This window comes from Canis lupus, chromosome 11, assembly GCF_011100685.1.
Source record: "Canis lupus familiaris isolate Mischka breed German Shepherd chromosome 11, alternate assembly UU_Cfam_GSD_1.0, whole genome shotgun sequence".
Taxonomy (NCBI): Eukaryota; Metazoa; Chordata; class Mammalia; order Carnivora; family Canidae; genus Canis; species Canis lupus.
In genome coordinates, this window is record NC_049232.1 from 57004158 (window position 1) to 57076246 (window position 72089).

General features: G+C 37.1%; 2 protein-coding genes across 2 annotated transcripts; one reads left to right on the forward strand and one right to left on the reverse strand.

The window, feature by feature from the left end:
* Window positions 1–4172: 4172 nt before the first annotated feature.
* LOC100684471 (mitochondrial amidoxime reducing component 2-like) lies at window positions 4173–45118 on the reverse strand. Its single transcript, XM_038553294.1, is given in 2 exon segments — window positions 4173–4936; window positions 45097–45118. Coding segments are annotated over 2 exon segments (786 nt in total).
* Window positions 45119–60069: 14951 nt separating this feature from the next.
* LOC100684552 (thymosin beta-4-like) lies at window positions 60070–60201 on the forward strand. The gene has a single exon (XM_038553295.1). It carries the CDS (start codon window positions 60070–60072, stop codon window positions 60199–60201), a length of 132 nt encoding a protein of 43 aa, XP_038409223.1.
* Window positions 60202–72089: the final 11888 nt, after the last annotated feature.

Genomic DNA, 72089 nt, shown 5'->3' on the forward strand with positions numbered 1-72089 from the left:
TATTAGAAAGGAAAGAACAGTGAGACTTCAACAGTACCATGGCTTACAACTGTTATCATGAATATATAAATACTACTGTAAAGGACAATAGAGAAATCTTGTCAGATTATAGGCATCCTTAAAAAATGAGCTTTTAACCGATTTTATATGATCTGAAGATTAATAATATCCAGGGAGCTGCCTAGAAAGGGTGTGAAGGTGAGGGTAGCAGGGGTCAGAACCATATGAGAATCTGAGGATCAGGGCCCCATAACCACTGTTATCTGAGTCAGAATAGGACTCAAAACTAAAAAATTCAACAACAAAGTCAAGGTCTCAGAGGCCCAGCACATGTGGCATGCGTCCTCTTGAGAGAGGCCCCTGGATTTCAGAAGTCTAGAAATGTGCATAGAGAAATAAGGCAAAACACAGCAGGTGATGCCAGCTGGAACCTTCTCTGTTTTATTCATGCCTCGTTGGCAGACGGCTGGTTCCCAGGAGGTGGCTGAGTCTCACAAGGTTCAGATGTTAAAGGAAACAAATAACTAATTGTGCTGAACCTCAGCTTGGATTCATTCTGGGGTGTGGACAAGCGTTTGTGTCTCTAGAGCTTGCAGTGAAGTGGAAAGCATGTATTAGCCAGCTTGGTGATCTGAATTGAACAGAATAATTGAACTGTTGCCAAGTCTGTGGGTGACTAGATGTCCTGTGTGAGCCTGGACAGTCCTGAGAAATCGTAGTAATTATCAACCACGGCCTACATTTGAAAGATAAGGCATGTCCCTCTTTTCCCCTGGTAAGACCTTATGCATCTCTCTAAACTTAAATGTAAGTTAAATTCTCATAGGACCTATGTGTTTTTTCATCTTCCACATTCTACCTGGATGAGTAACAAGTTTACTCCTGCCTATCAAAGAACATTTCCCTTTTATTTGCTTTAAAACTACCAATATCATGCACCAAGCCCTCCCTCCTCTTCTAGTTCAATTCAGAGAGGCTAGAATTAGAACAGTTTCTGATCTCTCTCCTGTTTGTAGGAGCTTATGCTCCAAGTTGGACAGGTGAATAGAGAAGGATTAAAAGGTTATTCCCGGCCTTCAAGGAACTCCCAAGTCACTGGGGATACAGACACAACTTTTTTATAATACGAATTTATGATAGTGGTACAATTAAAATAACATGAGATCTCAAGTGGTGATTCCATTCATTATATGGTAGGGATGTAAGGAAGCTTCCTAGAGGAGACAACTCTCAGATTAATCTTAAAGATGGAGTAAAATTTCAACAGGAAGTAGGAAATGATAGTTTGAATCCTCTGAGGTTCCTTTAGAAATAAGGTATGATATGAATACAAAATAAATATTCAAACTGCAGGATGTGCAGAGACCTATATGAAGACATACAAGAGGTGGTAGGAATTCAAGATTGCAACAACAGACATGGAAGCTACATACTTACAGAGAAAAGCAAAGCCATGGATGTGTATATGACATGGCAGGAGTAGAGAGTCAGAAGGGCAGGCTGAGCAATCTTGGGGATCTTGGGGGACACCTGAGTTTGAGGCAGAGACAAAAGTGGAGCCAGCAACATGGGCTGAGGAGCACTGGTCAGAGGGAATAGTAAATTAGCAGTATATCGACAAGAAAAGGGCTCCTGAAAAAAAAAAAATCATATAGGATCAAGATTGGGAAGAGGCCATAGGATTTGACATTGTGAAGCCACTGTCAACTTTCTTAAGAGTAGTCTCAGTAGGGTAGTGAGGGTGGAAGTCAGATTGAAATACAATAAGAAATGAAAGGCAAGTGAGGGAGTTTTGATAGATTGATTGATTGATTGATGTAAGTAAATGGGGTGAAGGAGATATGGCATCTTGAATGGAAGACAGTGGCTAGGCACTATGTATATCAGTTGAACCAACTGATTTCTCACATTTTTAGAGTTTATAGTCTGAGAGAGAATTACAACAGAGAGTGTCAAGATGGGGGAGTTACACAAATGAATAAGTTATTTATGGAAGTTAACATGAGTTATAGGTTTAGAATTTTAGTAGGTGTTGTGGATTTTTATTGTTTTCTTTGCCTGGTTCTTCTTTAGGAAAATCACACTTCTTTCTCTGATGAAATATAGCTGCTCTACTAATGATTGCAATGAAGACTACCAATCTTAGTGTGCCTACACACAGTTGTTGGACCAAGTGACGAGTATGTAACCAACCAAGCTGATCAGAGTCCTTACTAGGATTTTTCAAACAGGAGCTACAAGAAGAGACTGAGTTCCTCTCATAAGACAAGGTTAAAACATAAGCCTGGAAGCTGCTAGTAGCTACGTTTCATGTCTAGTGGGGAAAAATTAAGAGTGAGAGAATAAATCCAACACAGAATGAGAAGCAAAAAAATAGCAGATAAAAAGAAAGAAAGAGAGAGAGCCCCACAGATATTCCAGTCCCTAATTCCAGAGGTTCCTAAGGCCCAACTGGATCCCCACCCATCTTGCACTTCTGTAAGCCTCTCAATAAATCTCCCTGTTCATGTAAACTAGATGGATTCCTATCACATGCAGTCAAGAGGCCTGACTATTATGGAAGAATTGGTAAAGGGCAAATAATTTTTTTTGGAATTTTTTTATGGGTTCAAGGTTAAGAAGTTAGGGTTAGAGTCAGGGTTAGGGATTAGAGTATATGCCTAGTATCCTGCAGTTCAGAGACCTCTCTAGACAATAAAACTCCAAACTTCTGCTGGAGTGAGAATGGACATGGCAGCCATCTACTGAGCTGAGGCAAGGAGGGGGATTTGAGCTCTAAATACTCTTTAAATAGATATTCAATTGGTCCTTCTGTTTTTATTTCTACCCTCACAAGGGGTGATCAATTTTTAGGAGTTGCTGATTGAAGCAGCCTAGGTGGTACAGTTGGTCAGAGTTGGACTCTTGATTTCCACTCAGGCCCTTATCCCAGGGTTGTGGGATCGAGCCCAGCATGGTGATCTGTGCTCAGCACAGTCTGCTTTGGTTCACTCTCTCTCCATCTGCCACTTCCCCACCCCTCAATGCTCACTTGCTCTTGCTCTCTCTCAAACAAATAAATCTTTTTTTAAAAATATAAGTTATCAATTGATGACAATATTTTCAAGATTTCTTTTAGTTGACAATCGTATAGTAAGCTGGAGTTGGAAGAAGACGGCATAGACAAAAAATTACATGGTAGAAAACTTGTAGATACTATTAGATATATAACACTCACTAGAAGATACTCAGTAAATGTTTTAGAGGCAGAATAGAGTAGGTTTATGTACCCAGACTTTGGAGTAGACTGCCTGGGTTAGAAGTCCGGCTTCACCACTTACTAGCTGTGTGATCTTGGGCAAATTTTCCTTTTTATTGTGGTGAAATACATATAATTTAAATTTGCCATTTTAACTGTTTTAAAGTGTGCAATTCAGTGACACTTGGTATATTAATGATGTAAAGCCACTATCTAATTTCAGAACATTTTTATCACGCCAAAAGGAAATCCCAAATCCATCAAGCAATTGTTCCCCATTTTTCCCTACTCCCAACACCTGGCAACCACTAATCTCTTTCTGTTTCTATCAATTTGCCTATTCTTGGACTTTTCCTATAAAAAGAATCATATAGAATGGGGTCTTTTGTGTTTGACTTCTTTCACTTAGTATATTTTCAAGATTCATCCATATTGTAACATGTATCAGTCTTTTATTCCTCTTTATGATTGACTAATATTTCTGGCTGAATAATAATGCATGGGTACTATCCATTTTGCTTATCTATTCATTATTTGATGGACATTGATGTTGTTTCCACCTTTTGAGTGCTGTGAATAATGCTGCTGTAAAGATTTATTTTTTAACTGATTATTTAAGCTTTCTTTATTCATCAACATTAACATCAGGGGTTGAGAAGTATAATTGCTATAGTAACATTCACAACAATTTCATAGGCAGTTTTATTTATTTCAAAAGTTCTCATTACCTAAAGTCTATATATCTTCTTATTTCTGGATCACCTCTAATCCTCTGCATTAACTGGGAGCATGAGTAATGTCAAAGAGTTAAAAATAGAGATTCATTTCTGGGGTGAAGATGGCCAAAGGCTGGTTAGCAAGGCTGCGCCGAGGTGGTTGGTGTTGCTGCTTTTGGCAAAAATCCTAATGAAAACCTCCCGGAGCTGAAACCACCTCATGGACCCATCTGATACACTGGGTCACCAGCTTGCATCTTGCCAATTTTCTCCACTGAATAATAGAACCTGAAAAGTGGGGATGACTTGTATATTTGTTTCTCCAAAGGAGCACACAGGGGGTAGCTCTTCAGGGTTTCCAGGGGCTCCTTCCTATCTATGATTCCAGTATCTGGGTCTGTGGTGGTCAAGATGCACCTGGGGCAAGACAAAACTTTTATCATTTCTACGTTGCCAATGAGGAGTTCATCCCAGGTGTCCTCCTCGGAAGCATCACAGCCTGTCACCATGATATTGGATCTGAACTGGTCCATTTTCACTTTCTTCTCCAGCCTGGTACTCAGAGCCACCAAGGAGGCTTCAGGGAGGACCATGATGGGGCTGCAGTCTGGGTAGGCCAACTGGTAATTCAGTACCACAGGAGAGAAAATTTCCTTCAACCATCTTCCTTTCATGTGCTTCTCAAACTGAACCAGCCTGAAAGCTTCTGTTTTCAAGAAGCTGGTGAATCACTGCGCTGCCTCATCGCCACAGTCCCTGCCCTTAATGTCCATGCCCAATAGCCTGCAATCGTGGACCTTGTTTGAGGGAGGCAGCTTGCTCAGCAAAACCAGCTGGTCCATGCCCGGAGCCTTGAAGATCAGGCGCTCGCCCTCACAGGTGATAGACACCAGTACCAGGCAAGGCTCCTGCCAGGCGGCGACCATGTGCCCATCTTCCTTAGTCACCAGCCAAAACCTCTGACAACTGCAGCATTTTCCTGCTGTAAAGATTTGTGTACAAGTTTTCACCTGAATACCTGTTTTCAAATCTTTGCTTTATAATATAACTCAAAAGCCTCCACCCCAAGATTGCTAGAACTCATACAGCAATTTGGTAGCATGGCAGGATACAAAATCAATGCCCAGAAATCAGTAGCATTTCTATACACTAACAATGAGACTGAAGAAAGAGAAATTAAGGAGTCAATCCCATTTACAATTGCACCCAAAAGCATAAGATACCTAGGAATAAACCTAGCCAAAGAGGTAAAGGATCTATACCCTCAAAACTATAGAACACTTCTGAAAGAAATTGAGGAAGACACAAAGAGATGGAAAAATATTCCATGCTCATGGATTGGCAGAATTAATACTGTGAAAATGTCAATGTTACCCAGGGCAATTTACACGTTTAATGCAATCCCTATCAAAATACCATGGACTTTCTTCAGAGAGTTAGAACAAATTATTTTAAGATTTGTGTGGAATCAGAAAAGACCCCGAATAGCCAGGGGAATTTTAAAAAAGAAAACCTTATCTGGGGGCATCACAATGCCAGATTTCAGGTTGTACTACAAAGCTGTGGTCATCAAGACAGTGTGGTACTGGCACAAAAACAGACACATAGATCAATGGAACAGAGTAGAGAACCCAGAAGTGGACCCTGAACTTTATGGGCAACTAATATTCGATAAAGGAGGAAAGACTATCCATTAGAAGAAAGACAGTCTCTTCAATAAATGGTGCTGGGAAAATTGGACATCCACATGCAGAAGAATGAAACTAGACCACTCTCTTTCACCATACACAAAGATAAACTCAAAATGGATGAAAGATCTAAATGTGAGACAAGATTCCATCAAAGTCCTGGAGGAGAACACAGGCAACACCCTGTTTGAACTTGGCCACAGTAACTTCTTGCAAGATACATCCATGAAGGCAAAAGAAACAAAAGCAAAAATGAACTATTGGGACTTCATCAAGATAAGAAGCTTTTGCACAGCAAAGGATACAGTCAACAAAACTCAAAGACAACCTACAGAATGGGAGAAGATATTTGCAAATGACATATCAGATAAAGGGCTAGTTTCCAAGATCTATAAAGAACTTCTTAAACTCAACACCAAAGAAACAAACAATCCAATCATGAAATGGGCAAAAGACATGAAGAGAAATCTCACAGAGGAAGACATAGACATGGCCAACATGCATATGAGAAAATGCTCTGCATCACTTGCCATCAGGGAAATACAAATCAAAACCACAATGAGATACCACCTCACACCAGTGAGAATGGGGAAAATTAACAAGGCAGGAAACAACAAATGTTGGAGAGGATGCGGAGAAAAGGGAACCCTCTTACACTGTTGGTGGGAATGTGAACTGGTGCAGCCACTCTGGAAAACTGTGTGGAGGTTCCTCAAAGAGTTAAAAATAGACCTGCCCTACGACCCAGCAATTGCACTGTTGGGGATTTACCCCAAAGATTCAGATGCAATGAAACACCGGGACACCTGCACCCCGATGTTTCTAGCAGCAATGTCCACAATAGCCAAACTGTGGAAGGAGCCTCGGTGTCCATCGAAAGATGAATGGATAAAGAAGATGTGGTCTATGTATACAATGGAATATTCCTCAGCCATTAGAAACGACAAATACCCACCATTTGCTTCAACGTGGATGGAACTGGAGGGTATTATGCTGAGTGAAGTAAGTCAATCGGAGAAGGACAAACCTTATATGTTCTCATTCATTTGGGGAATATAAATAATAGTGAAAGGGAATATAAGGGAAGGGAGAAGAAATGTGTGGGAAATATCAGAAAGGGAGACAGAACATAAAGCCTCCTAACTCTGGGAAATGAACTAGGGGTGGTGGAAGGGGAGGAGGGTGGGGGGTGGGGGTGAATGGGTGATGGGCACTGAGGGGGGCACTTGACGGGATGAGCACTGGGTGTTATTCTGTATGTTGGTAAATTGAACACCAATAAAAAATTAATTTATTAAAAATAAATAAAAAGTCGGAGTCAAAAATAATAATAATATGATAACTCTGTAACTTTTGAGGCTTTTTCTACAGTGGATATACCATTTTACATTTGACAGTATTGTAAGAGTATTCAAATTCCTCCACATGTTTCATGGTGTTTTTCATGTTTTTTTTTCACTTGTCATTTTTCATGGGTTTTTAAACTAATATTATAGCCATCCTAGTAAGTGTGAAGTAGTATCTCATGTAGTTTTATTTGCACTTCCTTAACAATTAATAACACTAAGTATCATTTAATGTGCTTGTCGGTTATTTGCATATCTTTTTTGGAGAACTGTCTATTCAAATCCTTTGCCCTTTTAAAATTCAGTTATCTTTTTATTGTTCAAATGTGAATATTCTTTATAGATTCTGGATACTAGACCCTTATTAGATCTGTGATTTACAAATACTTTCTTGCTCACATTCTGTGGGATTTCTTTTCATAGATAGTGTCCTTTGATGAACAGAAGTTTTAATTTTGATGAAGCCAAATTTATCTATTTTTCCCTATTTGTGCTTACAGTGTCAAATTGAAGGAACCACTATCAAACCCAAGGTCATAAAGACTGAGCCCTATGTTTTCTTCTAAGAGTTTTATGCTTAGCTCTTATAATTAAGTCTTAAATCCACTTTGAGTTAATATTTGTATACGGTGTAAGGTAAGGGTCTTGAGCAAGTTTTAACCTCTCCATATCTCAGTTTCCTTATGTGTAAAATAAATATAGTGAAAGTACCTATCTCATGGGATTTTGTGAGGATAAATTGTAAATCAATAAGTTAAGATGTGTAAAGTACTTAGAATGGTACCTAGCACATTCAATAACTAAATATTCACCACTGTTAATTATTATTTTCTGTTGTTGATTTGGGATGGGAGAGATCATCTGAATATGAGCTCATGAAGTAGAGTGGAAGAGAAGAACAAAATTTACCTCTCTTAGTAAAACAAATGTTTTAGATGACTTAAAATCAAGTACCATCATGTGTGTATTGTGGAGTTTTTTATAAGTTAGTATTATCACTGCAGTAATACTGGTGTAAAGTTCTTAAATAAAAGAAGATGATAGTCCTCTGTTATCCTGGGCTAGTCAGAATACACCTGTAATCTTGTGCTTATTCTTGAGTGCACTTAAAAAGAGATTTCAATAACCCAAGTTAAAGCAGGTAGAGCAACCTAGTTGCTAGAAGTCTCAAAATGACTAAATTTGGAAAAGAGCTGAAATAACTGAGAACAGAGGAAAATTTTTCCATGAGGCTGATGAAGCTTAAACTTCAGGGCACCTCTGTTGCACAAACTCCTCCAGGCCCTAATTTTGTATTCTTCTTAAGAAGGAGTCCAAAATTACATACACTCTAGCGCCAACAAAATCTGTACCACCGCTGACTGAGAATACACAAAACTGCCTCCATCTATCTTAAAATCTCACTGCCACTGTAGGTCATTGAGCAGAGGCCGGACCCATGCAACTGATGATCTGTAGAAAGAACTGAGTCCAGCATTCAGCAGAGAACAGAATCCAGGACTGGTAGGGTGCTTTCTAAACACTATGGTTCCAACCTTGAAAAGTTTCACCCCTTTTCTAGAGAGCAGTCTTCAAGGATTTTTTTACTCTTAATTTTTAGTACAGTAGTTCTTAGCCATTATAATTAATAATGATAAATGAATAGATGGATAGGTAGATAGACTGGATCTAGTTATATGTGATTTTGACATATAACTTCAATATGAGAAAATGTTGAAGTTTTTTTCAAGTTCTAAGCCTAATTGTACTACCAACTCATTGTGTGTTCAATTTTATTCTACCTTAAAATGAATATAATTCTTAGATTAACCTGAAATTTTTAAAACTGTCTGCCTGCCTCTAGCACCTTTATTTTTAATTTTCTTTATTTTTTTTAATAAAAATAGTTTATATTGATTAGAGTGTCTCTAAGGTTTTGGTATAACTGATCCCTTAGCTTTGTGAAATTAATTGAAAAATTTACCATCTGTTTATTAAGGAGCAGTTTATACATAGGAATTCACCATTCATTGCAAGTTGTTAAAAGATTGTCTGTAAATCCATTTAGCCTAGGGCCTTTCTAGGAGTTAGTTCTTTTTTTTTAAATAATTTTTGTAATTCATAATTTTACAATTTTTATAATTTCTCTAGTGGTTACTGAAAGTTCAGGTTTTCTAACTCTTGTTGAGGTCATTTTGGCAATATATTTTTCCTAGAAAAATAATTTGTTTTATCCAGATATCCAGATCTTTAAAAAACCTTGCAATGGTATTTTTAATAATTATTTTAATAATATCTATATATAATTCTTATTTTCCTTGAGTACACTTGCCAAAAATGTACACCTTTGTTCACTGTTTCTTTATTGAGCAACAATTTTTCCATTTTATAATTCATTAGTCTATTTTCAAATTTCAACTCTTCTGAACTTTGACTATATCTTTCAATAGATGCCAAAGACATCTTGGCAGTGGCCAAAGAAAGGGCTAGGTTGAGGCACTGTTGTAGTTGCCGCATGCATGTGATCTTGGCCATGCATGTTCACCCCATTGTTACCTTGGAAGAGTTAATTGCATTGACAGCCCAACATAGTGTTAAACATTAGCCTAAAATGAGATTCAAAATATCATATTGTATAGCAGTATTGAAATGAAAATTTTAGGGTATGCAGATGATTTTCTGTCTCATATAAGGCAATACAATTAAAGGTAGTCAAAATGGACAAATTTCTCAGACAAATAATAGAACTTCCAAAGCTAGAAACAGAAGTGTGACCAATGCTGGCTGACTTTCTAGTGATGCTAATTGTCATCCAGCTATATATACTTCAATTAAGGGGAAAAAATTATTAGTTTAACCCAGCAGAAAAAAACAAGTGAACCCCTTTCAGTATGCTTTCAAATTAAACTGTCAACTCTAAATGTGAATAGTGGTTATGCTCAGAAAAACAGGAATAAAAAGCAGTGTGTCACCATAATGTTAGATAAAAGCGATGACTACAAGAGATGTAGGAGGGACTTCAGACTTGGAGTATGAAGAAGTCTCAAATTAATACTAAAAAAATAATAAAGTAATATGGAATTGTATTGATAAATATGTACTATATGTATTTATTAGTAGATAAAATGATTGTATACATAGAAAATCCTGAAAAAATCTACCAAAAAACTACTAGAACTAGTAAGTGAATTGAACAAGATCAAAATATACTATGTAAATAAATATATACTGCATTTTTGTATAACAGTAATTGAGAAATTATATCTTAAAAAAACAAGATACAAACTAAATACGCAAAATCAATTATGATTCTATATAACAGCAATTGGTAATGAAATTTAAACAATTTCTTTTACAGAGGTATCAAAAACATAAAACATTAATAAAAGATGTACAAGACCTTTACACTGAATGCCAAAATAAATACCTAAGAGAAATTTAAAAAGAACTAAAAGTAGCAAAGATAAATCATATTAATATAAAGATGTAAATTCTCTCCAAATTGATAACTTGGTTTCAATGCAATTCTAACAAAAAAAAAAATGGCTTAAAAAAAAAAAAAAGAAATTGACAAACTGGGGCACCTGAGTGGCTCAGTGATTAAGAATCTGCCTTTGGCTCAGGTTGCGATCCTGGGCTCCTGAGATGGAGTCCCGAATCAGGCTCCCTGCAGGGAGTCTGTTTCTTCCTCTGCCTATATCTCTGCCTCTCTCTCCGTGTCTGCCATGAATAAATAAATAAAATATTAATGAAAAAAAAAAAGAAATTGACAAGCTGATTCTAAAGTTTTTATGGAATTGCAATAAATCTAGAATAACCAAAATAATCTTGAAACAGGAGAACAAAGCCAAAGAAATTATAATATCTACATCTAGATTATTATCAAATTAATTCATACACTATAAATCTCCTTTAATAATCATTTTTAATGTCTATATTCAGTTCTATAGAAAGATTTACAATAGATATTTTGGAGCAGTCATTTTCAAACTTTTTTCCATAGAGTCTTAACATTTTGGGGAGGTACCTCACAGGTTGTATGTGGACAACCTCACAGGTTGTTGGTTCTTCATATCCTCTTTAACCTGTCAATGGCAATTGTAGCTGTTTTATATTTGAGGTTTTCTTTTTTTAAGATTTTATTTATTCATGAGAGTGGCAGAGACTTAGGCAGAGGGAGAAGCAGGCTCTTCACAGGGAGCCCAATGTGGGACTTGATCCCAGAACCCCGGATCACGCCCTGAGCCAAAGACAGATGCTCAACCACTGACCCACCCAGGCATCCCTATATTTGGGGTTTTCAAGGAAGATTTCCTCTAGATAAAAAATTTAATGACTGAAAATCATTTGATAAACACTGATTGAACATATCCCTATTTTAACTGGTTTCAGACCTCAGGACAATCCTTATCTAGCCTCTTCTCCATTTTTTACGCTTTTCCAAGTAATCAGTTTCAATAAGGGTTTCTGAGTCTTGCATATCTGAGATGTCTTTTTGTGATTTCACCAGTTAAAGATAATTAGACTGGGTATAAAAGCAATAAGTTACAAACTTTGGTTCTCAAAACTGTGTAAATTCTCTAGTTTCTTCTAAATTTAGACTTTTAGAGTAAAAGTCGCAGTTTTTGTTATTTTTTTTTAGGTAATTGGTTTATTTTGCTTACATACTTGTGAAAATTTTTTTCTTGTCTTTATGAATTAAAATTCTTGCCAGGATACATCTTATGTGTGCTTTTGAGCATTAACTTGTCTGGAACACTATGATTTTTCTTTTCCAATATGGGTCTTATTTCTGTTCCTGAATTTTTCCTGTTACATCTTTGGTGGGGAGGATGAGGTTTTTTTTGTTTGTTTGTTCATATTCCTGTATAGTTAACTTACAGTGTAATAATACTTTCATGTGTGCAAAACAGTGATTCAACACTTCCATACAGCACCTGGTGCTCATCACAACAACAAGTGCACTCCTTAATCCCCATCACCTATTTAACCCATCTCCCACCCGCCTCCCCTCTGGTAACCATCAGTTTGTTCTCTATAGTTAAAAGTCTGTTTCTTTGTTTAGAACCTATTTCTTTATCTCTCTCTCTCTCTCTCTCTTTCTATTGTATTTTTAATTATTGGTTTTTTTTTTTTCATTAGCTTTAGTGCCTTCTTCAAGGATGCCAATTATTCATGTATTTACTCTCTGCTCTTTAACATCCATGTTTTGTATCTTGCAGTTTCTGGACTCTCCAGTAAGTCACTTTAGAGTTGTGCTCTTCCTTTGGGTGTCTTAGGTACTTTTTCACACATTTGATGTGGTTTTATCCTCCTCCTTATTTATCTTTGAACAGGATGAAACTTATTTCTATTTTGTGTTTATCAAAACACAGAGAAACTAAAGTACCCTTGGCTCCACTCCATTTATTCAATGTGCACAGCATCTGCCCTAAGTCCTGCGTTTCCATCATGGCCTCATCAAAAATTAATTCCCAGCATGCACTGTTAACTGGAGTTTTAGTCATGGTGGTTCATTTTTGTTTGTTTGTAACCCAACCTAAATCTAAGGAGCTTTACCCTTCAGAAATTTTGCCTTGAAAATGCAATATACCTCCACTAATTCTCTGGCTCAGCCAAAGCTGACCTCGTTTTCTGAGGATCCAAGTTGTTTTCTGAGAATTTTAATTTGTGGGATATAGAATGATGTGCAAATACTCTCAGCCTCACAAAACACCCATGGGTAAAAGCCCACTGGCTCAGTTGTGTTGATAATAAACAAGACAGTAGAAGGAGCACAGTAACCTCCCCTCCCATTTCAAAAGTTTTTTTGTGTCATGTAGTAAAGCCAACTTTGTGTGCCATTGAAAGATATTTGGGAAGGTTTGTCTCAATCTTGCCTTATAACTAGTGTAGATTCTTCCCCCCAATTTTGAGATTATTCTATCCATTGTTTTTATATTTGTGTTTAAATTTTCTTTTTCTTTGTCTTTACAGGCATTTTATTTTATTTTTTTAATTTTTTTAATAATAAATTTATTTTTTATTGGTGTTCAATTTACCAACATACAGAATAACACCCAGTGCTCATCCCGTCAAGTGCCCCCCTCAGTGCCCGTCACCCATTCACCCACACCCCCCACCCTCCTCCCCTTCCACCACCCCTAGTTCATTTCCCAGAGTTAGGAGTCTTTATGTTCTGTCTCCCTTTCTGATATTTCCCACACATTTCTCCTCCCTTCCCTTATATTCCCTTTCACTATTATTTATATTCCCCAAATGAATGAGAACATATAAGGTTTGTCCTTCTCCGATTGACTTACTTCACTCAGCATAATACCCTCCAGTTCCATCCACGTTGAACTTTACAGGCATTTTAGTAGGAAAATTGGAAAGACTTCACCAGGGACTTCCAGCCAGGCTCCATTTTTAGCTGGAATTCCTATAGTTTCTTAATGAATAATTAAAACATGTCTGAGGAGGATATTCAGCAACTAAATCAATGCTAGAGATTGTTCATTAAAGATATAAAATCTGGGTATCTCAATATGAAGAGAGAGAAATATTATTTGTCAGGAGCAAAATAAAATTCCTAATAACTGACTAACATTCCTTGCAGAAATGGTGACAAAGAATGGTATTCCCAAAATAAAAGGCTTATGCTGAGAGCTCAAGTTGCTCTCCACCCAAGCAGAATTAAGAGTACCATTCTGCAGATTTGGGATTAATGTCACCACATCGAGTCCTAGCTATAATGCAGGCAATAATGTTTGGTAAAAAAGAACACCATGTGGCGGCCTTGCTAATCTTCTGGATGAGAATCAGTTGGAAGTTGGCAACACGTAGTGACATGCCTTGGACTAAAAGGAGTTCTTAACATGACACTGCAGTTTTTAGGGTTATTCAGAGATAAGAGCTATATGGTCAAATATAGTGTAGAACATGGGCAACTATAAAATAACTGAATACTAAGCACTTAAGTCAAACGAAATTTTTAAAATTTAAGATAGTTCAAACAAAAGCCTTGAAGTAATTAGAGACCACAGATAATAGTTGATATCTACTCAAGTGGGATATGAGAACAGTGCTGCTAGATGAGGGTCCACTTCAAGTTGAATCTTGCCATCCTTTTTAAAAAGAATTTAGGTTAAGTTATTTAGCTTTAACTCAAGAACTTTAATAAAGGAATGGGTAGATGGCTCATTCTGGGAGTTGAAACTGTCTCCACCAAGAATAAAATGTTCCCCCATGAGAAATATGAGCTCTCCATGGCTAGTGCCCTAAATAAAGGAGGCCCAATCACCTTTCTGAGGTCAATGTTAATATCCTCAACCTTCCAAGCACTGAACAGCTCCAAGTTTTTCACCAGCCAAATGAGCAGAATTTAACAAGAAAGGCTTGCCTTCACTATGCTGAAGAAAGGCTAAAACTACAGCCTGCTTAAACCTGATTTCCCAAGAAAGAAGTACCATAAAGAAAGACAGGAACAGGAAAACAGAAAGGGGATAGAAACTGAGCAGCTGAGACTGGGATGGGATCAGGAGGTGGGCAAAATATTTTTAAAAGCAGAGCCTCACTACTCTGGCAACACATAACAGGGAAACATCTTGTTTGAACTAGTCTGTCCTGTCCTCCCAATAGGAGGGGCCCTGCTAATCCTTGGATAAATTTATTTTAGAGCCGAAAGAGAATTTAGAGATTATCTAGTCCTGTCCCCTCACTTGAGGACACTTAGGCCACAAGGCATTAAAAGGCTTGCCAGGCTCATGTGGTAAATACATTGCAGAAATGGAATTATAACCCCAAACCTCATATGCTCATTGTGATGTTCCTTCCATAACAACACCAATCTCCTCATAGCCCTTCTTGTGGGAATTCTAAGGGAGGCAGTATATTACAATGGAAAGAGAAGTATATCAATTATAAGTTCTGAGTTTTAGTCTTTGGTCTTCTAGTTTGAACGACAAAACCCTAGAATTCAAGACTTCATGTAGGTCAACCTGCCACTCAAAGCAAGAAACCCCTAGGTAATATCCATGAACAACTGGGTGGATGGCCAGGCTCTTGTGACCACTTCCGCAAGGGTAGATATCTCACTACCTTGGTGAGAGCTGATATGACTCAGTGACCTGAAGTCTGCTTCTCTGAAATTTCTATTCTGATCTCCAAGAAGGGGCTTTCATCTCTTCTACATGATAACACTGCTCAATTAGTTCAACATTCACTAAAAGCCCATGCTTACTAGATTCTGGAGCTATAAACTTAACATTAAGGAATGCATAATCTAGTCAGAGAGACAGATGATCCTTAATCACTATTATATATGATAATGCATGCCTACTAGTGCCAGGCACATATAAACACTCAACAAATATTAGACATTATTCTTATTAACTATTATATAGCTCTTCCATTGCCTTGTGTTCATACTGAGTCTCCACTTTCTATGTGGCCCATAGATCATGAATCAGCAAGCTCTTTTTTCTGGAAAAGGCCAGATGGTAAATATTCTAGGTTTTATAAGCCATATATTGCTGTCACAACTACTCAACTCTGCATTTCTAAGACAAAAGCAGCCACAGAGAATATGTAAATGAACGGTGTGTTCCAATAACACTTGGCCCATAAAAACAGAGGGCTGGCTGGATTTGACCCCCAGATAGTTTGCTAACTTCTGTGCTCCATGCTTTGCCATCCTCACACCTGTCTCAGTAAAAACAAGGGGAGTAAGTGAAAGTTGCCATTCTGAACAATGAGGAACCTCCAGCCCCCTTTTTCCTAATCACTCTCAACATTCTGAGAGGGAGATTTAAAACTCCTACTCACCACTAGGGCAAGAGATTAAAGGATTCTGTTCTAGGGAAATAGAGAGGCCTAAAAAAAGATACTGGCATTTGAGAATCCCCAACTAATAGGAGCTGAGTTCTTTCTCAGTGGGCAGTGAAGTCCACTCTAGCAGTTGCCATCTTTGCCCATGAACATATAGTTTTCAGTCAGCTTTTTAGTGCCTCATTTCAAAATATGAACAGACAACCAAGGATCACCAGGCATTTCAGGAAAACCACAATATCAATATTTAAGACAGAGACCAATATAAACATACAAAAAGAATAAGAAGTAGAAGAAGTAAAACAAAAGAAGAAGGCGAAGAGGATGATGAGGAGGAGGAGATGAGAAAGGAAGCAAGTGGGAGGGAGATGGGGAGAAGAAGAAGGAGAAGTCACCATCACCTGAAGAAATGGAAACAATACAAGGAATTTAAAAAGAAACCCTCCCCCAAAATCTATTATAAATATCTTCACAGCGTTTGTTTAACCTATTAGTTTCACTAAGCAAGAATAAGATGCCATGAACAAAAGGAATATTTAGATATTTGGAGAATAATGAAAAAGAAAAAAGTAAATAGAAAGATTGAAAGATGAAATTGAAGAAGTTATCCAGAGAGCAGAAGAAATAGAAAAAAAAATGAGACTATTAATAAGGAAGATTTAACATTTAACTAATAGGAATTCCAAAAAAAGAAAGAATAGAGATAACAGAAGAGAGGACGTTGTCTAAGAAATAACATAGGCAATTTTCCTAGACCTGAAGAAAACTAGATTCCCTATTGAAATGATCCATAAAAGCTCAACACAATGTGCAAGCACCTTGGCATTTTATAGCCCAAGTTTTAGAAGTTATTCAGACAACTAACCTTTATTGAGCTGGGCTAAGTACTGGTGGTCCAGCAACAAATAGGAAAGACACAACCCGTGACTTTGGAAGTTTATAGGCTATGGTGGGTAAGCTTTTTTCATATATCCTCCAAAAGATTCTCCTCTAAAATGTACGTTTACCCCCAGGCTACAAAGTGTTTCTTAGTAAATCATAAGCCTGGTCCAGATGATCAACTTGCCCCATCATGACTAACAGATTCACTCCTAGCCCCAAGTGGCTAGTACAAATTTAACTTCCTTACACCTCTTCTCTGAAACAGGTTTTGTAAATATTTATGCTTTCTTGCTTCAGTCCATCCTGACAACTGACCTTCCCACAGAGTTGGTATATAGTAGGAAACCATGACAACAACAACAAGCATGATATACATCTGCTGTGTCCAATTCTTTCTGGAAAAAAAAATGGTATCTTAACAAGCAAATGAAGATAAACAGTTATATAACATTCAGTTCAGCACTTTACTGGGCTTTTTCACACATTAATTTTCTACAGCCACTTTAATCCTCTTTACAACCTTGTGATGTAGATACTCTTGGCCATTTATGTACAAAGTTCAAAGAGGTTAAGTAACTTACCCAGGAGCCCACAGCTAGGTAATGGTACTTCTGGAGACACTTGCAGGTCCTCTGACCCAAAACCCAAATTCTTCCTTCCATTGTACAGACTTAATTGCACAATGAACACCCCTATTTGACTACCCTCAACATACACACATACAAACAAAACTCAGTTTGTGTAAAGTAACATCTACCACAAATCACCTCTAAAATTAATCATTAGCAATCATGACTCACAAACTAATCTCTGAATTGGCACAACAGAGCACTTGGTATTGCCGAGAAGCATGTATAAGGTACCACGCATGTACCTAATCTGAGAAAAACAGCAAAATCTAACAGAAAGCTCAATGAGTTGACAGGTCAGATACCAGCCATAATTCTCTCACATTTGGTCAGATTATATAACCTCCCTGTACAAACTGAACCTTACCTATGAAATGAGAGATTGAGACTAGATGGTCCTGATTCCTTTCCAGCTATAACATGACTCTGAAAACACAAGACTTTAGTCCTTATTTAACTATATTTTATTAAGTAAGTAATAAACATTAAAAATTATTTAAACTCACTAGTAATCAAAAACTTAAATCAAGAGGCCAATTTGCCTATCAGATTATCAAATGTTTTTAACTCTTAAGGTTTCTTTAATATCCAAGAAATAAAATCCAAGAGGGAAAATCAGAAATAGGATATGAAAATGTCATTACCCACAGTCCTATGAGTCAAATATAACTACCATTCACATTTGTATGTCCTTCAAAAGCAACATCATATTATTCTTTTAGTTTCATAACGAATTTACTCCCAAAAATGTATTGCAGATACCTTCCTATTTCAATACAGAGCTACATCATCCTTTGATGGGGCTATATCATTATTTATTTAGCCAGTTCCCTAGTTATAGACATTATTTGTTGTTATTTTACTATTATCAACAGCACCAGGGTGGACATCCTTGTAATATACAGCTTGTCTGCTTACTTCCTCAGGCTAAATTCCTACAAGTGGAATTTCTGTTATGCAAATATTTAAGACTTGTGGCAACTTTTGCCAGACTGCCTCTAGAAGTATATTTCAGTCTCCTACCAGCTCCATATGAGACTGCCTATTTCCTATAGCTTCACCAACATGAGGTATAATAATCTTAACTTTTGCCAAAATGACAGTGAAACCCGTTTAACTTGAAATTCTTTGGTTTTTAGAGAGTTAAGACTTTTCATACATGGCTTATCAAAATTTTTAATTATTTATTTCTTTATGATGATTATATCTTCTGCCCATTTTTCTGTTGGAATATCATGGCTGGCAAGATGGCAATTACTATGTCCCCACGGAATTTTTCATATTAGGAGTAGTTGAAGGAAAAGAAGTTTGTTTAACCTGTGAGACATGATTATAAACTATAAGCATTTGAAGAACTTCCCTGGACACAGAAGCCTGTGTAGGGTACAGAATGTGGACCAACATTTATTAAGTGTTTGAATATGACAGCTGGGATTTGTACAAACCACATAGCCTGAGACAGGTCCCATGCTAATCTGGGTGTCATTTGAAGGTGGTCTCCCATCAATCCCCCCTGCCTATGGATAGATTAGGGACTCTAACCATCCTACCCCAACCTGCAGTAGGTATAGACCCCAGCCCTACACAGCCTAACCCAGAAAATCAGGGACAAGTGGAAATGAATTCTAGTTTGAATTATTACCACAGTCAGGAGATGTTACTCACAGCAGAATTGTGCTTGTCCCATCTTTTGTTACAAATAGTATCACAGAACTGGGATATTGCAGGACAAATGAACCTTAGCCACAAATTTTTGCCAATATGTTTTCAGAATTCTTGGGCCCTAGTTTCAAGAGGAAGTATACTCCTTTAGGTTGGAATTCAATTACAAGTACAAGGATAATTTCATACTCTCAGCTAATGGTAGGCAATGCCATGCCTGGCTTCTCACTCTGAGAACAACCACACAAGGTCCACTTGGAAGGCAGGCTGTGTAGTGATCTTCAAGAGCTACTTGAGTTCTGGAGGCAGTATAACCACCCCAAGACCAAAGTCCAACCACCCCAAGCCAAGCTGGACTCAATACCCAAGATAACATGGGAAGTAGGGAATTCAAAAATGAACAGCCCCATGTGGCCATCTGCCTGGACATCCAAGAGTAAAGTTACTTTATCTACTGGGCAAGCTTTCCCAGCATTAGCTGCCTAATGATGCGTTCACTTTCCCCCACGGGATTTCATCCATGTTAGAAGCTACATTGGTAAGCTATATTGGTAATCTTTTAAATCTGGTCAATATTCTACAGTCCATCACCCCCATGGTCAGCAGGCAATTGCAGAGCTCATCATTCAAAGCCTTTGGAAACACTCTAGAGTAAGTTGTCAACTACAAAAGAAATGAGGACACAAAGCTAGACCTGATGACTTCTTCCCTTAGAGGACAATTCAAAAATTACTCAATAGCTGTAAGTAAGTGATTGAGGAGTCTAAGATTACTACAGCATAGACAAAGCATCACTCCAGTTTCCAGCATCAAGCATTTAGGTAGGAGAGAACCCCCTCATGCTGCCTGGATTCTTCCTCATACATGGGCACAGTCTATCCCAGGACCCCAGCAGGTCTGATTAGCTGGTATGGGCAGTGGTCACTCTACCTTTTCATCAATAACTATACACAAGAAGTCAAACTTGGACAGACATCTCTGCTAGCTTATTTTAAAAAAGGTCTGACAAGGCTCTTCAAAAACTTGGCACCTAAGGCATTAACATTCAAATAATAATTACATCCAAATAATAATTAATATGATCCTCTCTCACTGTTTTTACTCCACTCTCTTCAACCAGAGTTGATAGATCTACCTTTGCCAGGATGGTGCATATTCACTACAGCACTCCTATCACATAAAAAGTTTTCCCACACATGGAATTTCTTTGGTTTGCAGGTGAACATGAAATTTCTCCACCTTCCCATTTAAGAAATACTAAGAGATTTGACTACTTGATATTTTTAAATTCTGTAAATAAAATCACAGCCAAAATAAAAATGTAAACAACCAGCTGGGAAAAATATTTGCAGCAAAAATGAAAAATAAACAATTCATATCTTGGTTGTTGAAGAAGCTGATTGATAAGAAAAACACAAAATCATGAAAGGCAATTAACCAAAGAGAAAACATAACTATTATAAAACACACACACGTACACACACTGACCATCTAAAATATTCAAACATGGCACAAGATTTTATTATTACTTGGCCTCTCAACAAAATGCTTTTAATGATATTTTTCAAAGCCTCTGAACTATAATTTCCATGTTTCTGAGCATTACTATGGGAGCTTCTAGAGACCCTCAGGACAACTAGGATTTGTGCTCCTTTAAAAGAGATTAGTGACCAAGTAGCAACTAAAGCCCCCTGGAGACTCCTACCATCTTCTCCTGCTCTAGACACTATCTCCTTCACTTTGTCCTCTTGGGCCACCCTAGGAATAAGCTCACATAAGCCCCTCAGAGTTCATAGTCCTACTGTAACACATCAGATTTATCAGCTTCATTTCACCACTGAATGCCCCTTATCTCTTTCTGTGGATTCTTTCATGATCAGTCTAGCAAGAGGGAAAAAAATTGGGAGACCAGGCACTTCATATCTGAAAATGTATGGGCCCTTTCTTAAAGAAAAGTAATTCTAACTGTAGAGCAAAAAGTAAGTGTATAAGAGATTGGAACTTCGTAAACTGGTTTACTAAAGATACAACTGAATTTGAATTACTAATTGACACAGTATAAGAGACAATCAAGGAGTGTAGAAGGAATACTGCTGACCTAGGACCTATCCTGGCTTTCACACTTTCACAGTTTTTCAAAACACAGGAATCACTCACTAAATAGTGGTAAGAATTCTTAACATAGAACAGAGGGTCCACTAGAAAAGAAATTTGTCCCTGACCTTTGATTGGTCTACATGCAGGCCAAATGGATTCCATGACTACTAGTTTAATTAAACCCCAGGCAGCTGAGAACCACCGAGGGAGATCTGACCCTTAGAAACAAGGAAAGAGCCTTGGAGACTAGAATGTGCTCCAAGAAGGTATTTCTGATTCTAGATAGAATAAATCATCAGGGATTAGAAATAAGTGCCCACCCTAGGAAGGAATCTTAAAATTTTAGATTGGAGAAGACCTAAAAGGCTATCTTAAGATCCAAGTACCTATGCAATGCATGAATGTCCTCTACAGCATTCTGCATGGGTGAGTTCTATACAGTTTCCTTCCATTTCTTAAGCTAAAAATCTCCCTTTGTGTAAGTTTAACTTTAGGCGTGGGAGGTGTTGCTCATGTCACTTGGAAATCAGTCCTGGTTGCTTCCATCTAATATGGGAGCTGAAAGGCAGAATGTTACTACTCTGAAAGTGTAGGGAGTGAGTGGAGCTCAACTTCATGCATCCCTCTTCTCTTCCCCTTCCTTCCCTTTGCCTCAGAGGAAGGGGTGCTCTCCTCCAGCCAAAAGCTAATCTTTCCATCTGAACTCTATTCCAATGATTCTCAAACATTAAGATGTATCAGAATTACTTGGAGTGCTTAATACAGATTTTAAGTTACCACCCCAAAGTTTCTGATTCATCAGGTCTGGCTGTGACCCAAGAATCTGCATTTCTAAATTTCCAGGTAATACTGATGCTGCTGATCCAGGAACCACACTTTAAGAACCACTGCTGTAGAACAGATGTCAAAGCCCTCTTTCAAGAGACAAATAGTAAATAGGTTAGGTTTTGAAGGCCCTATGGTAAAAAAAAAATATATATATATATATATATGTATATATAAATATATACATATATATAAATATATACATATATTTTTATATATGTGTGTATATATATATATATATATATATATATCCATATCCCCATCCATCCTATGGTCTCTTCTGCAATTGTTCAGCTCTGCTGTTACAGTATGAAAGCAGCCAAAGATGATATGTAGATAAATGGACATGGCTGCATTCAAATAAAACTGCATTTACAAAAAAAAGCCATAGACTGGCCTGCAGGTTGCCATTTGCCAACCTTTGCTCTAGACTCTCTTGCTGCTCATAGTTCTACTGTCATCCCTAACTTTTACAGACCAATTTCTTGAACAAGTCAACACTCTTTGTTTCTACCGCCTCACTTCCCATTCACTCTGAAATCCTTGTAATCTAGCTTTCATCCACTCCATTGCACTGAAATTGATCTGAGCAAAGTCTTCAGGCCTGTCATATGAGAGGGTTCGGTCCTTTTCTTATCTACACTTTTCTCTTGCAATGACTCTATTGACTTTTCCATCTCTCTTAGAACATCTTCCATCAGCTTCTTTGACACCACTCTATAGCTCCTGTCATATATCTTTTTTTGTTGCTTCTGAGTTTTCCTTTTCTCTCGCCAGCCTCAGCTTCACAGAACTGAGTCCAGTGCCATTGCATAAGACCCAATGTTCAGAAGGGCCCCTGCTTGGGATTTAATGTACTGCAGTCACTTTTTTGAGATTCCTAATAATTTTCCTTTTGAATTTCTGCTTTGAAGTGAAGTCCAGTGGGACAATGGCAAATGCAGTGGGTTTGGAGCCTCAGCTCATGTTCATCCTGCCTCTGTCTACCTCCCAGAGATGAGTTCTTGCTGTCCACTGTCATGCCACCTTGCATCTCAGGGCCTGCATGGCCTCCCCCACTCATTTCTATTCCATGACTCTTGCTACTCTCTGTCCCTAGAAAGGGTCTGGGCACAGTACTGGGAGGATCAGGATTGGGTACAACATTCCATTCCTGTGCCACACTAGTGTATGTGGCAAGTGATCAACTGGAAGCTGAGTCTTAGTCCACCAACCTCTTGGCCACTCTCATCCAGGTACTCTGTTGTGGTTCAAAGTGCAGAGGTTTAAACATCTTTGGGGGCCACCTATCTGCCATGAGTAAGGGCAGCAGACCATGGTTAGAAGAAATGACTGGCTTCACATCCCCAAACCCACATTTGCCCAGGACTTGGTGTAGAATTCATGGTGACAGAAGGGAAAAGCTAGTAGCCTTCAGGTCCAAGCAAATGAGTATCCCATATCATGGGGCAGGGCCCACACTTGCCTCACAAGCATTCCCTTGCCCAATAATGTTCCTTCAGCCAGTTCAGTAAGAGAACCAGATGTGGGAAGGAGAATCCTCCTTCTTCCTTTGCCAATCTTCTGGAGTTTGGCTTCAATTTGTCTCTTCTGTCCAGCTTGAGGTACCCTCCAGAAATGAGCCATGAAATATGAAATGTATCATTTCAGGAATTCCACATACTAGTTAAATACTCAGATATTTGCCCTTAAAATTGGCATTGCCAAAAGAAGGCACAAAAGACCACATATTGTATTATTCCGTTTATATGAAATATCCAGAATAGACAAGAATACAGAGACAGAAAGTAAACTAGTGGTTACCTAGGGCTAGGGGGAGTGGGTCACCGGGTATGGGGATTTCTTTCTGGGATGATGAAAATGTTCTAAAATTAGATTGTGGTGATGGTTACATAATTCTGTGAATATACTAAAAGCCACTGAACTGTACTTTCAATGGGTGAACTTACTATATGAAAATTATATCTCAATAAAGCTGTTAAAAAACTGGCACTGCACAATATAAAGATGAATGATAAAATTTATGCTAATAATATAAAGTTTCAATTTTTCTTTATTGGAATGACACTAAATGGCAAAATAAAAGCCATCATAATGTCAAAGGAGAGACCTCAAAGAACAGAAAATCTTCGTAATGTAACCATAATATATAATAGTACTTTTTTTCTGTGTTTTGAGCAACTGGTCCTGTATTTCATTTACTTTGACTCCACCTCTGACCTCTTATATTTTAGCATTTCCCGTCATTTTACCTTAAGCTTTTTTTTCCTTACAATCTCCCCAGGAAGTCTCATTTGAGACCCAAATTTCAGTTACCATATGTTTCTTCATGATTCCCAAATCTTTATCTACAGCCCAGAAAACTTAAGATACAAATATCCAAAGGCCCAGTGAATATCTCCACAGGCACTTATATCTCAACATATGTACACTTGTAATCATAATCTGCTCCTTCTTTTACTTCATATTCTGGTGAAGGACATTACTATCCACACAACTGCTCAAACCAGAAACACTGGAGTCCTCTTGTTCTCTCTACCCACCCCACCCCCTTTCATTTAGTCATTCACTGAATTCTATACATTTTAAAACCCCAAGTATCTTCCAATCTAGACCTTCCTTTTGGTTGCTATCTTCATCAAATCTTAGCTAGATTACTCAAATAGCTTTTGTATGAATCTTTTCATCTTTAATCTCAACCACCTATAATTCATCTTCCATTTTTCTAAAATACAAAGCCGAACATGCAGATATGTTCAGAATGCAGATATGTGCCACCAGACCATAATTAAATGGAAATTCATCATGGCATGCAAGACCCATGAATTTATAGTAGAAAAACACTGGAAACAAAGTAAATGTCCAATAAAAGGGGAGTAGTTAAGTAAGTTGTAGTATATCAACTTGATGGATGCATTCATTTGAAATGTTAAACTATTAATTATTAAAATAAACAGTGATATATTCAGATGGTACTTTATTAAATTATGCAGTCATTTAAAATCAGATATTTAAAAAATAATTTCTGGTAGTATGGTGCTATAATTGCCAAACTGGTCATCAATTAAGAAAAAAAACTAAAACTGAAAGATAAAATCTTCTTAAATTAATGTATCAAATGATAAGACAATAAGATACCAAATCAAAAACTAAATAAAGGCAAAAATTCAGAGAAGAAAACAGCACTAAAGCTGGGTTTAGCCATGAGAGTATTTGCCAAGTTACCTCAATTTGAGTTTAATTTTTCACAACCTCTTGAGGATTGGTCAAGGTGGGAAAACTAATGGGTAACTCTTCCCATAAAGTTGAGATCTCAAAGGGCTATGCCCCCATGGTAAGAATGAACTAACAGAAATAAAATGACCCCCACCTTCAAAGAACTTATAAAGAAAACTTCATGTGTGGGAACTTCATCATGAGCAGACGTAACAAAATTTAAATCTGCCCTGAGAACTTATAATGACAACCAGCACTCATATGGGTTTGTACCTCCAAACTTCCATAACTTGAGAGATTTCAAAGAAATAAACTTAAAATCTCAAGCTGAGAATTTAACTTAAAATGTCCCTGCTACACACTGATGTTCCTCCCCAGCAGGCACCTGGCAGAAACAAATGCAAATTCTCTCTGAAAGAAACTATCTTCATGAGGGTCTCATAGAGTTTACCCAGAAAGAGTTTCAAGGCACAAATCACAGAAAAAAATCACAAAATGCATAATAAAATAAGATGAAATAACAGCAAAATTAGAGCTGTAAATAATTAAATACTGTAATTAACAGACCAAAACTAACATTTAATAATTTCAGGAAATAATAGACTTGAAAATACAAATAAACAGCAATTCGATTTTTTAAAAGAGTAAAAGGAACATCTAGATATTAAAAATGTAATCTTTGAAAATAAAATCTCAATGGAAAGGTTTAACAACAGAGTAGAAACAACGGAAAAGAGAATCAATGAATCATTAGATCTAAGGAAATTATCCAGAATACAGTGCAGAGGGACAAGCACAGAGAAAGTATGAAAGTTTGAAAAACAAAATGTATGTAAAAGTCTAGAGTCTATTAATTTGGACTTACAGAATAGTTTCATAACCTTTAAAATTGGATTAGTTTTGTAACCATTAAAGCAACTGAATCAGAGTTTAAAAGTTTCCACATCTGGAGAAACCTCCAGATATGGAGGGCTTTGCTAGCAAGTTCTACCAAATGTTCAAGAAAAATGTAATTCCAAACTTAAGAAAACTCTTCCAGAGAACAAAACGTATTTTGCAATTCATTTCTCATTTTAGAAGCCTAGCATAGTCTTGATTCTAAAAGCTGACAAGGACCTGTAGCAATGGAAAAGCACAGACCAATTTCAATCAAGAATTCTGAGGCAATAATCTTAAACAATGTATTAATAAATTAACAACATATAAAAACTTATCCACACATAGAAAGGATAACCTAGCCATAGCAGGTTGATGTATGCCAGGAATATAATACTAGTTTAACACTAAAAATCAATGTAATTGTTCTCCATATTAATAGAGTAAAAATAATGTGATTTCTTCTTATAGACAAAGAAAAGACATTTTTAAATTCAATATCCATTTGTATTCTTTAAAAAAAAACTTTTGATAATCTAAAATTCTTTAACTTGATAAAGGATATTAACAACAACAAATACAAAGCTACAGAAATATCACAATTAGTAGGAAAACTGTGAAAGCTTTCCCTTTGCCATAGAGAATAAGACCCACTATCTCCACTTTTATAAAATATTATACTAGAAATCCAAACCAGTGTGGTAAGGGAAAAAGAGAAACAAATGATATAACAACTAGAAAAGAAAAACTGAAATTGTCATTTTTGTATATGATAGAATCCAAAACAATTAATAAATAATTAGAATTAGAAAATTTACATATTTTTCTTTATACAAAGTCAATTTACAAAAATCTATTATATTTCAATTACAGAAGAGACAGATAATTAGAATATGTATTTTTTCAATAGGTTATTTTCAATAGCATTAAAAAGGAATTTAACAAAAGTTGTACAAATCTTCTATGAGTAAAATATTTTTTTAATTACAAAAAGCATTCACTAAGACCTAGATAAACAAAATTATATTCCACATTCATTTGACTTGAAGACCTGACATTACCAAGATGTCCATTTCCCCTAATTTAATCAATGAATCCAATAATATTCTAATAAAATCCCAGAGCTTTTTTTAAATTGACTTTGCCAAACAGTTTGTAAAATTTATTTGGAAGAATAAAGGGCGAAGATTACTCAAAACACTCCTAAAGAAAAAACTAGGATATTTGCTTTACTAGATATAAAAACTTCAAATAAAGCTGACATAATTAAGAAAATGTAATATTGGCATAACAATAAATAAATTAACCAAAGAAGCAGATTACAGAGCATAGAAATTGACCCATTCATATATGGAAACTTGGTGTATGGCAAGGCTGATATCTCAAGTCAGTGGAGAAAGAGCAAATTTTTAATAAATAAATTGTGCTGAGCCAATTGATTATCCTTATTTAAAAGAAAAAGAAAGAAGGGATGCCTGGGTGGCTCAGCAGTTTGGCGCCTGCCTTTGGCCCAGGGTGCGAGCCTGGAGTACCAGGATCGAGTCCTGCGACCAGCTCCCGGCATGGAGCCTGCTTCTCCCTCTGCCTGTGTCTCTGCCTCTCTTTCTCTCTATGTCTATCATAAATAAATAAAAAATAAAAAATAAATCTTTAAATGTTAAAAAGATAAAGAAAAAAATAAAAGAGAAAGAAAGAAAATATGCTTTTACCTCACTTCACACACAAAGTTAAAAACCTAACTGGAAGACAAACTATAACATTTTCAGAAGACATGTAGAATACCCGTCATACTTGAGGGAGGAAATTTTACTTTAGACACAAAAGGCACAAATTTTAAAATAATTTTTTTTACTTTTGACAACATCAGAATTATCATTATCTGTTTACCACTAGATACCAAAAAGACAGTGAAAAACAGAATGGGAAAAGATGATTGAACCCATATATTCCAAAGAATTATTATCTAGAACTTCTATACACCAGTCAAGAAAAGAAAACCCAAGAGAAATATGAGCAGAAGATTTGAACAAGCTCTCCACTAGAAGATAAACCATATGAAGAGATGTTCTGTCTCATTACTAATTGGAAAAATACATATTTAAACCAAATGAGAAAGCATTTCATAGCCACCTTATTAGCAAAAATTATACTGTCTGACAATATCAAACATTGACAAGGGTGTAAAACAACCAGAATTCTTACACATTGCTGTTAAGAACATAATTTGGTACAACCACTTTGGAAAATAATTTGGAATTATCTCAGTGTTTGAAGAAGAGTTGCTCTTAGTTATACTTTACAAAGAAACTCTTAAATAATTGTAATAGGAATTATATATATTACAGTGTTCTTTGCCCTACCATTTATAATGGGAAGAAAACTGAATAAGCCCAAATATTCATTATGGACAATAAGTTGTGGTATATTCATATATTGGAATACTTTACAGTCATGCAATGAGTACAATGTAACACATGATTACATGGAAACAACACAGGTGTTTAATACTGGATGAAAAAAAATCACAAGAGAATGCATCCAGTATGAATCCACTTAAGTATAGATTAAAAAGTATCTACTAAACCATATGTTGTTTAGAGAAATAACCAAATACATATAATAAAATTATAAAGAAAATCAAGGGTACAATAAACACAAGATTTAGGATAGTGGTCATGTGAACTTCAGGAGGTAAGAAAGGATGAGATAAGAAAAAGGCACACAGGGACAAAGATAATGGTAATGTTCTTCATCTTAAACTGAATGATAGGCATATGGGTATTAATTATACGTTGATTCATTACAGCTTATATGTAATTTATAAATTTTTGTATGTATTAAACACTGAATAAAATTTTAAAAGAGTACCTACTGATATGAAAATGTGTATTTGTTCAAATGGTCATAAATTATACTATGTAGCAATATAGAAACATGCTTTTGATGTATTAGTTGAAATTAGGATACTAAATTATGGATCAAAAACTATGGCTACAACTACACACAAATTATGGTTATAAAGGGATACAAACTGAATATAAGCAAGGCCAAAGAAAAGGTACTTGATTTTTAGATCAATTTTTCTTCTTTATTTTTATTTTCATTAACACGATCATAATTCCATGACAATAAAATGATATCATTAAGACAGAAAACTGATGCTCTGAACAGGTCTCCCGTGAAAACCATCTGGACTCCAGATCAAATAACCAAGGCACCACCATTCACCTGGTAGTAGCATATCTCAGTTGCAAACAAAATATTTAAGGAAAAAAATCAATCTCTTGATTGCTGCACTTATGAACCTTGCTTTATATAGCAACCAAAACATACCTCATCGGCCTTCTTTATCCATCTTACCTTTGACCATAATCCTGACAACCGTAGAAACATGGTACCCAGAGAGCTGAGAAAGGACACTGCCACAAAAATCTTTCCTAAGGACAACTGCAACCCAATGACCTCATTCTATAAAAGACATTAGAAGAGAGAGATAATGACCAATTGACTCCTTGTTACTAGGGGACTAAGAAGCAGGAATATGATTTAAGGAAACCATACCAGGTTCAATTTGATTTGCAACCAAAACTGCTCCTACTATCCTGCAATTAAGTATCATGAATAAGTCAAGGTCATCAGAAATATTTCATCTCAATCACCTTAAGAAAAAATAAAAATGTTTAAGGAGATATAAAAAGGAAATTTGAGGAAGACTAATAATTATTCCTGTACTCATTCAAATATCTAAAGTTTGTGAAAAAATAGAAAATGAAGTATAGATTAGTGATGGTGTTGAAATGACTTTAAATCACAATTAAGCGTTCATACCATCAAACTTAGAAGAAAAAAAAAAGCCAATACTGCTATATTGAAGTTAAGAATAAATTAGAGGCATGTAAAAGTCTGGAATAACAATATGCTATAAAAATTACTGATATAAAAATATGCCATTTAACAAATTTGATACTACAGAGGCATAAAATTCTACATAGAGTCTGGAAGCAACCATGTGAGCATAAGGAGGTAGCTGGGGTAATGCCAACATGGTTAATTCAGAAAGGAACTCAAATTTATAACTGGTTAGGTTTAATTTCTGTTTTGAAGATAAATTACATGCCAGAAATCTATATGTTTCAGAAATTTTTCTACTGATATTTAAAGGTAAAAGCTGGACAATATAAAAAATATTTTTCAGTAAATATCTTCCATCTTTTTTACCCAAATCTCACAAACCCCTCAGTTCACACACATGTATGCACACACTCTCACACATAGTCTCATGCACATCTCCTAACTAGATTTCCAGTGATGAACAATTCTAGGTTACCAACTATCATGCAATATATAGGTATAAAACATTGTTATTTTTTTAAGAACTAGTTGTGCAATTTTGGTGTTCAAAGATTTTAAAAGAAATTGATTTGGGAAAAGTTGGAAAGGAAGCCCAAGTTGATTGACAGTCTGGAGTTTGTGTTTCCACCATCTGAGCATAGCCAAATGCAAATGTGATTAAGTTCTGAGAGACAGGAATCTGGGAAGTGTCTGAAGCTTATTAGAATCTTCTCTCTAGACACTATCCTGCAAGGGCATCAAGGGTGACCTCCAGCTTAATGTTTTAGGAGCCCCCTAGATTAGGGAAGAGAAAACAATCTTTATTCTACACATCAAATCTAATCCATTGGTGGCTGTTATTGGAAGTTAGGGTTCTGAGTTCATGTCCAGGACCAATGGGAAGAAGAACAGAAACAATTTGTCTGCCATAAGCACACCAAGAGAAAATGGTGGCAGAGCTACTACATGGTTGCTATCTTTGCCCTAAGCAAATTCTGCAATTACTTACATCATTAGGAGGTTAAACATACACATGTTCTATGACAAGTACATTTCCTATGCCATTGCTTTTGTAAATAGAAATTTCATAAATGTAAACCTATTTCATGCAATCATTCAACAAAGACATTCTCCAGTTCATTTAGAAAACCCATTTTTATGTATCCACTTAACAAACTGAGTCTTAATTATATGTACCACACATCATTCTGGGTACCTAGAGATATAAAATAAGAACGGGCTCATGCTCTCAACAAATTCACAATCTAGACTAAAAGATACAAAAATCATCATCATACACTATGCCAGTGGAGAAAGGTACAAAATATGAAGGAGACACAGAGAAGGGGGAACTAACTCTTTCTAAGAGAACTCATAAGAGTTTTATCAGAGGAGGTGATACTGCTTTTGGTCTTGAAAGACAGGTGTTTGTCAAGTGAGACTGGTCAAGGCATTCCATTCAACATTTAATCAACAAACAGGTTCCTTTAGTTGAGCCAGACTCTTTGCAAATTGCTGGGAATAGAAATAAATGCCAAGTCATACCCTTCAAGAGCTGTGGTCTACAAGTTTGGAGGCAGATGAGTAGAATCTGATAAAGAAACAGATTGGAGTGGTAATAAAGATTGGAATGGTAATAGGAATTGTGATTCAAAGGAATATTACAAAAAGATATTTTACCAAGTGAAAAATATCTTTATAAATCACCCTCCTGGGAATTCTGTTTCAATTTAGAATACAAAAGGCTGGAAAGAGCTCCAAACCTAACAATAAGAAGCTGGACGGACTACAAATCATAACTTTTCTTGAACCATCAGAGAGCTGCAATTATAGGACAACCTAGTAACCTGGATTCTAAGAAAAGAAAGGACTTTCCAAGGAAAGCCAGGGCAGGAGCACTTGCTCATCAGAGCCAGAGCAACGGAGGAAGAGATACTGGGTGCTATATAAGTGGTTAAGAAATATGCAGCTAAAATTTTTAATCAGTTGCAAAAGGTCAACCATCTTTTACCTCCCTCAGCTTGTAACAGCTATAGTGCAACCATTTGAAATAGCAGGCTTGAGTAAAAAGGCAACAATTTATTTAGGTTCAGGAATAGTTGATTTTTTCCAACCCTAATAGGCCCTATATTTTGAGACTATCTATTATTCCCTCTGCTTCTGCTATCAAATCAGCTAATTCTTACCCGAGCTCATCTAATTCTTGAAAGATGTTGCTACAAGCAGCAAGTGAAAGCCTAACACATCAACACTCTGGTTCTTTTAACCACTTTCCTTAGAGTACCCACATGAGGATCATCATATAAATGATCGTGGGTTCATTGAACACACACACACAAATCTTCAGGTGGTAAAAGATGCTTAGTATAGGATTCCTACACTAATTCATAAACCTCTAGAAACCTAAGACTCTCAATCCATTCCTATTTCAAAATCATTACCAACACTTAGAAAACAGGTCTAGAAACAGAATAAAGAGTCCAGAAATACACCCACTCACATTTAGTCAAGTGACTTTGACAAGGCACCTAAGAAATTCAGTGAAGAAAGGAAATCTCTTCAACAACTGTGTTGGAATAACTGGATACCCATACCAAAAGTGAGAGAGAGAGAAAAAAACCACCTTATACCATACACAAAAGTCAATTAGAAATCGGACATATACTTAAATATATATAAAGGTAAAACAATAAAGTTACTAGGAGAAAAAAAATCATAGTAGAAAATCTTTACAGCCTTGTAATAGGCAAAACTTTTTCAAGAATGATATAGAAAGTATGAACCATAGAAGAAAAACATTCACATGACAAATACATTGTGTCCAGAACAAATAAATCCTATAAGCCAATAATACAAAGAATTAAACTTTTTTAAAGATTTTATTTATTTATTAGAGACAGAGAGAGAGAGAGAGGCAGAGACACAGGCAGAGGGAGAAGCAGGCTCCATGCAGGGAGCCCGACGTGGGACTCGATCCTGGGTCTCCAGGATCACGCCCTGGACTGAAGGCGGCACTAAACCGCTAAGTCACCAGGGCTGCCAAGAATCAAATTTTTTAAATGAGTTTAAGACTTCAACAGTTCACAAAAGAAGATACACAAATAACCAATAAGCACCTGTAAAAAGTAGTCAACCTCTCTATTTAACACAAAGTAAAATACAATGACACACCACTACATACTACACATACACATACATATGCACACACATACGCACACAAAAACACCTGTAATCTTAAAAATATTAACAACACAAAAGTTGGAGAGGATGTGAAGAAAACCAAATTTTCATTAGTTCTAGAGGGAGTATAAAATGGTACAACTACTTTGGGAAACTGTTGAGCAGTTCTTAAAAAGTTAAACATACATCTACCCTGTGACCCAGAAATTCTATTTATAGATATTTTCCTAAGAGAAATGAAACATATGTTTATATAAAGCTTTATATAAGAATGTTCATAACAGTTTTATTCATAGTAGCTAAAAACTGGAAACAATCCAAATGTACATCAACAGGAGAATGGAGTAGTTAAAAACCATGATACATTCAAAGATTGAATACTAATACTACTCATAAATAAAAAGGAATGAACTACTGATACGCTCATGAATGAATCTCAAAAATATTATGCTCAGTGAAAGAAACAAAACACAAAAGAGCACAGATCCTATGATTCTGTCTATAAGAAATTCAAGAATAAGTAAGGGATCACTAACCTATAGTGATAGAAAGTAGAGCAGTAGTTGATGGATGAGTATAGGGACTGACTAGAAAGATGCATGAGGGAACGTTCTGGACTGATGAAAATTTTTTATGTCTTGATATGCGGTTGTCAAAACTGATCAAAGATCTGAGCATTTCACTGTACACAAATTCTACTTCTGTTCTGTAAAAAGGTTAATAAATGTTGCTAAAGGTTTCGATTTCAGGTGGCAGCTTCCTAGACATAATTGATAAAAATGTAAACTTTTCCTGAAGTCTTGGCCTTGCACTTTCTTTTGATAGATATAAAGTTTGAATCTCCCTGTAATTCCATGAATCTCCTACACTTGGGCTGGAGGAGAGGTCACGCCTACCCATCTGAAATGTTGGCCTCAGATCCTGGAAGAGTGAAAAAAGTAGCATTTCAGAAGAAGCTGAAAATAGGGTGGGATGAACCTAAGGGAGACACTACAAGAATAGGAGCCTTGCCACTCTACTATAGGACAGTGACCCAGAGCTGACTCATCAGATACAAAACTACATAAAGGTGGTTGCCGAGGACTGATCTTCATATCCACCCGCTCTGTGCATAGATGCAGAGCCACAATAAGGATGTCTTGCCTTATGTTTCAACTAACCATAAGCTGAAAATTTACTGAAACCAATTACCTAATCCGTTGGCTCAAACTTTTCCCATTTTGTCTTTAGAGTACTCAATTTAACATAATCTTGGCTGGATGAAGCCACCTGTACTTCGATCTCACAAAAGACTTTCCATAGAAGCAAACACAATTGACTTGCACTTAAGTGTTTTGTCTTGTAAGTGCTTTAAGCCATTGGTGCCAGCCTCAAGTTAGTATCATGGCCAAAAATAACCAATTTGGTCCGTGATTCCTGATAACAGCTGGCACAAATCAAGCTACCATCCTTCAGAACTGAAGTCTTTGGGTGTATTGGTAAGTGGATGAAAAAGTTTCAGCAGAGAAAGCTGATAACTTTATTTTTAATGTGCTTATTCAATGCTGAGACAAGTGTTAGTGGATTTTAGAGACATTTGGAATAAGAATGGAAATTTGGTGTTCTTTGGTCATAGGAACACACTGTGACTTCTCAAATATAGAAGCAGATTACTTTTTTTTTTTTTTTTTTTAGAAAACAAAAGCAACTTAATGATTTTAGGGGGCTGTTTATTTATTTACAAATGAATGGGTCTTGCAGAATCCAATTCTGGACCACAATATTCGCTAGTGAAAACTACAGCCAAAATGTAATTTGTCTGCCTGTTACCAGTAAATACAGAGGTGGGGAGACCCTGGCCTTAATGCTTGATTTGTAGCCATCCCCAAACGTTGAAAGCAACTATATTATGGTGACAACAGTGTTGCAATTCACAGGGTAATTTCTTCCTGGTGGATCTCCACTGTTATTTAATTCAGGGAAGTACATAAGAGATTGTAATAACAATTTAAAAAAGAGCCACATTTAGTGGTTAAATTTCTTACTTTCTTGCAATAATACCCTTCTATTTCTGTGACCACTTCTTTGCAGGTGCAACCCTACTTTATTCACTCACCTGACCTGGTTCTATACGGTGGTTATTCAATATAGCTCCTGAACCCTCATTATTTTTCTTCACTATCCTGCCACTTGTAGATTCCTCCTCTCACATCTTAATTACCATGACTTTATGGATAGGTCCCAATATTATAACTACAATTCTTTTGTCTCTTTTAAAAATTCTTTTTTTTTTTTTTTTTTTTATTTTTTTTTTTTTTCTTTTAAAAATTCTAATCCTACTGCTTACTTTTCACTTGGATAATCCATCATACCCCCAACTCTGCATATCAAGCCAACATCACTCCCCACTTTCTCTAACATCCCTTAAAAGCACTTCCAGGCTTCAAGACTCCCATATCCAAAACTTTGTTGATTTCTTTTTCTCCTTTCTTCATCCACATCCTATCAGTCCTCAAGTCCTGGTAAATCTTCTCTCATGATTTTCTCTCTCCACTACCTTTTCCATTGTTCTATACTACAAGATTCCTTCTTGAACTGCTGCAGTAGCCTCTTCCCAATTTCCCTGAGTGTCCACCTCTGGTCTATTCACATAGCAACAAGGGCAGCCATTTCAAGATGTGAAATTGAACATGTCACTTCCAGGTTAAGAATATTCCATTGCCTTCTTATTATTCTCAAAGTAAAAACAAAGAATTCAGTATAAGCTTTTCTGTTTAGTCTCAAGTCACCACCCTCTACTAGTCACATTTCATTTTTTTGAATGTATGCTCCCTGCTACCACGGGACCTCTCTATATGCTGTTCCCATTGTCTGGAATGCTTTTCTCCCTTTCCTCACTTCCCTTGGCATAGTTCACTCCTACTCACCATCAACCCAAAAATCTTTTTTTTTCTTTTCAGAGAAATATCTCTGATTTCTATCTACTCATACTAGAGCAAATTCCATCCTGTTATACATCCTCAAATAATCTTGTACTTTTTCTTCATAGCTTTATCCTAGTTTGTACTTAACCTCTATGTGATTATTTAACAAACATCGGATTCCCTTACTGGTCTATAAACTTTCAAATGGCAAGAATCATGTCTGTTTGGCTCACTAATATTGTATCACTAGCATGCTCTAACCCATTCCATAGCCTCACTGACCTCTCTTCTGTAATTAGCCACAGTGATCTTCATTCCTGAATTCCTAGAATACATCTTATCTGTGCAATTCCCTTCATATATACTATAGGCTACATGATGGTTTTTAACTTTTCTTGTTACTGTGGTGGAGTGGAAAGAGTACTGGAACTGGAGTCAGAAGACATGCCTGGGTCTACTTCAGCAATAGTAAGGGCACTTCAGACAACACAGTTGGGTGATCTTGGGAAAATTGCTTAATTTCCAGAGCCACAGTTTCCTGTCTGAGAAGTGGGAATAATAGTACCTCACAGGCTGCTGTGAGGGTTCTTGAAGGATCTAATCCCACAGGCTGCCAGAAGAATGATTTGTCTGAAGGCACTTTGCAAACAATGTAGCATGCAAAGTGTTTGCTGCCAGCTGGTAATTATCTTCCAAATAGACTAGAAACCCCTTGCCAGAAGGGGCAAGTGTATCACATCCTGTGTCCCTCAGAGTGCCTAGTAGAGTGTCCTCCACATGATAAGTGGTCAATAAATATTTGTTGTATAAAGAGAGAAGTCAGCCTGTCAGCTGCAGACAACAGATGATGGGTGTCCCACAGCTCCACTGCTACTGGCTGCCATCCAGTTGCCCCTCCCCCTCCGGCTGCACTCACCCCCTAGCCTGCATATCCCAGCCTCCACCGACACCGAATTCTCAACATACACCCTTGAACCCAGCTAACGGCTGTGTAATATGGCGTCAGTAATTTCTGGGTACTTTTCACTTTTTTCACTCTTAGGACAAAGAATGGGAGCAATGAGATAGCATGCTAACGCTAGAAAATGCTGTGACACTTTAGGTACCAAGGAAATTAGTACAGAGAGCTCTTTCCTCAGATCGTTCAATTCTCTGGGAGCTTTATCCCCCCAGAGAGTGTGAATGGGAAATCACAACTCAGCCTAATCAATATAGGCTGTAACAGCTCTCACATAATCATTAAAGAGTCTATATCTCCATCAAGAAAGTAGGGCTAAGGGGTGAGGATGGGGATGGATAGGCCTTCTGAATACATACAAAAATATTTTCTTAGAATTGAAAGAGATCTTTGATGTTATTTAGATCAAATTCCAAATCAAATGCAATAATGTCTACTTTAATATGTCTCATGGGCTACTTAAACATTTCCAATGATAGGAAACCTGCTATCTAGGATGACAGACCAACTATAAATTCCATTTTAGAACACACTTCATCTAAATCCTGATTTCACAGATTATGAAATTGAGGCCTGCAGAGTGGAGAGACTTAAGATCACATCGTGATTTAGAGATAGATCTAGAACAGAAATTCTTCTGCTCATAAGAGAAAGTTAAAGCACTTCTGCATCCCACATCATCCCGTTATTCCTACTCTCTGCTCCATGTTCTGTCTCCAGAGCAACAGAGACTCTAATCCCTTTTCTACATGACAGCCCTTCAGATTTTTCAAGAAAGCTTTATGTCAGCTCTTGAGTCTTTCTGCAAAAGAAATAATATTCTCTATTCCAGCCCTTTCCACTTTTCTTCACTTGGCATGACTCTACACCCTTGATCACCTTCAGCACTTGATGACCCACAGGTTGAAGACACTTTTTAAATTAGGGACACCCAAGTTGAACAAAATCCCAGTAGAGTACAGTGGGCTATGAGATTCCTTTGGTCTTTACACCCCACTTCTTTCATTGTACCTAAAGATTGTTTTACCTTGTTAGCAACCAGATCACACTGCTGAAGCTGTTATAATAGTTATCTATAGAATACTTAGTATGCTCTGCCATCGTTCTAAGTATTTCACATGTGTTTAAATCTTACAATTATTCCAAGAATATTAGCTAGAACTAATATTATAATTCTCATCTCCCAGGTATGGAAGATAAAACACAGACTTTTAAAAACATACCCTAGATCTCACAGTCATTAAGTAGCAGAGCCAGGGTTCTAACTCTAGTAGATGACTTCAAAACCTGCACTCTTAACTTAATGCCACACATGACTTAATGAAAAATAAACAATTTATAAAAAAATGTTAATTCTATTCATTTCTGCCAAGAGAGACCTCTCACGACCTGTGAAATGGGATATTTTTACTTTATTTTGTACCCATGCCTATTAAATTTCAGATTGTGAGTTTGGGATGCTCCTTCTCAGCTTCCATTCTATAATTCATTATATTAACTTTTTTCCTTCAATGTGTGTCATCTTCAAACCTAATAACATGCTTTCTAGCTGTTCATTTAAGTTGTTGATAAAAATTTTATAACTAGCAGAGGGCTTGGTGATAATAAAAACTTGACTGGCATTAAAAAATAATCCAAGAGTTGGTCCTTCTTTGCTCTTCCTGCTTAGCCAGTTAGAAAGCTACATAACCACTCGATGCTCTGGCCCACATTTCTCCATTTTGTCAGAAGGATATAATAAAGAAATTAACAAATACATACAAAAATCAAGATAAGATTCTAAGACTACAGAATTCCCAAACCTCTGTGCCTAGAATATCTTTATGGAAATGAGGCTAGCACAGTCTGATGTGTTCTTTGTGAATCCATGTTACCTCTAAAACATTACAACTTTTGGTAAATTACTTATAAATCATTGTTTGATGGTCTATTTTAGAAATGAGGCCTAAAGTTTTCATTAAGCTTACTGATTCTCTATTGGGTCTAATATTCACCCTCCTTAAGGTTTATTGGAACTAACTATGGCTTTCTCACTCACTCCCCATCCATTATCAGAACCCCGATAAAAGTTTCCAGCACTGCTACCTCAAGCACATATGCACATTCTTTTAAAATCATGGGCAGCTGGTCATCTGAACCTAGGAACTGAAACATATTTTCACAGCTTCAGATTCTTTCATCACCTGCCTCTGTGACATCTTCATCTAGGCATCTATGAAGTGTTTCTGATTTAATATGTACCAAATGGAGCTTCTAATTGTGACCCCAGTCCCAAACTTGCTCCTCCTACAGCTGTTGTGAGTGCATCCATGAGAACTGCCCTTCAGCAATAGAAGCCACTGCACCAGGATGTGCCTGGGACTTACACTCTCCATCTCTCTCCCCAGAGTCTTTGGCCAATAACAAGAGGAGGGTAAAAAGCACCTCTCCCTAGCCTCAAGTAGGGAAAACTCAACAGCGAAATTTATGCTCCAGAGCTCCCCATAGGATCGGGCTGAAGGTTCATTATCATCCAAAACCATTTTCTTGCCATTCTTCTTCTTCATTTCAACCTTACTTCCTATACCAGTTTCTTCATAAATTATATGCACACACCCATCTCAGGATGGACTTCTAGGGAACTCAGCCTAACACACTCCTCTTGCAGCACTCCCAGTTGATCCTATTAAAACGTTCACATAATTCCTTTGCTCAAAACTCTCCATTGGATTCTCATCTCCCCCAAGGAAAAGAAAAATCCAAAGACTTTACCATAACCTAAAAGACTCTCCATGGTCTTCCCCAGCTACTTACTGACATGTTCCCTTTCCCTCTCCCCCTCATCCATTCCACTCCAGTCTCACTGACCTCGTTGACATACCTCCAATGTTGGGCACAACCTCCTCTCTCAACTGTGTACTCAACTATCTTCCACCAAGAAATCTCTCCCCCCAGGTGTGCATGAGGCATCTTCACTTCTTTCAAGTCTTGAGTAAATGTCACTTATTATAAGGCCTCCTCTAATTACCCTATTATAAAAGAGCATACATATTCCATTCTCTTGTCACTCCCTTTGTTGTCTGACTACCATAAGAATGTTAATTCCCTGAGAATGGGAACATTGCTTTGTATACTCTTGCATCCCCATCACCTAAACAGTGTCTGGCATATATTAGGCACTAAATAAACCTGTTGAATTATTTCAGTAGACTATCTTTTGACTCCCTCTACATAATCCACACAAACACACATATACATCCAACAACTACCTCTGATTTCAAAGACCAATGAATAGTATTTGTTCTATATTTTTATAACTTGGAAACCATTACCTGTAATAGCCACAATAGAAGCAAAATAGAAGTTGAGTTGTTATGACTTTTTGCTGTAATCTATTCATGTTGTTCCACTAGAAAAGAAAATGGATAATATGTGGAAGTCTAGAAACAATAGAGCATTGCAATCCAGAAAGCTTGAGAATTGTACTGTTAGTTTAAATGGCTCATAGTCAAGTTGCTAAGCAGATAACTCCAAAATATGGAGCATGGTTGCTATCATTAGTGAAAATTAAAGAAGTGAAATTTAAGTTAAGAAAAGATATGTGGGGTGCCTGGTGGCTCAGTGGCTGAGTGTCTGCCTTCAGCAGGTCATGATCCCAGGGTCCTGGGATTGAGTCTGGCTTCAGGTTCCCAAACAGGGATCCTCTGCCTCTGCTTCTCCCTCTGTCTATGTCTTTGCCTCTCTCTCTCTCTGTGTGTCCCTTATGAATAAATAAATTCTTTTAAGAAGAAGAAGCTATGTAACAGAGATCATTGATATTTAAAATCAAAGAAAGTCCTATAACTATTTAATCATATATACAGAGTGGATATATTTCTCTTATTACTCACAGAAAGGCTTTTGTGGTAGGTTCTTAGAAGGGACAAAAACTAACACAAAAGCATCTTGGATTTGTAGCATGTGGACCATGGAAACGAAACTGAGATGCTTAATCTATAATTTTTAAATGTACAAAATTGACCTTGAGGCATGGTATGAGAGGCACAGGTTAGGACATGCTGCTCTATACTGAAGTCTTCTCACTACTTTCCTCCAGCAAGGTCCCCCAGAAGCTGCCCACGTCTCATGTCTGTCTGGCATAAGTGCCTGCCCCCACAGTCTGTCCGTCTGAACATTTCTCCAGTGTGCACCGTGCTCTCTGTAGCCAGGCTTCACAGCTCTCCCTCCTGCTTCTGCTCTCTCAACCACCAGGTCTCTTGCTCTGTATTTTTTTTTAATTGAAGTACAATTAATGTACAGTGTTATATTAGTTTCAGGTGTACAATGTCATAATTCAAGAATTTTACATCACTCAGTGTTCATCATGATAAGTACACTCCTTAATCTTCATTGTCTATTTAATACATCCTCCCACCCACCTCCTCTCTGGTAACCATCAGTTTGTTCTCTATAGTTAAGAGTCTGGTTTTTATTTGTCTCTTTTTTTCCTTTGTTCATTTGTTTTGTTTCTTAAATTCCACATATGAGTGAAATCACATGGTATTTGTCTTTCTCTGACTGATTTATTTCACTGAGCATTGTACCCTCTAGATCTATCCATGTTGTCACAAATGGCAAGATCTCATTCTTTTTTATAGCTGAGTAATATTCCAATATTCCATTGTGTATGTATGCCACAGCTTCTTTATCCATTCATCTATCAATGGACACTTGTGCTAATTCCATATCTTAGCTATTGTAAATACCACACTGCAATAAACATAGGGGTGCATATATCTTTTCAAATTAGTGTTTTTGTTTTCTTTGGGTAAACACTCTGTAGTGGAATTACTGAATCATACAATTCTATTTTTAATGTTTTGAGGAGCCTCCACACTGTTTTTCACAGTGGCTGCACCAGTTTGCATTCCCACCAACAGTGCATGAAGGTTTCTTTTTCTCCACATCTTTGATGGCTGTCTCTGCCTACTCTCTGCTTTCTCAGTCACCAGGTCCTTTGTTCTGTTTCTCTATTGACCCTAGTGGGATAAACCTCTATCTCTCTGATAGAGTCTTCAGTGTTCCCAGAGGGAGTCATTATTTATTTCCCAAAGGTACCTCTTTTACCCTTTGACTTTTCCCCAACAGCTCCCCCTACAATCTGTTACAGAGCCTCTCAAAGAGTAATCTCAGATCCCCTGAGAAAAGATCTTGGGTCTGAGCCTGAAATTCTCAGCGCATCATGTGTCATTTCTAACAAGCTTTCTAGGAGATTTTGTTGCTCATGCAAGTTTAAGAACCACTGCATTCATGTACCTTGAGAGGGTATCTCTCTGTAAATCTCCCTCCTTCTCTCACAGAAGTCTCCACCCCTCCCCGAGAGTAGCATCAGAGAGGCAGATGGTCTATGGTCAGGGCCTCTTAGAGGCCAGACCCCTTCCAATTTCTGAGAACGACAGTATTTTAGAAAATGAAAACATGTCAAAACAGTATTATCAAAATTTATGTATTTTAATGTTTGCATTCAATAATTATACATAGTGCAATGTAATTAGATCAGTGTATGTCTGTGGCTATGTTAGCTCCATTTGGAAATAACGTCAAAAGTCTAAATTTGAGGCTGTTCTTAAATGTGAGGCCTTGGCAATATGGCCCTCCTGACGCTCACTGTGACTGGCCCTCTCCCTTCTCTCTTCAAAAGTGGCAAGAGGGAAGCCCTGGTGGCTTTGCGGTTTGGCGCCGCCTTTGGCCCAGGGCCTGGTCCTGGATCCCCAGGATCAAGTCCCGCATCGGGCTCACAGCATGGAGCCTGCTTCTCTCTCTGCCTGTGTTTCTGCCTCTCTCTCTCTCTCTCTCTCTCTCTCGGGAATAAATAGATAAAATATTTAAAAAAAAAAAAAGTGGCAAGAGTCCCCTTCCTGGGACACAATCCTAGATTTGTCATTCTCTGGGAAGGGTGAGTGTAGCCAACGTGGAAATGGAACAAGAATTAACTGGGAGGTTTTAGGGACATTTACAAGGTGAGCACTCCCCAGGCATGCTTTTTTGTTCGAGGCAAAACCAGAAGACATCACTGACCCAGACTTGGGAGAGAAAACCACCTCTGTGGAGCCAGATCAGTGTACACTCTTCCCTCTGTGGTTGGCGTCTGCATATTACCTCCATTTTCTTCCCCCCACCTCCATCCCAATCCCAAGTCTTCATTGATCCTTTCAGCCTGGTCTCTACCATGTTATAGAAAATTAAGATGGGATGCCTGTCTGAGCCAGGGGTACTCTGGCTGTTGTAACAACTAGTGATAGAGGGATGTGGGTGGGGGATAGGCTAGATGTGTGAGCATCTATTAAGGAGAGCACTTCTTAGGATGAGCACTAGGTCTTGTATGTAAGTGATGCATTACTAAATTCTACTCCTGAAACCAACATTACACTATATGTTAACTAACTAGAAATTAAATAAAAACTTGGGGAAAAAAAGCTAGTGAGAGATTCTCAAAGAGGAGTGGATGGCAGGGTCTTGGGCTCCCTATCACACTTCCCAGTAACACCCTGGAGGGCTGGGATTTTGTTTCAAGAGGGAGATGGTGGGGTTCATTCCAGTTACATAAATTAAATTTTTCCTCCCATGCTCACCTTGTTTTAATCAAGAAAATCTGAATCTCCACAATCAGTGACACTCACTAGAGAAAGGGATTTCTAAAGGAAAAAGGCTTAACTTCTTCTTTTGAGTCTCATTCCCACTTTACAATGAGAACCCTGGATTGAAATTTACATGACTTGGCAGACACTTGGAGCTGATGTTGTTCTGTTTCATCCATTTTTTCCCCAGGGAAGAATAAAAATCCTTTCCACACCTGAAAGCTTTCTGCTTTCCTGCCATCGTACCAAAGTAAAGCATCATCTCCTTGGCAACTTCTGCCTAGGGTGAGAAAAGACTAAGCCCCTGGGCACATGGGTCCAGTGCCTCTCTGGGAGGTAGAGGGGTTTCCACAAACATACTCCTTCCTCTTCCCAAACAGACATTCTGGCGTTACATTCAATCCATAACTATGTGGATTTATTTAGCTACAGTGTTATCTCCATTAAGCCACAAGTAAGAGACAATTCTCTGCTTTTATTTATAACCTGAAGGGATTATTTTTGAGTTAAGGCTTTAAGAATTCAGATATATCAGGAAAGAACAGCTTGTGTAATGAACTTCCTGTTTTCATCATATTTGGACACCAAGCCTCCTTGTTGCCCGTTATTATTACCCAGTTAATATGAACTGCCTGGAGTTTATTTTTAGCTGCGTTGACTCTATTGTAAGGACTGCATAACTGCTTTCAAAATGAGAAAATGTAATTACGGGATCTAACACTAAGTTGGGGATATTCTTAGGTCCTTTCACAAGGCAGTGGCTTAAAAAATGAAAATAGACCATTTTAAATGGCTAAAGAAAACACAGTTATTTGATCCAAAATAGCCCATTGATCCTTTTACAAACTAAACACTTACTTCACAGAATAGAGTTTCATTTTTGTTTAAGTGACATAAACATATGAATTTATTTCAAAGTTCAGAGTGGGGGGAGGAGGGTGAGAAGGAGAACCGGTAAGAGAATTGAGACAGGAAGGGCTTAAGGATCATTTACCAAAAGAGCTCAAATTTAAAACTGTGCTGGAGGCACCTAAACACTTACCAGGAGGATTAACAGTTGGGGGCTGGGGAATGTGAATCTCAGCACATCTTGGGTCACCCTGTCATGCGCACCAAGTGCCTCATTCAGCCCTGTCATGGGCAGGAAGAGAGTCAGCACTCAAGAGGGCTACATAGGCTTGTCCTTCACATTTAGTGGCCTTGAATTAGTCACTTGTATGGCCCACCACCTCAACACCCACCTCCTCCAAGACTACAGGTACTTGTCACTCCACTATCCATTCATTCAACAAAAATATACAATATGTCCCTCTTATCTGTGAGATTCGTTCAATGATCCTCCATGGATGCCTCAAACCCAAGAGAGTACAGAACTATAAAGATATATACACACAGATATATACACACACATCCCTATGATAAAGTTTCATTTATGAATCAGGCACAGTAAGAGATTAGCAATAATAGTAAAATAGAACACTGATAGCAATATACTGTACTAAAAGTTATGTGAATATAGTCTGCCTCTTGAAATATCTTAACTTTATGGTACTCATCCTTTTTTGAGTATGTGAGATGATAAAATGCCCTCATGATGAGATGAGGAGAATGACACAGATGTTGTGTCATTGTGCAATGTCAGAAAGAGGAGTATCTGCTTCCCTACCTCTGGAATCACCAATGACCATTGACCGTAGTACCAAAAGTATATTAATATCCAATAATACCATAGTAGATTGTTCATACAATATTAAATGTAGTATTAATCTTGAGTTGAGATTTATATCATCAAACCATCAGCACTTGGACATCTCAAATTTAATCGGTCCAAACCAAAGTCCTGATCTTCCTCCCATAATCTTCCCCATCCAAGATATGGCAATTCCATCCTTTGCATTCCTTGACATACTCGCTCAGACCAAAAACTTACCTTTTTTATTTTTAACAACTCCTATCCTAACAGTAACCAATCCTAGTGGCTCTACCTTCAAAAAAGATCTAGAATCTGACCACTCCTCCCACTCTCCCTACTACAGCCCAAGTCCAAATGGTCATCATCTCCTGGTTAGGTATCCTGCTTCCACTTTTCCCACATCTCACTATTGTCTATTTTGCACAAAGCAATCAAGTGATGTTTTAAAAACTTGTCCCTGTCTCATTTTTAAAACCTTGCAAAATGGCCTACATGATCTGGCTCTCTCCTCCATCCATGGCCTCCCAAGCACTCTCTTCCCATGATTCATTCCTGCCATGGCTGTCTCCTTGCTTTCCTCAAACACACCAAGCACATACTTGCTTTAGGGTTTTTGCACAAACTGCTCCCTCTGAATGGAAACTTTTCCCAGGGAGACTCACATAGCTCTCTCCTTCCAATCTCTGCTCAGATGCCACCTGGTCACACTATTTAAAATAGCATTCCCACCCTCACACCCTGTGCCCCCTAACTCTCCCTTACCCACTTGACTTTTCCCCATAGCACTTTCACCAACTGTCACACCATGTATTTTTTTGTTTATTATTGACTATCTTCCCCGTTGCCCCATTAGAATGCAAATTCTGTAAAGGCAGGAAGTTCTGTCTCTTCTGTTTACTGATATATCCTTGGCACCTAAAATGGTCCTTGTAATATATTAGACTCACATATTGATGACTGAAAGAATGAACAAGTGAGTGAATGAGTCTGTTCCCAAGTAGATACACTGGTGTCAGACCTACAAAAACAACTCTACTTAACTGCCTGCACTTGTCCTAATAAACTACCATAGTTCTACCCACCATCTTTTTTACTAATTTCTTCTTAAGATTTGGGCAAAAGGTATTGGCTTAATTCAATTATGAACCTTATGTCATAATTTCCTTAAATAGTAGAGCTGTAGATGCTATAATAAAATGGATCTCTTCAGGGCTTAAAAAAATCTATGAAGAACATTCTCATCTAATTTTGAATTTTAATGAATAGTTATAACGATGAGTAATTAATTTTGATATTTATAGAAAATGAAATGCATTTCTTCCTTTATGAAAATCTAGTACTTCAGGAACAACAGATTCTTGGAGGAAAAAAAACCCTAATGAGATCATTGAAGTTGGAAGGATTGCACCTACCTAAGCCATAACAGGCATAGCAACTGAATGGACACCAAATGGTACCCTCCCTGTTGTGCCCAACTCTGCTATCTGAGCTCATCGATTCCTCCACTCTGTATGAAACTGCCAGTGGAGGAGTACTAAGGGTAAAACACACTTCTTGGTACCTAAGACACAAAAAGAAATGCCTAGTCTCTAACCCATGTTCTGAGCAAAGAAAAAAAGCTAATGTCCTGAATCCAAAAGGAATTTATCATATATTTTTTTAATAATAGATTTTTTTAATAATAGATTTTTAATAAAGAGCATTGCACAACATCCTCAGCAATGATATTTGCCAAAAAATGCAAAGGTATTGTTCTAGTGGACAATTCTTCTATTGATTCTCACAAAGGTTCAAACCAGGCCCCTAAATGTTTAACACAGTGCAAGCATTTCTATCAGGAACAGAGGTAGCCCAGCCCAGATACATTGCTTCCCAATACCACACAAATCATGAGAACAGAGATTAGAGTTCCTGGAAGAAAAATGGAGAGACCACCCATTTTAAATCGTCCCTCTTCAATATCATATGTCTTAGGTGAGCCTTTGGCAAGTGTGCAGTTACAAGTCACTTCAAGATTGAATTCCGTGACAAGTGCCTGAAGTGCCAATAGTCTACTCTGTTGATTATCCATAAGCTTTAAACACCAGATGTGCAGGAAGTGAGGCTGACATACTGTTGTCAAATTTTTAAGAACCTAACTTATATTCTTGCCATTCCATTTCTGCACAAAGAGAAGCAGCAGGGATTCCTGCAGGTGACAACAGTATTTCCTTCAAATTGGAGCTTGAATCCATGCACACACTTAGACACTCTTTTGAGGATCCTGAGTTTTTCAGTGTATTGCAGAAGATGATTTGGTCCAGGGCTTATCTTAGGGCAGGTGTAACCAATCAATCATTTTTTACTCTTTTTAAAAATAAAATAAAAACAACAAAATGAAACACCCTCCTTGTGGGCCCAGTTGAACCAATATCTGGTAATCTGGTATGCCTATCACAAGAAGTTAGCTAAGGAAGAAAAAAGGAAGGGAGGGAGGGAGAAAGAAGGAGGGAGGGAAGGAGGGAAGGAGGAGGAAATGCTCCTATGGAACAGAGGACCTGACTTCTTGATTAAGGTTATCTGACATAGTATTATCTGATGTTGAGGAGCATCTGCCAAAGGCAGCAATTTTAGCTCTGATAGAATTGATGCTAAGCTGCTCTTTCTAACAATAATTAGTCAGCAGGTTCAGCTGCTTCTTTTATAGTATTGTTTATTACAAAACATTACAAAAACATTGACAAAACTCAAAATAAAAGAAAGAAAAATCCACCCAAAATCCTGCCATCCTACAAACCAAACTGTTTACATTTTTTTCATGCTCCCTTTTAGTCCCTGTCCATATGCAGACAGAATTTTTACAGTTGTAATCATAGCACAGACACAATGTTGTAGTCAGGTTTGTCTCAATTAGAGTTTTTAAAGCATTTTTCCCATTTACTCCATCATCCTTGGTTCCACTACTAGGAGCATTTCACCTCCACCATCCTTACTGACCTCCTGATCCTAAAGAGTGAAGAAGCCTTTAAAAGAATAATAATAGAATTAGGAGAAAGGGCTATTTTTAAATTCCCTGTTAAGTATGGGGGGGGGGGGTCTAGAGTAAAACCTGTGTAGAAAAGATTTCTCTCACCTTTTGTTTGCTCCCATAGCTGGAAATCTTTATGACAATAATGACATTTCCCCACCGTCAGGCATGTTTTTGTTATCTTAAGAAAGAACCCTTGCAGGTATTTCCTCTTCACCTAGTTTCTTTTGAAGGCCTGCTTAGTATTTAGGACATAGGCATGTACAGACATCTTTTCCTCCATCTGCTATAGGGATTTATGTAACTTGGAATATAAGTGTGGATACTAGATACTGAATCCATATGAACATGAGGTGAAATATTCAACTGTCAAAATGTTGAATACTTGGATGTGTCTTTTTACATTTTCCTTTGCAGCTATGCAGTCCACTGGCTTCCACACCAGGCAGCACCTGAGACTCATCTTGGCCGGAACCGGTAAAAAAAAAAAAAAAAAAATTCCCAGGACTCATCCTTTACTTTGTGAAGCAGACTCTTTTGGGGTTATGGACTAAAGTTTGATAACATCATACACCATAAAATGTAAAAAGCCTCTATTTCTTGGTAGAGGTAGCTCAGATTATCATGAGTTGTGGATTTTTATGAGGATGAAAGGGCAATTAGCTATAAGGATTTGGAGAAGGGATGACAATATGGAAGATGAACGTGGCCAATAGAAGTTTTATTGGATTTTTTTTCTTTGAAGGGCATCTGGGTGGCTCAGTCACTTAAGCATCTGACTCTCGATTTCAGCTCAGGTCGTGATCTTAGGGCTGTGAAATTGAGCCCCACATAGACTTCATGCCAAGCATGGAGCCTACTTAAGATTCTCTCTCCCTTTCCCTCTGCCCTACTACCCTCCTGCTGCATACACATGTGCACTTTCTCTCTTTCTTCCTCGAAAGAGAAAAAAAAAAAAAAAGGAAGGAAGGAAGGAAGGAAGCAAGGAAGTTAGTTTCTTTCTTTGAGCTAGGTAGATTTAAAATGTAAATTATCTGCTGGAATAATCCTAGCAAGCATCACAAAGTCCCATGTTTTGGTGAGCCAACCCAGCTTCATTTTTCTATACACAATCCTGAAATGCCCAAGGGCCATCCATGGTCACAAAGGGGTAGGTTATCTGTTGGTGACAATGTTGGGGCAGCATGTATCAAATCTTCGGGGGTTTTTTAAATTATAATACTTTGACCCTAGAAAGCTTTCATTTTTAATTCTATATTATATTCTATATTGTTTTAATTTTTACAAGAATTAATTTTGGAATTACTGGTTGACTTTTTCTTTTTAAGTGAAGAGTGAGTTAGACACATGTGTGGACGTTTCAAAAACAGTAATATTACCTATGGCCCAATCAGTGTCCTAGAATCTGACCAATCAAATTGCTAGTCCCTCCTTTTCGAGCAAAGAAGTTAGAAGACAGAAGGACAGGATATTTTCCTCTCTCCCCACATTAGACAAAGAAGGAGAGAAGATTTCCAGGAACAAAACAAAACAAAAAAAAATCAAGGAAGAGAGGTACTGCATACCCTAGTATGTGCAGAGTTTGTGATTCACCACCCAACTCCTATCTACAAACCAAGGGGCACTTTTGTTCCCTGGGGAAAATTTAGCAATGGAGTTATTTTTGGTTGTCATACCCAGGAGAAGGAAGTACCACTGGTATCTAGTGAGTAGAGGCTAGGGATGCTGCTAAGCATCTTAAAAAGGCACAGAATAGCCCCACCAAAATAAAGAATATCTGGCCCAAAATGTCAACAGTGCCAAAGCTGAGACAGCTGCTGAGTATGAAATGAATAGTAGGTAGAAAATAAATTAACCTGAGAGGCTCATACAAACCAGATCATGAAAGGCCTTGAATTTTGTGTCAGAGAGCTTAGGGTTTTGTTTTGTTTGTTTTTTTCATTTTATTTTTATTTTTATTTATTTATTTTTTTACTGTGAATGATGCAAAGCCACTGAAATTACCTGATTAAAATTAGTTTTTAAATATATCACTCTGAAGGCATTCTGATGGGTAAACTTGAGGAGGCCACAACTGGAGGCAAAGAAAACCTTTAAGATACTGTTATAAAGGCCCACAGAGAAATGTAAGGGCCTGGGCTAGCACAGTGCCAAGAGGGACCAAGGGAGAGAGGGACAGCATACATGTAGGATGTAAGAGTCAGCAGGTGTTGGGAATTGAATTGGTATGAGATGGGCAGAGAGGATTCCAGAATAACTTCCAGATTTCTCTTTCAGGTGATTGGATGCACAATGGTTAGATAACAGGAAAGGAAGATTTATGGGAGGAAAAAAATAATGTGTCTAGATAAAAGCTTCACAGAGTTATTCTTTGGAGGAGATAAAACAGGTAATAGAATCCACTCATTCAACAAATATTTTCATAGCCACCATCTGTAGAAAATAGTTGCTACCCAAAGCTGGTTAGTTCCTTATGCAAGCAAACTAAGAGTTGAGCCTTAAGTCTTTCAATTTAAGAAGAAATTTGATGTTATTTTGAGGAAGTCTCTAAGAGCCTTAATGGTTCTCTAATTTCAGGAGATGGAGAGTTTTCCTTTTTGAACCTAGAGTCAACTACACTTAGGCTTCATCTTGAGGGAACCATACCTGTGGAGTTAATTAAGGTAAATAGGTTGGCAAAGACTTCAGCCAACTACTCAAGCAAGATCAAAATAATTCTGTCAGCAAAGATTTTCTTCTGGAGTTCCTTTCAGCCTTGAAAGATTAGACTTTTTTTAGAGTTATGAAAAAATGGATTCTGACTATGGAGAATATACTGGAGACAACGAAATGTACGTGATTCTGAATTTCCTCATACTGAAGTGACACCAAAGAAGATAAAGTCCCAAATCCATGTGGTTGGTGTCCCTGAGGAGGAGCACAAAATATTACAGAATATTTTAAGTAATTTAATTTTTGGAAAGGATAAGTTGTTTTTAGAAGAACTGTAACTTAATGAGTCTTTGGAAGACTTGATCTCTTGTTATATTTGAGATAGTATCTTGACAATATGGCCTGGAATTTTTTTTCTTTCTGATCTCTTTTATGAAGCAAGAGATAAAAGAACTTCTTGAATAGTCCAGCAACATAAGTACTATAACCACAGTTTGTTAATATTATAAATAGTTATTTTTTAAGACTTCCAGAACAAAATATGTGCTATAAATTCTTTATCATAAATTTACTTGTTCACTTCAGTTTAACCTTATCCCTAAAATCTCACCAATTGAGTTATGTATAGGGACAGATACAAGGACAATTTTGAAAGTTCAGATTAAGTTTAAGGGAAAAATATTTACTTTTAACCACTCTAAAATATGCAACTCAAGGTTGCAGATAAGCTCCAAAGAGCTAATTCTTCAATCATCAGTAATGCTGCCTCTGCTTGGAAATGTAAGTGGAAGTCCACAGATTTATCCCACAGCCTGCCATTTACCATTATTGGACTATGATTATAAATGAGTTTGACCAGATATTTTCCTCTTTGATTCAGACAGTTATTCCTGGAGAAGTGCCTTAAAAGGAAGGATCTGACAATTGCTGTTTTCTGATAGATGTAGCTCTGGTGGAACTGCTGCCAATCCTGGCATTCAAGTCCCCTGAAATTATGTCAGCTAACGAATACTTAGAAAACATAAAGTTCAGAAGGCTGCCAAATTACCGTATGATTTGAAGTATCAGTATGTACATTGTAGGAAAAACGTATGTGTTAAAACCCAAATCAGCCTTGCCAGAGCAAGATTAAACCATAAATTCCATAGCCTATAAATTTAACTTTTACTCAGTAAGTGCCTCCTCTGTGCTGGCCACCATGTGAGTAGTTTTCATGACAAAGTATCTCCATTCATCTCTGCAACAATCCTTTGAAGTAGTCATTATAGTCTCCCATTCAGAGATGAAGAAGAGCTAGAGTCCAAAGTCATCTTCCTAGTCATTGCTGGTCCTGGTCTTTTGACAATAAATCTACCCTTTTGGCATTATACCATTCTCTCTCCTAAAACTCCAATTTCAAGAAATCAAGGTTGGTGTGTCAATCTGAGTTCATCTTTTTCCTTCCCAATTTAGTTCCTTCTGTTGAAAATTCACCATCCCTCTTGTCTCCTGTCCCCATGACCAATCAACTGTCAACTTCTATTAATCCCATCTTCAAAGTCCTTGCTTGTCAGCGTGCTCCATGTGCCAGCATTATTGATATCATTTGGGATCTTGTAATTAATACAACACTGCAGGCCCCACTCAAACCTACCAAACCAGAACCTGCATTTTATAAGATCCCCAATGATTCATACAATGAAATTTGAAAAGTATGTCTCTAGGAAAGTAGCCCCTCTCCATTCCTGCTACCATCATTATTCACAGGTTCTCAATGTCTCTGATCCAGAGTGTTTAATAAACCCTTAACTAGTCTTCTTCACTTTTGGTCTCTCCCTAATCCTTTATCATCCAATTCCTATTCATAAACCACCAACAAGTTGACTTTTCTAAAGAAAAAATTGAGTCAGTCACTTGCTCCTCAGAGCCCATGAAAAGTAATAATAATAATAATTAACAATGACATACTTTGTGCCACATATTTTATAAGTGCTTTACATAAACTCCTTTATTCTTTACATCAGCTATGAAATTGGTCCTATTATTACCTCCTTTTTCTTTTTCTTTTCCTTTTTTTTTTACCTCCTTTTTCGAGATGAGAAAACTGAGACTGAGCAAAGTTAAGTAACTTTCCCAAGGTCATGCAGCTAGTAAATAGTAGAAGCAGGGTTAAGGCTCCCCCAGACTCCTAAGCCTGGCTTTGAATGTCCTCCTTAAAAATGGAGGGTTTTTGTCCAAGCATCCACTCTTTGCCAGAAACTTTGCTAGAAATGTCCACTTGACTGTCCCTCACAACAACCCATAGCTAGGTTTTGAGGTTATTATTCCAATTTTTACAGAAAAAAAACTAGGAATTAGAGAAAATTGAACCAAAGTTCAGTTAATTCCAGGCCAATATAATTTCAACTGTATAGCTCTACTATTACTTCCACATAGAAAATGTTCCCTCTATCTCTGATTGCCCAGATTGTACTATCTTTTAAGACCAGTATAAATCTTATTCACAAATTTCTCCTTTCCCCTCAAATTTGGAAGTACTCCTACCCTCCTCTGAAAATTTAATATCTCTTTACTTCCTTTTTCCTTTGTTTTTTTATGGTTATCTCTGTATATGTATAATGATGTATATCACATGAACATTTCAGAATACTGAACTCAACTTCCTTTCAGTAACTCTGATTATTGTTTCTGAAGTTTTAGAAGATTAACTTGAGACAAATTAAATTAGAACCATGATATTAATAAAATGTAATATAAATTCATGAACAGAAAAAAATGCAAGTGTGATCACTCAGAATTGAAGTAAGAATTATTATCCTGGATAAGACAGAATTTGAGAAAGAGGTAAAAATTTACATTTACTATTTAATCTCTCCCATAAAATCAAGCAAATCCCTGTTATGAGTTGATTTTCATGCAAGATGTTTTCTGGATTTTCTACCAACTCATCACTTATTTTCTGTCACTTCACTTACATATTTTTTTAAAGATTTTATTTATTTATTCATGAGAGACACAGAGAGAGAGAGAGAGAGATGCAGAGACACAGACGGAGGGAGAAGTAGACTCCATGCAGGGAACCTGACGTGGGACTTGATCCTGGGACTCCAGGATCATGCCCTGGGCCGAAGGCAGGCGCTAAACCACTGAGCCACCCAGGGATCCCCACTTCACTTACATCTTTCATTCTATTTTATTTTTCCTGATGGTGATTACCTGTTATGAACAATCCTTTCAGATAGCTCCATTCTGATAATAATTCTAAAATTATCTCAGTATAATTCCAGCCTTTTCTTACTACCTGATAGCAACAATTCCCACAAATAGCCCACTGTAAATTAAAAGTGGTATGAAGAGAAAAGGAGATAAATCTCGGCTAATTTTTTTAAGGACTTCTGTTGTGGTAGTTCCTGTAACACTAAAAATCCTTTGGCAAGTAAGTTTAAAAGTTTACCAGCCCATGTTAATTATACTGGATTTTTTTCTAAGTTTATCAGCCCATTATTTTTCCAAGATATATGTCACATACTAGGTTGTCAGCTAAATAATAAAATTTATACATTTTGCTATTAATACTTATTTATCATTATTACTGATACGCAATAAAGAGCTCTATAGTCTAGAGCTGAATACAATCTTATAACTCAATAAGTATTATCATATTGGCAGCAACCAAGAAACTTTTATTTCCTCTTTCACTGATGTTGACTTTCAAATCTCAATACAGGTCAGTCTTAATTATTCCAGTAATTCTCTTTTTTTTTTTTTTTTTTAAATTCTTTTTTTTTTTTATTTATTTATGATAGTCACAGAGAGAGAGAGAGAGAGAGAGAGGCAGAGACACAAGCAGAGGGAGAAGCAGGCTCCATGCACCGGGAGCCTGACGTGGGATTCGATCCCGGGTTTCCAGGATCGCGCCCTGGGCCAAAGGCAGGCACCAAACCACTGTGCCACCCAGGGATCCCTCTTTTTTTTTTTTTTAATATATTTCAAAAAGCAGAGCTCTGAAGTATATTTCCAAAGGTGTTGTAAGATTCACTTTAAGAGGGGAATATAGTATGCAGCTCTGACCTAAATTCTTTCCAAAAAGAGCATCTCACACTGGTTTCCCTATAGGACAAACTGTAAGGTATTTATTTTAAGCCAAAGGAATCCCCAAAAGCCAAAAAAAAAAAAAAAACTTCAGACATATTGCATTTTTTTCCTATTCTGTTCAAAAGAGAATTGGAACTAAGTAAAAGTATCACATACACTCCAAAAGGCTTTGGAGTTTATATCATTTAATAGCACTAGAATATACATCCCATGAGAAGAGGCACCTTGATTATTTTTGTTTGTTGCAGATCATCCAGTATCTAGCATAATGCCTACAATTTAATATTTGCCTAATAAATACTTGTTGTGTAAACGAACAAAATCCCTTCATTTCACAGATGAGGACATTGGAAGCCAAGCAGTCAAACGACCTAACGAAAGTCACACAATAACTTTGAAGCTGTCCCAGCCCTAGAACTTCAGTCTACAATCCCTCATTTAGTATCGTTTCCACTGGTTGTAACATAAGCAAATACAGGTGTTGGAGAGTGAGCAAAATGAATGAAAACATGAAAATAAAATAGAAGCCTGAAGACTTTTTTCAAATACATCATCAGAAGCCAAAAATAAAATTGTAAATAGCATTGGGAAGGAATAACAAAAAAACAAATTTTTTAAATTAAAACTCTTACAAGAGCAAACAAACAAACAAACAAAAGCCCCACCTGTCTGATTGATGGCCAAAACAGCAATTACAGTTTTTTTTAAAAAATCAGTTTTTAATAATAGAAAAGTAGACCATATAAGGAAAACAAGGAAGCTAATAAACATAGCAAGTTAACTATAAACTATAAAACCAAAAACTAAGCCAAAAATAATTTGAGAAATACTTTGAAAAGGACTCCAAAGGCAATAAAACACTTTTTATAACACATTTTTAAAATGGGCTGAAGAGGGATCCCTGGGTGGCGCAGCAGTTTGGCGCCTGCCTTTGGCCCAGGGCGCGATCCTGGAGACCCGGGATCGAATCCCACATCGGGCTCCCGGTGCATGGAGCCTGCTTCTCCCTCTGCCTGTGTCTCTGCCTCTCTCTCTCTCTGTGACTATCATAAATAAAAATTAAAAAAAAAATAAAAATAAATAAATAAATAAATAAATAAATAAATAAATAAATAAATAAATAAAATGGGCTGAAGAATCTGAATAACAATTTCATGATCAGGGTCTAAAAAAGGTACACTTATCAAAAGATCTGATAGCAAATTGGGGAAGTGAATCACTTTCCTTGTCTTCCTGGGGGAAAAAAATGCTAGAATGGAGGTTCTTGAAGCATAAATATGTTTTGAAACATACAAGTCAGGCCTACTATATTAAAGAGTGGCAAATGTAAACGAATGAACAGGAAAGAGGCAAAGAGGTTTTAATGTATGCAAAGTACATATTTATGCAAATGAGGATATATCAGGACACCATCCTACCCAGAGAAAGGATACAGAAATTCCCTGAAGGGCACTGCCTTGATGTGATGCTGCAACCAAAAATTCTACTAAAACACTGCTAAAAAGTATCAAATAGAGGAAAACAGGCATAAAACTCACCTACTTCTATTTAAAACTGTGGCTTATTCATGCTGGAATAAAACATACATTACTGACTATTGGTGTTAATATAATAGGGGGTGCCTGGGTGGTTTAGTCAGTTAAGTGTCTGTCTTCAGCTCAGGTCATGATCTCAGGGTCCTAGGATTGAGCCCCACATCAGGCTCCATGCTCAGTGGGGAATTTGCTTCTCCCTCTCTCTCTGTCCCTTCCCTCTGCTTGTGCTTTTCTCTCTCTCAGGTAAAAAAAATAAAATCTTTTTAAAAAGAATAATATGGGATGCCTGTGTGGCTCAGTGGTTGAGTGTCTGCCTTTGGCTCAGGGTGTGATCCCAGGGTCCCAGGATCAAGTCCCACATCAGATTCTCTGCATGGGGCCTGCTTCTCCTCCCTTTTTCTAGGTCCCTGCCTCTCTCTGTGTGTCTCTCATGAATAAATAAATAAAATCTTTTAAAAGAAAAGAATAATATAATAGAACTGGATTGGAAAAAAAAAGAGGGATTCATGGTCAAGGAGACTATGGAACTAACTATCAAGGCAAAGTTTATGCTCTTGAGAGTTGTACTTAACCTAGGAATTCTTCAATCTCTCTGGACAGTCTATTCCAGTATGTACATGTGGCTACCATTTTACAAAGCACTTAATCATGTACCAAGCATTGTGCTAATCAATTTATATCCATTAAATTTGTAATAAATGTATATCTCAAATTCATATCTCATTTAAACCTCAAAATAATATGAACATGTAAGTATACCCCACTTTATAGATAAATAGACTGAAGTTTAGATAAATAATTTGTCCTTTTCACACCACAGATAAAGCCTGGATATGAATTGTGATGGTCAGACCTCTATATCAAGGTTTTATCCAACTTTCCCTCAGCAGATTTGCACAAACCTTGCTAACATCATGCAGCCTGCTCCTGTGCTCTCCTGCAGATAGCCCAATCCAATGTGCCCTTGGCAGGAGTCCAGATCAAGTGGTTCCACAAGAATGGCATGTGCAAATAGCCCCAGCAGCAGCCAACAGCACTCTGAAGTGATTCCTGCCCTAGGGAGAGGGGAAGATAACCACTCACAACAGTTTGTGGCTCTAGCAGTGGGCTGGGGGCAGACATCTGGTCTGACAACAGGCCCCACTCATCGCAAAATTCTCCCATGGGAAAACACAGTGAGAGCACCCAGCAAGTCTGGAAAACACAGTTCTTGAAAATACGTGGTCGGACCCAACTCAAGTCCAAGATGGCCACAGACTGACCCATTAACAATACAGGGACCAAACATTGCCCATAACAGCCAAAGAGAGCCATTGCAGAAGACTTTACTGAAGGCAAATGCAGCTCAGCCACAGTAGTAGGGTGTATTAACACATAGAGACAACATCCCTGAAGTCCCAAGTTCTTGTGAACAGGGAACATTACACTACAGGGCACTACAGGACCACTTCTCCATAAGGTCACTACTTGCAAAAGCAGGAGATGTAGCTGGCTTTCCTAACACATAAAACAGACATAAAGAGTTAGACAAAATAAGAAGACAGAGGAATATGTTCCAAATGAAAGAACAGGAGGAAATCACAGCAAGAAAGCTAAAGGAAACAAAGGTAAATAATATGTCTGATAGAGAATTTAAAGTAATGGTCATAAAAGTACTCACTGGAGTTGAGAAAAGTGGAAGACCACAGCAAGACCCATAACCAAGGAAAGAAAACATAAAAAAGAACCAATCAGGGGTGCCTGGTTGGCTCAGTTCCAACTCTTGGTTTTGGCTCAGGTTGTAATGTCAGGGTCGTGAAATCAAGCCCCACATTGGGCTCCATGATCAGTGGGGAGGCTGCTTGAGATTCTCTCCCTCTGTTCCTCCTCCCACTTGCATTCTCTCTCTCTTTAAAAAAAAAAGAACCAATCAGAGATGAAGAACTCAATGGTAAAAATACACTAAAGGGAATAAATAATAGACTACAGGAAGCAGAATAACATGTTGATCAGCGACCTGGAGAACATAGTAATGGAAAACAAGCAAGCTGAACAGGAGAAAGAAAAAAGATTAATAAAAAAAAGAGAGAGAATAGATTAAGGGAACTCAGCGACACCATCAAATGTAAAAATATTCACATTATAAGGACCCAAGAAGGAGAAGAAAGAGAAAGGGGAGAGCAGAAAATGTATTTGAAGAAATAATAGCTAAAAACTTCCCAAATCTGGGGGAAAAAACAGAAATCCAGATCCAGGAGGCACAGAGAGCCCCCAACAAAATCAACCCAAAGAAGTCCACACCAAGACATACAGTCATTAAAATAGCAAAAAAGTAGTAAAGAAGAGAGATTTTTTTTAAAATTTTTATTTATTTATGATAGTCACAGAGAGAGAGAGAGGCAGAGACACAGGCAGAGGGAGAAGCAGGCTCCATGCACAGGGAGCCCGACGTGGGATTCGATCCTGGGTCTCCAGGATTGCACCCTGGGCCAAAGGCAGGCACCAAACCGCTGCGCCACCCAGGGATCCCAGAAGAGAGAATTTTAAAAGCAGCAAGAGAGGGATTCCTGGGTGGCTCAGCGGTTTGGCACCTGCCTTTGGCCCAGGGTGTGATCCTGGATACCCGGGATCGAGTCCCACATCGGGCTCCCTGCATGGAGCCTGCTTCTCCCTCTGTCTGTGTCTCTGTCTCTCTCTCTCTCTCTCTCTCTCTCTCTCACTCTCTCTCTCTCTGTCTATCATGAATAAATAAATAAAATCTTAAAAAATAAAAAATAAAAAAATAAAAGCAGCAAGAAAAAAGAAAACAGGTACATATAAGGGAAACCAAATAAGGCTATCAGATGATTTTTCAGCAAAACTCTGTAGGCCAGAAGGGAGTGGCATTATATATTCAAAGTGTTGAAAGAAAAAACCTGCAATGAAGAATGCTTTACCCAACAAGGCTATCATTCAGAATAAAAGGAGAAATAAAGAATTTCTTAGACAAACAATAGTTAAAGGAATTCATTACCATTAAGTCAGTCTTACAAGAAATGTTAAAGGGGATCCTTTGAGTGAAAAGGAAAGAGGATCAAGAAAAGTAGGAACCACAAAAGGAGCAAAATTAAATAGATCTATTAAGTATATCCTTGACCCAGTCAAAGGAATCTCAAATAAAAGAATGTAATGTATGATACTATATACCTAAAACATGGGATGAGAGAAGTAAAAATGAAGTGCTTTTAGAATGGGTACAAACTCAAGTAACCATCAATATAATATAGACTCGTATTTACACAAGATGTTATATATAAACTACATATATAAAGATAACCACAAATTAAAAAAAAAACAGTAATAGATATCCAAAATATAAAGAAAAGGAATCCAAGTATATCACTAAAGAAAGCCAGCAAACCATGATAGAAGAGAGCAAGAGAAGAAAGGAATGGAGAAGAACCACAAAAACAATCATAAAACAAGTAACAAAATGGCAATAAGTACATACCTATCAATAATCACTATGAATATAAATGGACTAAATGCTCTACTCAAAAGACAAAGAGTGATGAAATGGATAAAAGAAGACTCATCTATATGCTGCCTGTAAGAAATTCATTTCAGGCCTAAAGACACATGCAGATTGGCACTGAGAAGCAACCACTGTGAAAACCAGACTTTACTTTTTTCCACACCTTGATTCCTTATTCTGGAACCATGTCTGAAAAATGTGATATGGCTGAGGTTGAGAAATTTGATAGAAGTTTAAGAAGACAGAAACTCAAGAGAAAAAATCCACTGCCTTCAAAAGAAACAATTGAACAAGAAAAGCAAACAGGCAAATTGTAATTAGGTATGCACAGCCAATATGCACTGTATTTTCCACAAGCATTGTTTTCTTATTTTACTTCATGTAAATGGAATTGTATAGAAATCCAAGGTACCAATATTTATATTGGACAAAATAGACTTTAAAACAAAGAATGTAACAAGAAACAAAGAAGGACACTACATAATCATAAAAGGAATAATCCAACAATAAGATATAACAATTGTAAAAATGTACCCAACAATGGAGAACCTAAATACATAAAGCACATATTAACAAACATGAAGGAAATAAGTGATAGAAATATAATAATTGTAGAGGACTTTTACACCTCTTTACAACAATGGATAGATCATTCAAACAGAAAATCAACAAGGAAACAGTGGCTTTGAATGACACATTGGACCAGATGGATCTAACAGATATAGTGAGAACATTCCATCTTACAACAGTGGAACACACATTATTTTCAAGTATACATAGAACATTCTCCAGAATAGATCATATGTTAGGCCAAAAAACAAACCTTAACAAACTCAAAAAGACCAAATTCATACCATGCATCTTCACCAACCACAACATTATGCAACTAGAAATCAACCACAGGAAAAAATCTAGAAGAACACAAATACATGGAGGTTAAATAACATGTTATTAAACAATATATGGATCAACCAAGAAATGAAAGAGGAACTACACGGAGACAAATGAAAATGAAAACTCAAAGTTCCAAAACCCTTGGTATGCAGCAAAAGCTGTTCTAGGAGGAAAGTTTATAGCAATATAGGTCTACCTCAACAAGTAAGAAAAATCTCAAAGAAACTTACACCTAAATAACCCTAACTTGTACCTAAAGGAGCTACAAAAAGAACAAACAAAAACCAAAATCAATATAATAAAGGAAATATTAAACCAGTAAAGCAGAAGTGAACAAAATAGAAACTAAAGAAATACTTGAAGAGCTGAATGAAAACAGAAGCTAATTCTTTGAAACATCAACAGAATTGATAAACCTTTAGCCAGATTCATAAAAAAAAGAAAGGAAAAAAGAAAGAAAGAAAGTGGGCTCAAATAAAATCAGAAATGAAAGAGGAGAAATAACAACTGATACCACAGAAATAAAAAGGATTTTAGGAAAATATTATGAAAAACTATATGCCAACAAATTGGACAATCTAGAGAAACGGATAAATTACTAGAAACAGGGCAGCCCGGGTGGCTCAGAGGTTTACCACCGCCTTCGGCCCAGGGCGTGATCCTGGAGACCCAGGATCAAGTCCCACAGCGTGCTCCCACATGGAGCCCGCTTCTCCCTCTGCCTGTGCCTCTGCCTCTCTCTCTCTCTCTGTGTCTCTCTCATGAATAAATAAATAAAATCTTTTTAAAAATTACTAGAAACATATAGCCCTCCAAAACTGAATCCAGAAGAATAGACAATTTGAACAAACTGATTACCAGCAATGACTTTGAATTAGTAATCAAAAAATTCCCAACAAACCAAAGTCCAGGATGAGATGGCTTCACAGGTGAATTCTATCAAACATTTAAGAAAAAAATTAGTATCTATTCTTCCCAAAATATTCCAAAAAATAGAAGAGGAAAGAAAGCTTCCAAATTCATTTTAGAAGCCAGCATTACACTGATACCGAAACAAGATAAAGTCATCACCAAAAAACAGAACTACAGGCCAATATACCTGATGAATATAAATGTAGAAATCCTCCACAGAATATTAACAAACTGAATCCAACAATATACTAAAAAATCATTCACCACAATCAACTAGGATTTATTCCTGGGTTGCAAGGGTGATTCAATATTTGCAAATCAATCAATTTGATACACCACATCAACAAGAAAAAGGATAAAAACCATACAATCATTTCAATAGATACATAAAAAGCATTTGACAAAGCACAACATCAATTCATGATAAAAAATCTCAACAAAACAGGTTTTGAGGGAACATCTCTCAACATAATAAAGGCCATATATGAAAAACCCACAGCTAACATCATTCTTAATGGGGAAAAACTGAAAGCTTTTCCCATAAGATCAGGAACAAGACAAGGACGTCCGCTCTCACCACTTTTATTCAACATAGTACTGGAAGTCCTAGCCACAGAAATCAAACAAGAAGAAATAAAAGGCATCCAAATTGGTACAAAACAAGTAAAACTTTCACTATTTGCAGAAATACAGAAAACTCTAAAGGCTCCATCAAAAAACTACTAGAACTAATAAATGAATTCAGTGTACAAAGTCAACATACAGAAATCTGTTGCATTTCTATACACTAATAATGAAGCAGCAGAAAGAGAAATTAAGAAAACAATCTCACATATAAATGCACCAAAAAATAATAAAATACCTAATAATAAACTTAACTAAGAAGGTGAAAGACTTGTACTCTGAAAACTATAAAACATTAATGAAATAAATCAAATATGACACAAAGAAATGGAAAGACATTCTATGATCAGGGATAGGAAGAACAAATGTTAAAATGTCTAAAGTACCCAAAGCAATCTATATATTTAATGTAATCCCTATCAAAATATCAACAGCATTTGTCACAGAATTAGAACAAATAATCCTAAAATTTGTATGGAATCACTAAAGACCCCAACTAGCCAAAGCAATCTTGAAAAAGAACAAAACGCAATCTTGGATTTCAAGATATACCACAATGTTATAGTAATCAAAGTAGTATGTCCTAAAACAAAAATAGACACATAGATCAATAGAAGAGAATAGAGACCCCAGAAATAAACCCATGACTATATGGTCAATTAATCTTTGACAAAGGGGGCAAAAATATACAATGGGGAAAAGATACTCTCTTCAACAAATGGTGTTGGAAAAACTGGACAGCTACATGCAAAAGAATGAAGCTGGATCACTTTTTAACACCATACACAAAAATAAACTCAACCAAGACCACTTTCTAACACCATATACAAAAATAAATTCAAAACGGGTTAAAGACCTAACTGTGAGAGCTGAAACCATAAAAACTTAATAAGAAAGTACAAGTAGTAATTTCTTTGACATCAGCTGTAGCAATATTTTTATAGTTCTGTCTCCAGAGGCAAGGGAAACAAAAGCAAAAACAAACTATTAGAACTACATCAAAATAAAAAGCTCCTGCAAAAGAAAACAAAGCTGCTGCAAAGGATAGAGGAAAAAAAAAAGCAACAAAACTACAACCTACTGAATAGGAGAAGATATTTTCAAATGATATATCTGATTAGGTGTTAGAACCCAAAATAAAGAACTTACAGTACTCAACACCAAAAAAACAAATAATCCAATTAAAAATGGCTAGAAGGCAGGGCACATGGGTGGTTCAGTTGACTGAGCATCCAACGTCTTGATCTTGGCTCAGGTCTTGATCTCAGAGTCATGAGTTGAAATCCCAGGTTGGGCTCCATGCTGGGCATGGAGCTTACCAAAAAAAAAAAAAAAAGTTAGAAAACACAAACAATTTTCTCCAATGAAGACATCCAGATGGCGAATAGGAACATGAAAAGATGCTCAATATCATTAATTATCAGAAAAATGCAATCAAAACCACAATGAGACATAACCTCACACCTGTCGGAATGACTAAACTCAAAAACACAAGAAACAACAAGAGTTAGCAAGGATGCAGAGAAAAAAGAACCCTCCTGCACTGTTGGTAGGAATGCAAACTGATGCAGCCACTGTGGAATACACTATGAAAGTTCCTCAAAAAATTAAAAATAGAATTAACATACAATCCAGTAATTCTACTACTGGGATTTACCCAAAGATTATGAAAACACTAATTTGAAAAGATATATGCACCCTGTTTACTGCAGCACTATTTACAACAGCCAGATTATGGAAGCAGCCCAAGTGTCCATCGATAAATGAATGGATAAAGATGTAGTATAGAGGTACCTGGGTGGCTCAGTCAGTTAAGCATCTGACTCTTGGATTTCAGCTCAGGTCATGATCTCAGGGTCATGACATTGAGCCCCATGCCAGGCTCCACACTGGTCATGGAGTCTGCTTAAGATTTTCTCTCTCCTTTTTCCTTTCTCTCCACTGCTCACAAACTCTCTCTCTCTCTCTCTCAAAAAAAATGCAATATATATATATATATTATTCAGTCATGAAAAAGAATGGAATCTTGCCAATTGCAACAAAATGAATGGATCCAGATGGCATGATGCTAAATGAAATAAGTCAATCAAAGAAAGACAAATACCATATGATTTCATTCATATGTGGAATTTAAGAAACAAAACAAATGAACAAAGAAAAAAGGAGACAAACAAACAAACACCCCAGACTTCTAAATATAGAGAGCAAACTGATGGTTACCAGGGGAGAGGCAGGTAGGGGGACGAGTGAAATAGGTGAAAGGGATTAAGAGTACACTTATGGTCATGAGCACTAAGTAATGTACAGAAGTGTTGAATTGTACACCTGAAACTAATATAATACTGTATGTTAATTATACTGGAATTGAGAATAAATTAATTAAAAAATATAAACTACCATGTTATACTGCCTTCTCCATCCTTAATCCTACCCATTCATTTTGTTTCCTTTGAGTGTGACTGAATTGGTTTGCCTGAACCACACCATGATATAACAAATTAAACAGTTCTAATTCTAAATATGACCAGGAGGAACTGTGTCTTCCTTGACTTTGCATCCCCAAAGCCTGCACCCCCATGTCTTATACCATGTTCAGTAGGTGTTTGGTGAATTGAAATCAGATGGATAGAAACAATGCATACTGTAGTAATACAGCAACTTCCTATGTCTGGATACACAAAGCCTATACATTAAAAACTGAGGCTTAAAGGACTGTAAAAGATAAAGGTTAGACTTCTCTACAATGGATGCATTGGCTGTGACATAAACAGACAGCTGTAGTAGTAGTAGTAGTAGTAGTAGTAGTAGTAGTAGTAGTACAAGATCAGTGGGTCACAGAAAATCAGTGCACTGGGCAGAGTTTCAGGTTGCAAACAATAAAGCCAACCCTGGCTAACAACTAAGAATGAATCAATTGAAAGCTATTGTTGAAAAAAAAAAAAAAAGAAAGAAAGCTATTGTTGGATAATTCATAGAATCAACACAAAGACTGAAGGACTAGGCTCAAATATCAGCAAAAACCAGGAAAATATGGGTAACCAGAACCAGTGCCAAAGCCACATGTAGGGAATAGCCTGATTAGGTGCTAAGCCACCACCAATGAACGCTGGATGGCACAACTAGAATGCCACCACCTGCAGCTTAGAGACCTCAGCTAAAACTGTGGACACAACCACTGCTGGCTGCCAGATGCCACAGGCACCACCCACCACCACAAGAAATTCTAAACTGACCCTGCTTCTTCAGGTAACTCACCACAGATTCCAATTCTTGAGCAGGAGACTCTATTGCAACTGAAGCTAGCCAGCCCTAAACTCAAGCTGTAAGGAAGAAAACAATCACACTTGTTGGCCTCTACCATGAGGTGGACCTTTGCTCCTCCCCAAGATTCCACAAACGTAAGAAGTGAATTTGAATGTGGGTGACCACAATAAAAAGAAAAGATATGTATTTACTACAAAATTATAATCTGAGAAAGAGATCTACAACTAGATTGGGACTGACCTCCTAGCTAAGGGGATCTCCAAAATCTTATTAGATTATTAATAAGATAATAATCTTATTATTAGGGGGACAAACGAAAAACAAATGAACGAACAAACAAACCCTACGAGTGAATTGTTTCTCAAGTGGAATGCATTCCTGGAAAAGGAAGCATGAACTGTATCAGTGCTGAAGAGGAACATCACTACAGGTGTCCCATGAAGACAGGCACATTTTACACATCATAAATTGGCAATTATGGTTTTGCTCCCTTCAAAGTCCTTGAAGTCATGACATTCCAGTTGCCATAATTTCCTACCATCCCTGTTGCAGACATTTGCTGATTACTTCCTCCTAGGCTGCAGTGATGCTTCTGATGCCCTTCATAATAATGATGATGGTTACACTTACTGAGTGTCCAGAGCTGTGTGCTAAGGGCTTACCTGTATTCAATCTATTTTCACAATAATGCTGTGAAGTAGGTACTGTGAGTACACTCATTTTATGGATGAAGAAAGTTAGGCAGAGAGGTTACTTAACTTTCCAAAGGACACACTACAGGAAAGCCAGCAGTGCCAAGGCTGGAACCAGGCAGCCTGGCTACAGAATCTCTCCTCTTCACCACCTTCATTTTGAGAGAATTTCCAGAAGTCCTACTGGACTGCTGCTTTATACCATCTATATACTTAATCAGATCAACCAATACAGAAAATTAGCACCTTATATGTCCAGTGTAATACCAACACTTCCACTTGCACACTTTTATCAGTCCCTAAGCACCAAATCTATTTATCAGAGTGAAACAGAGAACACAGTAGAAAGAACAAGCAAACAGGGTGGTGAGTTCCACTCCACAGGCTCTTAGCTGTGAGCCTTTGATGGATCCCAATATGTTGCACTCCATCTAAGTTAAAAGAACTGTATTACCATAGTATCCAGCATACTTTGTATATACTATCTATATACTTCTTTGTTTGTTTCCATTGCACTCTGTGGTCTGGATGCCCCTGCCCAGACTGACCCTGTTCATTTCAAGGGCCAGGAAAGCTCAGACTCATCATCCTCCCTATAATATGCCCAAGTTCCCAGGCAAACTTCAGCTTCTGACTTTTGGTTACCTTCTTTCAGAAAGTGGTCATCCTCAGTTTAGGAAACCAAAAATATTCCACCCATGATCCCTCTCCATTAAGATTACATCTATCAGGCAGGTATCAATCAGGAAAACAAGACCATTCTAAGCATTGAAGAAGAAATTCAATACACAGAATTGGTCATACAAGTAACAGAAGAGCCCATAAGTCAAACAGCACAGTGAAGCAATTCAAGAGCTTAGCAACAGGAAGCCACTACCACCCCTAGGCTGGAGGGACAAAAGAAGGAGGTAGTAATATGGGTACCCAGAGTTTAGGGTCACTGGGGAAGGCAGGGACCATGGCAGACATGTCTGAGGAGAACTAGAGTCACAGAGAAGATGAAGATGCTAACGATGGCACAGAAGAGGAAAAACACCCTGGGCTCTCCTTTTTTCCTGCTCTTCTATGGCTTATCAGGGAAAGGCCAAGGAATCCATCTGAGAGCAAATAGATAATGGACAGCACAAGCTTCAGAATTCAAATTACATTTGTTAGAGGATTATTTAATTTCTAGAACTAAATGAATTTATGTGTATTAATGAATATATAGTATTTTAATATAAAAAATATTTGAGGGGGTGCCTGGGTAGAACAGTTGATTAAGCACTGGACTCCTGGAGGAACCTGGGTGGCTCAGTTCCTTAAGTATCTGCCTTCGGCTCAGGTCATGATCCCAGGCTCCTGGATCAGGCCCTGGGATGGAGCCTTGCTACCGACTCCCTGCTCAGGAGGAAGTCTGCTTCTCCCTTTTTCTCCCTCTGCCACTTTCTCATGCTCTCTCTCTCTCTCATTCTCTCTCAAAGAAATAATAAATAAAATCTTTAAAAAAAAATAAGCACTGGACTTTTGGTTTTGGATCAGGTGGTAATCTCAGGGTTGTGAGATTGAGCCCCACATGCCACTCCACACTCAGCAAGGAATGTACTTGAGATTCTCTCTCTCCCTCTCCCTCTGCCTCTTCCCATCCCTACCCCCACGTTATCTAATAAATAAATAACTCTTTAAAAACATACATTTCTGAGATAATCATCACTATTTCAAATCACAGTTTGATGCAGCCTTAAATAAAGTGTGCCTATATATTATTTGTAATTTATTATGTGGTGGTAATACATTTATGTTTAAGCTGGTTGTTTAATGAACTGTATATAATCCATTTAGTAATACATAATCAGCTCTCATTAATATCATCGATGCCCTTTTCTTCATTTTGCTATTTATTTTTTCTATTATGTTAGCATGAAAACTTTCAAACAGAAAAATTGAAAGAACTCTATTTTGAACATCCATACACATACCAACTGAATTTTACAATTAACATTTTGCCATGTTTGCTTTATCACATATCTACTCATCTTTGCACCTGTCTACCCATTCATTAATCTATCTCTTTTTCTGTTTTGTTTTAAAGTTTTTATGCTAATTCCAATTAACACAGTGTTACATTAGGTATAAAATACAGTGATTCAACACTTCCATACATCACTCAGTGCTCATCACAACAAGTTCACTCCTTATTCCCCATCACCTATTTCATTCATCCCCTGACTGACCTCCCCTCTGGTAGTTTGTTCTCTATAGCTAAAACTTTGTTTCTTGATTTATCTCTCTCTCTTTTTTCCCTTTGCTCATTTGTTTTGTTTCTTAAATTCCATATAGGAGTGAGATCATATGGTATTTCTCTTTCTCTGACTTACTTATTTCCCATAGCATTATACTCTCTAGCTCTATCCATGTTGTTGCAAATGGCAAGATTTCATTCCTTTTTATAGCTGAATAATATATATACATATATAAACAATGGGATATTATTCAGCCACAAACATATATATGTGTGTGTATGATATATATATATATATATATCACTTCTTCTTTATCCATTCATTAATTGATCGACACTTGGGCTGCTTCCATAATTTGACTATTGTAAATAATGCTGCTATAAAGATAGGGGTTCATGTATGCCTTTAAATTAGTGTTCTTGTATTCTTTGGGTAAACACTCAGTAGTGTGATTGTTAGTAGTGTGATCCTAGGGTAGTTCTATTTTTATATTTTTGAGGAACCTCTATATTGTTTTCCACAGTGGCTTCATCAGTGTGCATTTCTATCAACAGAACAAGAGGGTTCTTTTTTCTCCACATCCTCACCAACACCTGTTGTTTCTTGTGCTATTGGTATTAGCCATTCTGACAGGTGTCAGATGAGGTGATATCTCATTGTAGTTTTGAATTACATTTCCCTGATGATAAGTGATGATGAACATCTTTTCATGTGTTTGTTGGCCATCTGGATGGATATTTTCTTTGGAGAAATATCTGTGCATGTCTTCTGCCCCTTTTTAGTTAGATTAGTTGGTTTTTTGGTATTGAGTAGTACAAGTTCTTTATATATTTTGGATACTAACCTTTTATTGGATGTGTCATTTGCAAATATTTTCTTGCATTCAGTAGATTACCTTTTAGTTTTTTTTTTTTACTGTTTCCTTCTCTGTGCAGAAGCTTCTGATTTTGATGAAGTCCCTATAGCTTATTCTTGCTTTTCTTGCCCTTGCCTCAGGAGACACATCTAGAAAAAAGTTTCTATGGCTGGTATCAGAGAAGATACTGTCTATGTTCTCCTCTAGGATTTTTGTGGTTTCAACTCTCACATTTAGGTCTTTAATTCATTTTGAGTTTATTTTCATGTATGGTATAATAAAGTGGTCCAGTTTCTTTTGCATGTTGCTGTCCAGTTTTCCCAACATTGTTAGTTGAAAAGACTGTTTCCTATTGAATATTCTTTCCTGCTTTGTTGAAGATTAATTGATCATAGAGTTGTGGGTTTATTTCTGGATTTCCTTTTCTGTTCCATCGGTCTATGTTTCTATTCTTGCGCCAGTACCATTCTATTTTGATAACTACAACCCTGTAGTATATCTTGAAGTCTGGAATTGTGATGCCTCCAGCTTTTCTTTTTTAAGATTGCTTTGGCTAGTTGGGGTCTTTTGTGCTTCCATACAAATTTTAGAATTGTTTGTTTAGTGCTGTGAAAAATGCTGTAGGTATTTTGATAGGGATTACATTAAATGTATAGATTGCTTTGGGTGTTATAGACATTTTAACATTTGTTCTTCCTATCCACGATCATAGAATGTCTTTCCATTTCTTTGCGTCATCTTCAATTTCTTTCATAAGTGCTTTAAAGTTTTCAGAGTAAAGGTCTTTCAATTCTATGGCTAGGTATATTTCTAGGCATCTTATTATTTTGGGTGAAATTGCAAATAGGATTGTTTTCTTAATTTCTTTTTCTGCTGCTTCATTATTAGTGTATAGAAATGCAACAGATTTCTGTATATTGATTTTGTATCCTGTGACTTAATAGCTTTTTGGTGGAGCCTTTAGGGTTTTCTATATACTGTAACATGTCATCTGAAAACAGTGAAAGTTTTACTTGTTCTTTACTAATTTGGGTGCCTTTTACTTCTTCTTGATGTTTGATTTCTGTGGCTAAGACCTCCAGTGCTATGTTGAATAAAAGTGGTGAGAGTGGATGTCCTTGTCTTGTTCCTGATCTTATGGGAAAAGCTTTCAGTTTTTCCCCATTAAGGATGATGTTAGCTGTGGGTTTTTCATATATGGCCTTTATTATGTTGAGCCATGTTCCCTCAAAACCTACTTTGTTGAGGATTTTTATCATGAATGGATGTTGTACTTTGTCAAATGCTTTTTCTGCATCTATTGAAATAATCACATGGTTCTTGTCCTTTCTCTTATTGATGTGATGTATCATGTTGATTGATTTGTGGATATTGAACCACCCTTGCAACCCAGGGATAAATCCCACTTGATCGAGGTGAATGATGTTTCTTATGTATTGGACTAGATTTGCTAGTACATTGTTGACAATTTTTGCATCAATTTGCATCAGGAATATTAGCCTGTAGTTCTTTCATAGTGGTGACTTTTTAAAAGTATGTATTTATTTATTTATTTATTTATTTATTTATTTATTTATTTATTTGATGAGGGGAGAGCAAGCACAAACAGGGGGAGCAGCAAAGGGAGAGGAAGAAGCAGGCTCCCCACTGAGCAGGGAGCCTGCCTCAGGGCTTAATCCCAGGACCCTGGGATCATGACCTGAACCAAGGGCAGACACTTAATTGACTGAGCCACCCAGGTACCCCTTTAACTTGTTTTGGTATTGGGGTAATGCTGGCCTCATAAAATGAATTTGGGACTTTTCCTTCCTTTTCTATTTTTTGGAATAGTTTGAGTAGAATATGTATTAACTCTTCTCTAAATATTTGGTAGATTTCACCTATGAAGCCATCCAATCCTGGACTTTTTTTATTCAGAGTTTTTTGATTACTGATTCAATTTCTTTTTTCTTTAAGATTTTATTTTTTGATTTGAGAGAGAGAGAATGTGCATGCATGTAGGGGGTGCAGCACAGGGAAAAGGAGAGGCAAACTCCCTGCTTAGCAGGAATCCCAACTCAGGGCTTAATCCCAGGATCCCAGGATCCCAGGATCTTGACCTGATGGCAAACGCTTAAGCAACTGAGCCAATCAGATGCCCCTACTGATGGTCTCATTCATTTGGGGAATATAAAAAATAGTGAAAGGGAATAAAGGGGAAAGGAGAAAAAATGAGTGGGAAATATCAGAAAGGGAGACAGAACATGAAAGACTCATAACTCAAAATAAAAAAAAAAAGAAAGACTCATAACTCTGGGAAACGAACTAGGGGTGGTGGCAGGGGAGGTGGGCGGGGTGTGGGGGTGACTGGGTGTTGGGCACTGAGGTGGACACTTGATGGGATGAGCACTGGGTGTTATTCTATATGTTGGCAAATTGAACACCAATAAAAAATAAATTTAAATCAAAAAAATTTCTTTGCTGGTTATCAGTCTGTTCAAGTTTTCTATTTCTTCCTGTTTCTGTTTTGGTAATTTATGTTCCTAGGAATTTATCCATTTCTTCTACATTGTCTAATAAAGTTTTTCATAATATTCTCTTATAATTGTATTTCTATGGTATTGGTTGTATTTCTCCTCTCTCATTTTGTGATTTTATTTATTTGGGCCTTCCTCTTTTCTTTTTTATTAGTCTGGCTAGAGATGCATCAATTTAATTTTTTTTTCAAAGAACTAGTTCTTGGTTTCACTCTTTTTCATTGT

Excerpts from the sequence above, each read along its gene's own strand:
- LOC100684552 (XM_038553295.1), top strand. The coding sequence starts at position 60,070 with ATGTCTGAAAAATGTGATATGGCTGAGGTTGAGAAATTTGATAGAAGT.